Source organism: Nansenia antarctica (genome assembly GCF_963989245.1).
Source record: "Nansenia antarctica genome assembly, chromosome: 8".
Lineage (NCBI taxonomy): Eukaryota > Metazoa > Chordata > Actinopteri > Argentiniformes > Microstomatidae > Nansenia > Nansenia antarctica.
Window position 1 is genome coordinate 332,375 of NC_137678.1, and position 72,089 is coordinate 404,463.

General features: G+C 44.5%; 2 protein-coding genes across 3 annotated transcripts in view; both read right to left on the minus strand.

Annotated features, from left to right (window-relative positions):
• The window catches only part of kiaa1109 (KIAA1109), a gene marked incomplete at its 5' end in the record, with an annotated part of 198,847 nt that extends 174,222 nt beyond the window's left edge, over positions 1-24,625 (minus strand). Inside the window, 14 exons of the mRNA XM_080537762.1 lie at positions 2,380-2,535; positions 4,962-5,079; positions 7,856-7,947; positions 9,492-9,570; positions 9,872-10,028; positions 10,375-10,519; positions 11,490-11,569; positions 12,169-12,362; positions 14,786-14,867; positions 16,348-16,522; positions 17,185-17,249; positions 17,423-17,501; positions 24,240-24,356; positions 24,526-24,625. Coding sequence (XP_080393888.1) covers positions 2,380-2,535; positions 4,962-5,079; positions 7,856-7,947; positions 9,492-9,570; positions 9,872-10,028; positions 10,375-10,519; positions 11,490-11,569; positions 12,169-12,362; positions 14,786-14,867; positions 16,348-16,522; positions 17,185-17,249; positions 17,423-17,501; positions 24,240-24,356; positions 24,526-24,625 — 1,639 coding nt within the window. The remainder of the gene's footprint in view (positions 1-2,379; positions 2,536-4,961; positions 5,080-7,855; positions 7,948-9,491; positions 9,571-9,871; positions 10,029-10,374; positions 10,520-11,489; positions 11,570-12,168; positions 12,363-14,785; positions 14,868-16,347; positions 16,523-17,184; positions 17,250-17,422; positions 17,502-24,239; positions 24,357-24,525) is intronic.
• A 15,961-nt stretch (positions 24,626-40,586) lies between these two features.
• Positions 40,587-55,301, minus strand: c9orf72 (C9orf72-SMCR8 complex subunit). Of its 2 annotated transcripts, none has more exons than XM_080537746.1 (10): positions 55,240-55,301; positions 52,840-53,388; positions 51,552-51,647; positions 50,077-50,141; positions 49,155-49,227; positions 45,473-45,589; positions 43,457-43,692; positions 43,122-43,179; positions 42,449-42,558; positions 40,587-41,731 (listed from the first exon to the last, which is right to left on the minus strand). In XM_080537746.1, the coding sequence occupies exons 2-10, from the start codon at positions 53,287-53,289 to the stop codon at positions 41,545-41,547; spliced, it is 1,392 nt and encodes a 463-aa protein (XP_080393872.1). In that variant the 5' UTR covers positions 53,290-53,388; positions 55,240-55,301; the 3' UTR covers positions 40,587-41,544. The 2 variants fall into 2 exon arrangements, with proteins under 2 accessions (XP_080393872.1, XP_080393873.1); XM_080537747.1 differs by having other exon boundaries at positions 41,581-41,727.
• Between the last annotated feature and the right edge of the window lie 16,788 nt (positions 55,302-72,089).

The window sequence follows — 72,089 nt, forward strand, 5'->3', positions numbered from 1 at the left end:
AGGAACCTCCCTTGAACACTGTGAGCACCCAGTCTACCTAGGGGTAACCCTGGACAGATGCCTCTCTTTTAAGACCCACACTGAGAAGACCAAGTGTAAAGTGAGTGCGAGGAACAACATCATCCGCAAGCTCACTGGCACAACCTGGGGTGCTAACCCACAGACTCTGAAGTCAACCGCACTAGCTCTCTGCTACTCAGTTGCCGAGTATGCCTGCCCAGTATGGGAGCGAGCTGCCCATGCCAAGAAGCTGGATCCCGCCCTCAATGCTAGCTGTCGCCTTATCACAGGCTGTCTGAAATCAACACCAACAGACCGTCTGTACATCCTGGCAGGCATAGCCCCACCAGAGATACGACGAAATGCAGCAAGTAAAAAAGAGCGCCAACAACAGTCTACTGACCAAAGACATCCTCTCTTTGGCCATGTGCCAGCCAAAAGCCGCCTTAAATCAAGGAAAAGTTTCCTGAAGAGCGTCCCGCCCCTCGGAACACCGAGCACAAGCAGTGAAAGAGTCACTCGGTGGGAAGAAAGGCTGGACAAACTCCCACCAGCAACAACAATGGAGCTAAAGGCGAGCGAGGCACTGCCCCCTGGAGCAGACACCAACTACGCAGTGTGGAAATGCCTAAACAGGATAAGATCTGGTGTTGGACGTACAAAAGCCACTCTCGCCAAATGGGGATACCTAAATGACGGGGACGTTGTGTGTGACTGTGGCACTGAACCACAGACCATGCAGCACCTCCTGATATGCCCCCTGCTGGAACAGCCCTGCACATCAACGGACTTGGCAGAGTTCAATGAGAAGGGACAGCAATGTGTTCAGCTGTGGTTGAACCACATCTAGCCAAGCCTTGTAACTGACTCTCTTGTGGACACGAAAAGAAGAAGACTACTTAGGGGACCTACAGTGACTCGGAAAGTATTCAGTCCCCTTCACTTTGTCCACATGTTGTTGTGTTATAGACTAAATTTAAAATGGATTAAATTAAAATAATTTGCCATCAATCCACACACAATACCCCAGAATGACAAACCGAAAATGTCATCAACAAATGACTCAATACATTGAATTGAGTCCATCTTAATGCAAGAACAATAGTTCATGTCGTTTTGGAATTAAGTTTCGTTCCTCTCCATTTTCTTAATTTGTAATGACAACCTGATCCACACCGTGTGTAATTGATTCCTATGCAAATCAGAGACCCTATAAAAACAAAGATATTAATTCCAAAATGACATGAACTATTATCCTTGCATTAAGATGGAGTCAAGTCTGAGTGATTTGTTGATGACATTTTTGCATTTTAGCTCATTTTAAGAGTGGCATTGCAAAGGGTCTGAATACTTATGTACATGAGGCAGTGTTTCCTTTATATGCATTGAATTTTCTCCGCCACTAATTGATTCAGTCCACTAAAGCCCGGTACACACATGAGGATTTTCAAAATCTTAACAGATTTTTTATCTGAGACAGACCCCACACAGGAAGATAAAAAATCTTGGATTGAACAGCCTTGATCGTATTGTGTGTGGTGTGCGCCGATATTCCCATCCGAAAAGAAGAAGTCACCTCGCTTCTTGATTGGCTACATTCCATCCACGTCACAATCGGACTCGCGAACAGGGTTGCCAGATGGGATTGACATTTTCCACCCTAACCACAGTCTAAAACCGCTAATTCCACCCCAAAAAAATAGCCCATCTGGCAACCCTAGTCGGGAGTTGCCCACACACATAAGGATGTTTGGTCGTAAATATTGAACACATACAACATTTACGATTGTCGGCCCCGACCATTTTCAGGATATCTTGGTATTTGATCACCTGCTATATAAAACATCGCCGCTCGGCTTTAATGGTTTAACCGCTATTTATTTTTATTTTTTTTGCCACGCTCCCTCTAGTTTTTGGTGAAATTACGTCGTTGTTTTGAACGCGTGTGCTATGCGCGCGAGGATTGGCCTCACCGCCACTAATGTGAGAATTCCTGGAGGAAACACTGACATGAGGTATTTCTGTTTTTCAATTTTAATACATTTACTGAAATAAAAAAATGTAATCCAAGAGTATCAAATCTGTGCAAAAAACGATGTTTATTGCGAGCTTTCGGTCTCCAGGCTGTGGGACCATGTAAACAACAGCTGTATGACCAGTTTGACAAGACTGAAGAGACAGTGGGTGGATCACGTCAAGAAGAGATTCTGGATAATCTAGTATCCATACTAGATTTCTCACATACTCAAATTTCACATGCTATACAGTGTGAAAGCACCGCATACTCAACATCGCCGTCATACCTAGTATGAATAGCATGCTAGTGTGCCATTCCAAACACAGCCTGACTCCAGTGTGTGTCAGACTACGTGTTCTCACCATTCTCCTGCTGCTTGGTGGAACAGTCGATCCAGTTGTGCTGGTTGGCGGCCCAGATCATCTCAAACTGGTGGAAGAGGACCTTAAAGTTCCAGGCGTACGGGACAAAGGAGTAGATATCAGGGGCGCTGTCACTGGCCCAGTCCTGGATCAGGTCTGCAGAGGGAGACAAACAGATATACAGTCATGTGAAAAAACATGAAATATGTCCATATGTTTATGCGGTATTCACATGTTTATACAAGAGTTTTGTCAAATCAATTTCTGGAGTTCTGTGCGGAATTATATCAGATTTGGCATTTTCTTCTTCTTTTTTGGGTTGTTCCAATGCAAACAAAAGAAATGAACATGTGAATACCAAAGCATTTGTAATTGCAACAATTTCCTGGGAGCAGTGGTGCATTATCTGACAGAGGTGCAGGGATGCCAATATTTTGGTCCATGACTATATGATTTTAACCCAGGTCTGACATCTATCTCCTACATTTGACATTTAGTAAATGTTTACATTCAGGGTCCTGTCCTGTTAGCAAACGCCCTTATCCAAAGCAACTTACAATGAGTACATTATTCTATTAAGTATGTGAATCAACTATACATCACACTCATCACACTCATCACAAGGAACCATCTCTAAGGAGAAGCACAGCAGAGCAGTCCCAGTTAGAGAAAGGGAAGAAGAGAAGAAGGGAAGAAGAGCATTCAGAGCAGGTGTGTTACCTGTGAAGGGCATTCAGAGCAGGTGTGTTACCTGTGAAGCAGAGCATTCAGAGCAGGTGTGTTACCTGTGAAGCAGAGCATTCAGAGCAGGTGTGTTACCTGTGAAGCAGAGCATTCAGAGCAGGTGTGTTACCTGTGAAGCAGAGCATTCAGAGCAGGTGTGTTACCTGTGAAGCAGAGCATTCAGAGCAGGTGTGTTACCTGTGAAGCAGAGCATTCAGAGCAGGTGTGTTACCTGTGAAGCAGAGCATTCAGAGCAGGTGTGTTACCTGTGAAGCAGAGCATTCAGAGCAGGTGTGTTACCTGTGAAGCAGAGCATTCAGAGCAGGTGTGTTACCTGTGAAGCAGAGCATTCAGAGCAGGTGTGTTACCTGTGAAGAAGTTCTTCTGGGCAGGTGTGTTACCTGTGAAGCAGAGCATACAGAGCAGGTGTGTTACCTGTGAAGCAGAGCACTCAGAGCAGGTGTGTTACCTGTGAAGCAGAGCATTCAGAGCAGGTGTGTTACCTGTGAAGAAGTTCTTCTGGGCAGGTGTGTTACCTGTGAAGCAGAGCATACAGAGCAGGTGTGTTACCTGTGAAGCAGAGCACTCAGAGCAGGTGTGTTACCTGTGAAGCAGAGCATTCAGAGCAGGTGTGTTACCTGTGAAGCAGAGCATTCAGAGCAGGTGTGTTACCTGTGAAGAAGAGCATTCAGAGCAGGTGTGTTACCTGTGAAGCAGAGCATTCAGAGCAGGTGTGTTACCTGTGAAGCAGAGCATTCAGAGCAGGTGTGTTACCTGTGAAGAAGAGCATTCAGAGCAGGTGTGTTACCTGTGAAGCAGAGCATTCAGAGCAGGTGTGTTACCTGTGAAGCAGAGCATTCAGAGCAGGTGTGTTACCTGTGAAGCAGAGCATTCAGAGCAGGTGTGTTACCTGTGAAGAGCATTCAGAGCAGGTGTGTTACCTGTGAAGAAGAGCATTCAGAGCAGGTGTGTTACCTGTGAAGCAGAGCATTCAGAGCAGGTGTGTTACCTGTGAAGAAGAGCATTCAGAGCAGGTGTGTTACCTGTGAAGCAGAGCATTCAGAGCAGGTGTGTTACCTGTGAAGAAGAGCATTCAGAGCAGGTGTGTTACCTGTGAAGCAGAGCATTCAGAGCAGGTGTGTTACCTGTGAAGCAGAGCATTCAGAGCAGGTGTGTTACCTGTGAAGCAGAGCATTCAGAGCAGGTGTGTTACCTGTGAAGCAGAGCATTCAGAGCAGGTGTGTTACCTGTGAAGAAGAGCATTCAGAGCAGGTGTGTTACCTGTGAAGCAGAGCATTCAGAGCAGGTGTGTTACCTGTGAAGCAGAGCATTCAGAGCAGGTGTGTTACCTGTGAAGCAGAGCATTCAGAGCAGGTGTGTTACCTGTGAAGCAGAGCATTCAGAGCAGGTGTGTTACCTGTGAAGCAGAGCATTCAGAGCAGGTGTGTTACCTGTGAAGCAGAGCATTCAGAGCAGGTGTGTTACCTGTGAAGCAGAGCATTCAGAGCAGGTGTGTTACCTGTGAAGCAGAGCATTCAGAGCAGGTGTGTTACCTGTGAAGCAGAGCATTCAGAGCAGGTGTGTTACCTGTGAAGCAGAGCATTCAGAGCAGGTGTGTTACCTGTGAAGCAGAGCATTCAGAGCAGGTGTGTTACCTGTGAAGCAGAGCATTCAGAGCAGGTGTGTTACCTGTGAAGCAGAGCATTCAGAGCAGGTGTGTTACCTGTGAAGCAGAGCATTCAGAGCAGGTGTGTTACCTGTGAAGCAGAGCATTCAGAGCAGGTGTGTTACCTGTGAAGCAGAGCATTCAGAGCAGGTGTGTTACCTGTGAAGCAGAGCATTCAGAGCAGGTGTGTTACCTGTGAAGAAGTTCTTCTGGGCGTAGATGAAGTGGTAGGTGGCCTTGTACACCTCTATCTCACACTGCCATGACTGCGGCATGTTCCACACACGGGGGTAGCTGGCGATCACATGGAACTGAGGGAGGAACAGCAGAACATGCTAGCTAATGTCAACCAGCTAACCTGTGACAGTCTGAATGGTTTATTACATTAACTGTATGAACTCCTTTAAAAACATATTTGAGGGATTGCAATATGAGGAAATGAAGGTTAAATCAATAATCTACAGTAATTGAAAAAAATATGCAGATAAGAAATTTGGCACAGTTGACCACAATTAAAATATTCGTAATGCATGCAGATTATATATAATATTCATAAAGATGCAATGAAGGTGTAACCCAACCTTCTTCAATAAAAGCAATAAAAAAAAAAAAGCAGAAAATAAATCCCAGATTGTGCCTTTAACAGTAGTATAGTTAGTATAGTATAGTTAGTATAGTACAGTATAGTATAGTTAGTATAGTATAGTATAGTTAGTATAGTATACCGTAGTTAGTATAGTATAGTATAGTATAGTTAGTATAGTATAGTTAGTATAGTATAGTTAGTATAGTACAGTATAGTTAGTATAGTATAGTTAGTATAGTATAGTTAGTACAGTATAGTTAGTACAGTATAGTTAGTATAGCTTAGTATAGTATAGTTAGTATAGTATAGTATAGTTAGTATAGTATAGTTAGTATAGTACAGTATAGTTAGTATAGTATAGTTAGTATAGCTTAGTATAGTTAGTATAGTATAGTATAGTTAGTATAGTATAGTATAGTTAGTATAGTATAGTATAGTTAGTATAGCTTAGTATAGTATAGTTAGTATAGTATAGTTAGTATAGTACAGTATAGTATAGTATAGTTAGTATAGTATAGTTAGTACAGTATAGTTAGTATAGTACAGTATAGTATAGTTAGTATAGTATAGTATAGTTAGTATAGTACAGTATAGTATAGTTAGTATAGTATAGTTAGTACAGTATAGTTAGTATAGTACAGTATAGTATAGTTAGTACAGTATAGTTAGTATAGTATAGTATAGTATAGTTAGTATAGTATAGTTAGTACAGTATAGTTAGTATAGCATAGTATAGTTAGTATAGTATAGTTAGTATAGTATAGTTAGTATAGTATAGTTAGTATAGTATAGTTAGTATAGTATAGTATAGTTAGTATAGTATAGTTAGTATAGTATAGTATAGTTAGTATAGTATAGTTAGTATAGTATAGTTAGTATAGTACAGTATAGTATAGTATAGTTAGTATAGTATAGTTAGTATAGTATAGTTAGTATAGTATAGTATAGTTAGTATAGTATAGTTAGTATAGTACAGTATAGTTAGTGTAGTATAGTTAGTACAGTATAGTTAGTATAGCTTAGTATAGTATAGTTAGTATAGTATAGTTAGTATAGTATAGTTAGTATAGTACAGTATAGTATAGTTAGTATAGTATAGTTAGTATAGTAAGTATAGTATAGTTAGTATAGTTAGTATAGTACAGTATAGTATAGTTAGTATAGTATAGTATAGTATAGTTAGTATAGTATAGTTAGTATAGTACAGTATAGTATAGTATAGTTAGTATAGTATAGTTAGTACAGTATAGTTAGTATAGTACAGTATAGTATAGTTAGTATAGTATAGTTAGTACAGTATAGTTAGTATAGTATAGTATAGTATAGTTAGTATAGTATAGTTAGTACAGTATAGTTAGTATAGCATAGCATAGTTAGTATAGTATAGTTAGTATAGTATAGTTAGTATAGTATAGTTAGTATAGTATAGTTAGTATAGTATAGTATAGTTAGTATAGTATAGTTAGTATAGTATAGTTAGTATAGTATAGTTAGTATAGTATAGTTAGTATAGTACAGTATAGTATAGTATAGTTAGTATAGTTAGTATAGTATAGTATAGTATAGTTAGTATAGTATAGTTAGTACAGTATAGTTAGTATAGCATAGCATAGTTAGTTAGTATAGTTAGTATAGTTAGTATAGTATAGTATAGTTAGTCTAGTATAGTTAGTATAGTATAGTTAGTATAGTATAGTTAGTATAGTATAGTTAGTATAGTATAGTTAGTATAGTATAGTTAGTATAGTATAGTATAGTTAGTATAGTATAGTTAGTATAGTACAGTATAGTTAGTATAGTATAGTTAGTACAGTATAGTTAGTATAGCTTAGTATAGTATAGTTAGTATAGTATAGTTAGTATAGTATAGTTAGTATAGTACAGTATAGTATAGTTAGTATAGTATAGTTAGTATAGTAAGTATAGTATAGTTAGTATAGTTAGTATAGTATAGTTAGTATAGTAAGTATAGTATAGTTAGTATAGTTAGTATAGTACAGTATAGTATAGTTAGTATAGTAAGTATAGTATAGTTAGTATAGTACAGTATAGTATAGTTAGTATAGTATAGTATAGTTAGTATAGTATAGTATAGTTAGTATAGTATAGTATAGTTAGTATAGTATAGTTAGTATAGTTAGTATAGTAAGTATAGTATAGTTAGTATAGTACAGTATAGTATAGTTAGTATAGTATAGTATAGTTAGTACAGTATAGTATAGTTAGTATAGTATAGTATAGTTAGTATAGTATAGTATAGTTAGTATAGTATAGTATAGTTAGTATAGTATAGTATAGTTAGTATAGTATAGTATAGTTAGTATAGTATAGTTAGTATAGTATAGTTAGTATAGTATAGTTTAGTATAGTTAGTATAGTATAGTTAGTATAGTATAGTTAGTATAGTATAGTTAGTATAGTATAGTTAGTATAGTATAGTTAGTATAGTTAGTATAGTATAGTTAGTATAGTTTAGTATAGTACTAGTGTGGGATACTCACAGCCAGCATCTCAGCCTCCAGCAGTGTCCTGTACTGCATGCTGCTGGTGGTGTCCACGTGGAGCAGCTGCCCTTTGATGGTGGGAGAGTAGCCTGAGGACAGCAGAGGAGCAGCGCTCAGTGTCAGACACCACCTGGGCAGGTTAACACTGTTAATCCTGATTCTGTTCTCTGATCCAGGACCAGATGGAGCTGGCTGGTTTCCTCCATACAACTCACAACCAGCCAGACAGATCTGATCCTGGAGAGGGTTAGGGTTAGGTAGATCTGATCCTGGATAGGGTTAGGGTTAGGTAGATCTGATCCTGGAGAGGGTTAGGGTTAGGTAGATCTGATCCTGGATAGGGTTAGGGTTAGGTAGAAAATATTCTCCGGCCTTCTTGCATACACGGCATGTTTGAGATCTCTCCACAGATCTTCAATAATATTCAAATCTGGGGACTGATGGCCGTTCCAAAACCTTCATCCGTCTTTCCTGGAGGTACTTCATGGTTGATTTTGAGGTATGCTTCGGGTCACTGTCTTGCTGGAATACCCAACCTCTCTTCAACTTCAATTTCTGGACTGACCTTTGAACATTAGCCTCTAGAATCTCTTGATATTTGGTGGAATCCATTCTTCCTTCCACCCGCACAATATCGCCTGGATATATTCCCTAATATAGCCCTTAGCTGCTACACAACCCCAAAGCATAATGGATCCACCTCCATGCTTAACAGTTGGCATGGTGTTCTCTACAAATGCCCTCCATGCCCTCCCCCTATGTTTCTCCAAACATAGCCTACCTTCTTTGGTTGTGACCAAAAAGTTCAAATTTGGTTTTGTCAGTCCAAAGCACATTGTTCCAATAGGCTTCAGGTTTCTCAAGGTTTTCTTTTGCATCCTTCAGACGCTTAATTTTGTGTTGAGGTCGTAGGAAAGGCTTATTTCTGGCAACTCTGCCATGTAGGTCTTTGTTGTTTAAGGTACGCTGTATTGTCCTGTGAACAACTAGACCGGTGTCTGCTACTCTTTTTTGCAGCTCTTTTGCAGTGATGTGTGGGTTCTTCTGAGCATTTCTCACCAGACCTCGGGCCATTCTATCTGAAAATGTCCTTGGTCGTCCAGATCTGCCTTGACTTCAATTGTTCCATTTATTTTCCATTTTCTGATGATGTTTCTGACAGTGGAAATGGGTAGTTTGAAACGTTGCAAGAGTTTTTTGTTGACTTCTCCTTGATGGTGGAAGTGAACTATCTTGATTCTGACATCCTTGGACAACTGTTTAGAGGAACCCATGGTTTTTAACACCAGACACAACAGCCACAACAGTCAGATACTTTAGAAGGCATGGAGTTACTTCAGAATATATAGTTCAACCCTGGAATTATATTCACGCTGAACATTTTTAATAAAAAAGAAACCTTGGTTCTTTTTCTTCAAATTTGCAGAAAGGTGTCATATTTAACTTTTTAGTTTTAGTCTTCAGGTTTGCTTTCAATCACTTGGAGATTAATTGTAACAGATATTTAAACCAGGAGTGCCCAAATGTGTGCACCCCACTGTATAAGGTTAGTTCCCATTTAGTTGACTAACATGAAACAACAAACACCTGAAATGAACAGATGGTGACCCTGATTCAACCCTGTGCTACCTACCCTTCTCCCCCACTGTCATGGGGATGTTGACTTCCAGATAGGAGCCCGCGCCAACATTCACATGGATGGCATTGGTCTCCTACGAGAGAAGTCACAAAGAACAACATGATGAAACCCACAGCCATACAGTACACTTAGCATTACAGCCATACAGTACACTTAGCATTACAGCCATACAGTACACTTAGCATTACAGCCATACAGTACACTTAGCATTAAAGCCATACAGTACACTTAGCATTACAGAGGGGGGAGATAGGAGAGGGAGAGCGAGAGAGAGAGAGAGAGAGACAGAGAGAAAGGGAGAGAGAGAGAGAGAGAAAGAGAGAGAGAGAAAGAGAGAGAGAGAGAGAGAGAGAGAGAGAGAGAGAGAGAAGTACCCTGTTTTTGGTGAAGAGAAGGTCGATGGTGGCGTCAGCGATGATGTTCATGCGTAGCTCGAAGGCGAGGATCTCTCGGGGTTTGCCAGGCTCGGGCGACTCTGTGGCCTTCATGGCCTGGTAGTCAGCTGGAAGGAAGAACTTCCACAGACAGTCCCTGCACAGGAGAAGACAAGAGAGAGAGAAAGAAGCGAGGGGGGGGGGGGGGGGGGAAGGGGGGAGAGAGGGAGAAGGGAGGGGGTGGAGTGTTGTCCATTAGCTTTGCTCACAACGCTGTGTGAATAGGACAGTTCTACCGTGTGTGTGTGTGTGAGTATGAGTGTGTGTTTTTGTGTGTGTGCATCCAGTAATTGTGATTGTGATGTTTGTATGGATTAGATTTATTCAAATCTAAGTGATTGTATCCTTACTGTGTGTGTGTGTGTGTGTGTGTGTGTGTGTGTGTGTGTGTGTGTGTGTGTGTGTGTGTGTGTGTGTGCGTGCGTGTGTGCGTGCGTGCGTACCTCTGCCTGTCTGCCCAGGGTCCGTAGTTGAAGTCGGTCCCTTTCCCACAGACGATGTCGAGCCCCCAGCAGGGGGGCAGGTCCTGCAGCCTGGTGGCCTCCCCCCCACCCTCCACCTCCCCCTCCACCTCCTCCTGCACCAGGCCTGGAGACACACGGCATGCTGGGAATAACTAGCATAACATAGCATGATGCTAAGATAGCATGATGCTCCTAACACAGCATGATGATCCTAACACAGCATGATGCTCCTAACACAGCATGATGCTCCTAACACAGCATGATGCTCCTAACACAGCATGATGCTCCTAACACAGCATGATGCTAACATAGCATGCTCCTAACATAGCATGATGCTAACATAGCATGATGCTAACATAGCATGCTCCTAACATAGCATGATGCTAACATAGCATGCTACTAACATAGCATGCTCCTAACATAGCATGATGCTAACATAGCATGCTCCTAACATAGCATGATGCTAACATAGCATGATGCTAACATAGCATGCTCCTAACATAGCATGTTCTAACATAGCATGATGCTAACCTAGCATGCTCCTAACATAGCATGATGCTAACATAGCATGTTCTAACATAGCATGATGCTAACCTAGCATGCCAGATCAGTGATCTGGGATCTGCGGAGGAAGGTAACTGGGTGTGTTGCATGTAACTGGGTGTGTTGCATGTAACTGGGTGTGTTGCATGTAACTGGGTGTGTTGCATGTAACTGGGTGTGTTGCATGTAACTGGGTGTGTTGCATGTAACTGGGTGTGTTGCATGTAACTGGGTGTGTTGCATGTAACTGGGTGTGTTGCATGTAACTGGGTGTGTTGCATCGGGACATCCCTAGTGTGCTGCCTGGGGGAAAGACATCACCGCTACATCTGTTACAGCGCAGAGACAAAACCCAGATACAAGCATGTCCAAAACACAAAGATCAGCGCAAATAAGCCTTCACATAACATGTACATACCTCATACAGACCTCATATGTACAGACCTCCATATGTACAGACCTCATATGTACAGACCTCACATGTACAGACCTCATACGTACAGACCTCATACGTACAGACCTCATACGTACAGACCTCCATATGCTCGTACCTGGTTCATCCCGGTAGTAATAGATGTCCACGTCGTTGGACTGCATCACCACAAAGCCTTCTCCCATCAGCCTCGGCGGCCTGGGGGTCATCACACACACACACACAACAGCTGACCAGGATGTCAACAACCACATCGGGGAGACACTGATGCATTTGAATTCTCTTGCTCTAGGGAGTTTAAGTTTTAGGGTGGTTTATAATAATAATCATCATCATCATAATCATAATAATAACAATGTTTATTGCCATGTAAAATCAGTCAGCCATAGTCAGCGCTCCTGGAGCAATTAGGGGGTAAGTGCCTTGCTCAAGGGCACATGCATCTCCCTCCTGAGGCAGAGATCAAACCAGTGACCTCCCGATTGCTAGGCTACCGCCACCCATAGGGGGTAAGCTCAGTGGTTGTGTTGCTCTAGAGAGGTCAGGTTTAAGGGGGGTATAGAGAGTTCAGGTTTAAGGGGTGGTTAGGGGGTAAGCTCTAGAGAGTTAGGGGTAAGGGGTGGTTAGGGGGTAAGCTCTAGAGAGTTAGGGGTAAGGGGTGGTTAGGGGGTAAGCTCTAGAGAGTTAGGGGTAAGGGGTGGTTAGGGGGTAAGCTCTAGAGAGTTTAGGGGTAAGGGGTGGTTAGGGGGTAAGCTCTAGAGAGTTTAGGGGAAAGGGGTGGTTAGGGGTAAGCTCACTCATCGTTCTGCATGCCCAGGTAGCGCGGGCTGGGCACCAGCATGACGCGCACGTTCTCCAGGGAGCCCTTCAGGATGTGCATGTACTGGTCGAGGTGGCTGGAGGGCGGCTTGGTGGCGTAGGTCAGGAAGGCGTCCTCGAAGTTGAGACACAGCGTCTGGGGGAGGTGGTGGTTCCCGAACGCCAGGCGGCCCTGAGGAGACGACAGACAGCGGGGGGGGGGGGGAGAAAGAAGAATGACATGACTTTGATGTCGCCATGGTGATGCCACTGACTTCAACACTCAAGAGCAAACCAAACTAAATGTCTTGAGGTTTAAATAAGACAGGCTCAAATCCTCCCTACCAACCTTCTTATCATGACAGGCTCAAATCCTCCCTACCAACCTTCTAATCCTCCCTACCAACCTTCTTATCATGACAGGCTCTAATCCTCCCTACCAACCTTCTAATCCTCCCTACCAACCTTCTAATCATGCCTAGCTAATGTGGTGTTTGTTTCTGACTTTAGGCCTTTTAAGTCATAATAAATGTGGGGGCTGTCCTAATTGCATTTCTATTAATTACAAGTTATATTTGTTTAGTTTGTTTAGTTATATTACCGTACATTCAGAAAGTATTCAGACCCCCTAATTTTTGTCACATTTTCTTGTGTTGTAGAGTCAATTTAAAATGGATTAAATAAAAATAATTTGCCATCAATCCACACACAATACCAGAATGACAAAGTGAAAACATGTTTTTTGAGATTTATGGGGTATTGCGTGTGGATTGAGGCAAATTATTTTAATTTAATCCATTTTAAATTGACTACAACACAACAATGCTAGGCTTTAGCCTTCTTACTGTTACTGTTTATGTCTTGTTTATGTTGTCCCCTTTCTGTTTTTAATCACTGATGTTTTAAAATTTGCACTTTTTCGTATTTGTTTTTATTCTATATGTAAAGTATCCGTGCATCCGTGCTGGGAAGGGTGCTATATAAATAAAGTTTTACTTCCTTACTTACTTACTTACTTACTTAAGAACAAGCACCGGGTTTGCGGGCACACAGAAATAGTTTTTGCGCATGCGCATGTTTCACCACCGTTTCTACCACCTCAGCCTTATTTTGAGCCAGGTAAAACCCTGGGCACCGCACATTTATTTCAGAATTGCAGCCCAATGGGCAACACCACATCGCTAAATACAGTTTTGACAAAGCCTTGCAAGACTGATCAAAATAACCCTGATGAGCCCCCAGGTGCAGTCAGTTTAATACAACTTATTATCTAAATGTTGTTGTGACCCTAATCTACATTGTAGTCTATGTGCTGCTTCAGAAACCAGACAGTAACTGGTCTAGTAGAGGACAGACAGACTGGTCTAGTAGAGGACAGACAGACTGGTCTAGTAGAGGACAGACAGACTGGTCTAGTAGAGGACAGACAGACTGGTCTAGTAGAGGACAGACAGACTGGTCTAGTAGAGGACAGACAGACTGGTCTAGTAGAGGACAGACAGACTGGTCTAGTAGAGGACAGACAGACTGGTCTAGTAGAGGACAGACAGACTGGTCTAGTAGAGGACAGACAGACTGGTCTAGTAGAGGACAGACAGACTGGTCTAGTAGAGGACAGACAGACTGGTCTAGTAGAGGACAGACAGACTGGTCTAGTAGAGGACAGACAGACTGGTCTAGTAGAGGACAGACAGACTGGTCTAGTAGAGGACAGACAGACTGGTCTAGTAGAGGACAGACAGACTGGTCTAGTAGAGGACAGACAGACAGGTCTAGTAGAGGACAGACAGACTGGTCTAGTAGAGGACAGACAGACTGGTCTAGTAGAGGACAGACAGACTGGTCTAGTAGAGGACAGACAGACTGGTCTAGTAGAGGACAGACAGACTGGTCTAGTAGAGGACAGACAGACTGGTCTAGTAGAGGACAGACAGACTGGTCTAGTAGAGGACAGACAGACTGGTCTAGTAGAGGACAGACAGACTGGTCTAGTAGAGGACAGACAGACTGGTCTAGTAGAGGACAGACAGACTGGTCTAGTAGAGGACAGACAGACTGGTCTAGTAGAGGACAGACAGACTGGTCTAGTAGAGGACAGACAGACTGGTCTAGTAGAGGACAGACAGACTGGTCTAGTAGAGGACAGACAGACTGGTCTAGTAGAGGACAGACAGACTGGTCTAGTAGAGGACAGACAGACTGGTCTAGTAGAGGACAGACAGACTGGTCTAGTAGAGGACAGACAGACTGGTCTAGTAGAGGACAGACAGACTGGTCTAGTAGAGGACAGACAGACTGGTCTAGTAGAGGACAGACAGACTGGTCTAGTAGAGGACAGACAGACTGGTCTAGTAGAGGACAGACAGACTGGTCTAGTAGAGGACAGACAGACTGGTCTAGTAGAGGACAGACAGACTGGTCTAGTAGAGGACAGACAGACTGGTCTAGTAGAGGACAGACAGACTGGTCTAGTAGAGGACAGACAGACTGGTCTAGTAGAGGACAGACAGACTGGTCTAGTAGAGGACAGACAGACTGGTCTAGTAGAGGACAGACAGACTGGTCTAGTAGAGGACAGGTGTAACAGGTGTAACAGGTGTACCAGGTGTAACTCACAGTGCTGATGTTGACCTTGATGACAGGGATTAAGGATCTCCAGGAGGACGACGGGTCTGGAGTCTCTGCTTTGATGTTAACACTGAAAAGACCGAGTAGAAAAATAAAAATAAACAAAAATAAATAAATAAAAGAAAGAAAGTATAGGGGTCTAATACATTTTTTGATTACTAAATCTAAATCTAAGTGTCTTTGTAGGACAATCTACTCTGTATACTGCAAGTATATCTAGGGTGTGTTCTCACTAGGACATTTGCTTCACTTGAAACGGAGTTTAGGATAAAGTTCGCTTTGCTCTGCGTCGTTTGGAGCTGTGAGAACGCGCATTCGAAGTCGCTCCCGCAGCAAAGAACCCTCGGATGCTCCGCTTGAAAAGGGTGGTTTCGCTTCGGTTAGAAACGACGCATCCATCACTTTGCTTCGCTTCGCTTTTGGTGAGAACGCTGCTCGAGACAGTCCATAGGAAAACAACAGCGCACGCATGTTAATCTGTATAAGAGCGGGACAACAGGCAATTCTAAATTTTTCTGACCAATCAACTACCACATCTGTTGCTTTGATTGCGTATGTTACTTCGTTTACATGAAGGGCTGTGAGAACGCAAATCAGAGAAATAATTTATGCAACAATGTTGCAAACTCATCCACTTGCTCCGGGTCTCGATTCGGACTTTCATGTGAGAACATGACCTTAGATTTCGGGTGGAGAAGCGGCGAAAACAAGCAACCGCAGCTTGCTCTCTCGACCGGCTTTTTTTGAAAAGTGAAAAGTCTTACGAGTCTGATCAATGCAATGTTAGCTAGCTACCTCTAAACATGGGTTTGGCTGGGCATACATTCATTATTTATTTTATTTTATTTTTTTCAGATTTTATCCCTTTTTCACCCAATTTGGTAGCCAATTGAACCCAACCTAGCATCCAATTATCCCCTGCCTATTGCGAAGGATCCGCCGCACGACCCCGTGGCCGGCAGTCCCAGAGGAGGCCGCCAGGCAGACTAGCTGACTGGCTCCTCGAGCCCAGCACTGTTATTCCGGCACCCCGGGGGCGCTGTTGCGCGACGGATCCTTGTCCGGAAATACTCCTATACCGCCCTCGGGAGCGGCCGCCCAATATGCCGCTCCCCGTGTGTGCCCCAGCCATATCCGGATCTGGCGAGCTGGGATTCGATCCCAGTCCCCGGTGGGCAGCTTGCACTAGTGGCCAGTGCTTAGACCGCTACACCACCGCGGGGCGACATTCATTAATTTGAGGTGGTAAACACAGTCTGGCTATCTTATCTGTCTGGCTAACTTCTCTGTGTAGTTGTGAGTTTCTCTCCAGAGCCATAGACAGATGTCTGTTCTGAGTTTCTCTCCAGAGCCAGAGACAGATGTCTGTTCGTACCTTTATCTGTCTGGCTAACTTATCTGTGTAGTTGTGAGTTTCTCTCCAGAGCCAGAGACAGATGTCTGTTCGTACCTTTATAGCTTTTGCACTATTGCACTGGTCGGATGCCAAACTGTGTTTCGTTGTCTTGGTACTTGTACTCTGAATCTGAAACCCAAACCCCCTGTCCCACCTGTCCAGGGTCTTCTCTCTGTCCTCTCTGCCTTTCTCCATGTCTTTTTTGGGGGGCACGAGGGTGGGCTCCAGACCAAAGGTCTCCTGCAGCCGGGCGTAGAGGTCGGTGCGGTTGTACACGTGGAACTCAAACCCGTTCACCGTCACGTACAGCCTGGTCTCTGCCTTGGGGTCTGGTGAGGAGGAGAAGATGAGGATTTCTGATACTGGAAGTGAGAAATCAGCCTTAAAAGTAATGGTCAAGTATGGCTGAGCTCCACAGTCTTTAGGGACGCCCCTAAGCTAGCAATCGGAATCAGGCGATAATCAGTAAAAATATGAGATTGGGGAAATCCGTTAACGCTTTCTAGTCGCCACGACAACCGATCAATGACGCCAACAATTCTCACATGCTTGTTAAACAAAAATTACTACTACTTAATTTCCAATCACAGTTAGCTTACTTACTTAGCTTACTTACTTACTTAGCTAGATTACTTACTTTTAATTTTTACGCAGTGCACACCAGTGGCATTTCCAGTCACTCCCTCGCTTCAACTGTGCTACTCAGGCCGACAACACAACGTGCGCTGCGCTGTTCCATCTGTCTATCGTTACTAGTAATATGTCTAATTGAGTTAACTGGTATTATATTCACCACCCAATGGTGCTCAGATCTGCAGTGTCAGGGCAATGACCTCCCATACAACCTTGTGCCCAAAACTCAAAACCTGATTTCAGTTCAACCTGAACCCATAATAACCCAGAACCCAGAACCCAGAACCCAGAACCAGGCATGATCTCACCACCGTGCTGAACCCAGAACCCAGAACCCAGAACCCAGGCATGATCTCACCGTGCTGCTTCTGCTTTGGGTTGTACATCTTCCACCAGCGGAAGATCAGGAAGCCATCTTGTATTCTGTAACAACAACATACATTGAGTGGAATACTAGTAGTGGTGTGGCTTCAGGCGGGATTTGAACTCACAACCTTCCGATCCCAAGTCCAACTCACTATCCACTAGACCACCACTACCCCCCACATGACATACTGTAATATATAGAATAGAAAGCATGTGGAATGTTGTGTTACCTGATGGACATGTCTTCATTGATGAAGTACACGTCCCTGAACATGACCTTCCCAGACAGCACCGAGAAGGAGAAGGAACCTGAGGAGAGACAGACAGGATGAGACAGGATGACAGACAGGATGACAGACAGGATGACAGACAGGATGAGACAGGATGAGACAGGATGACAGACAGGATGACAGACAGGATGACAGACAGGATGACAGACAGGATGACAGACAGGATGACAGACAGGATGACAGACAGGATGACAGACAGGATGACAGACAGGATGACAGACAGGATGACAGACAGGATGACAGACAGGATGACAGACAGGATGAGACAGGATGACAGACAGGATGACAGACAGGATGACAGACAGGATGACAGACAGGATGAGACAGGATGACAGACAGGATGACAGACAGGATGACAGACAGGATGACAGACAGGATGACAGACAGGATGACAGACAGGATGACAGACAGGATGAGACAGGATGACAGACAGGATGACAGACAGGATGACAGACAGGATGACAGACAGGGTGACAGACAGGATGACAGACAGGATGACAGACAGGATGAGACAGGATGAGACAGGATGACAGACAGGATGACAGACAGGATGACAGACAGGATGACAGACAGGGTGACAGACAGGATGACAGACAGGGTGACAGACAGGATGACAGACAGGATGACAGACAGGATGACAGACAGGGTGACAGACAGGATGACAGACAGGATGACAGACAGGATGACAGACAGGGTGACAGACAGGATGAAAGACAGGATGAGACAGGATGAGACAGGATGACAGACAGGATGACAGACAGGGTGACAGACAGGATGACAGACAGGATGACAGACAGGATGAGACAGGATGACAGACAGGATGACAGACAGGATGACAGACAGGATGACAGACAGGGTGACAGACAGGATGACAGACAGGGTGACAGACAGGATGACAGACAGGATGACAGACAGGATGACAGACAGGATGACAGACAGGATGACAGACAGGATGACAGACAGGGTGACAGACAGGATGACAGACAGGATGACAGACAGGATGACAGACAGGATGACAGACAGGATGACAGACAGGATGACAGACAGGATGACAGACAGGATGACAGACAGGATGACAGACAGGATGACAGACAGGATGACAGACAGGATGACAGACAGGATGACAGACAGGATGAGACAGGATGACAGACAGGATGACAGACAGGATGACAGACAGGATGACAGACAGGGTGACAGACAGGATGACAGACAGGATGACAGACAGGATGACAGACAGGATGACAGACAGGATGACAGACAGGGTGACAGACAGGATGACAGACAGGATGACAGACAGGATGACAGACAGGATGAGACAGGATGACAGACAGGATGACAGACAGGATGACAGACAGGATGACAGACAGGATGACAGACAGGATGACAGACAGGATGACAGACAGGATGACAGACAGGATGACAGACAGGATGACAGACAGGATGACAGACAGGGTGACAGACAGGATGAGACAGGATGAGACAGGATGACAGACAGGATGACAGACAGGATGACAGACAGGATGACAGACAGGATGACAGACAGGATGACAGACAGGATGACAGACAGGGTGACAGACAGGATGACAGACAGGGTGACAGACAGGGTGACAGACAGGATGACAGACAGGATGACAGACAGGATGAGACAGGATGACAGACAGGATGACAGACAGGATGACAGACAGGATGACAGACAGGATGAGACAGGGTGACAGACAGGATGAGACAGGATGACAGACAGGATGACAGACAGGATGACAGACAGGATGACAGACAGGATGACAGACAGGATGACAGACAGGATGACAGACAGGATGACAGACAGGATGACAGACAGGATGACAGACAGGATGACAGACAGGATGACAGACAGGATGACAGACAGGATGACAGACAGGGTGACAGACAGAATGACAGACAGGGTGACAGACAGGATGACAGACAGGATGACAGACAGGGTGACAGACAGGATGACAGACAGGATGACAGACAGGATGACAGACAGGATGAGACAGGATGACAGACAGGATGACAGACAGGATGACAGACAGGATGACAGACAGGATGACAGACAGGATGACAGACAGGATGAGACAGGATGACAGACAGGATGACAGACAGGATGACAGACAGGATGACAGACAGGGTGACAGACAGGATGACAGACAGGATGACAGACAGGGTGACAGACAGGATGACAGACAGGGTGACAGACAGGGTGACAGACAGGATGACAGACAGGATGACAGACAGGATGACAGACAGGGTGACAGACAGGATGACAGACAGGATGACAGACAGGATGACAGACAGGATGACAGACAGGATGACAGACAGGATGACAGACAGGATGACAGACAGGATGACAGACAGGGTGACAGACAGGATGACAGACAGGATGAGACAGGATGACAGACAGGATGACAGACAGGGTGACAGACAGGATGACAGACAGGATGACAGACAGGATGACAGACAGGATGACAGACAGGATGACAGACAGGATGACAGACAGGATGAGACAGGATGACAGACAGGGTGACAGACAGGATGACAGACAGGATGACAGACAGGATGACAGACAGGATGACAGACAGGATGACAGACAGGATGACAGACAGGATGACAGACAGGGTGACAGACAGGATGACAGACAGGATGACAGACAGGATGACAGACAGGATGAGACAGGATGACAGACAGGATGAGACAGGGTGACAGACAGGATGACAGACAGGGTGACAGACAGGGTGACAGACAGGATGACAGACAGGATGACAGACAGGATGACAGACAGGATGACAGACAGGATGACAGACAGGATGACAGACAGGATGACAGACAGGATGACAGACAGGATGACAGACAGGATGACAGACAGGATGACAGACAGGATGACAGACAGGATGACAGACAGGATGACAGACAGGATGACAGACAGGATGACAGACAGGATGACAGACAGGGTGACAGACAGGGTGACAGACAGGGTGACAGACAGGATGAGACAGGATGACAGACAGGATGAGACAGGATGACAGACAGGGTGACAGACAGGATGACAGACAGGATGACAGACAGGATGAGACAGGATGACAGACAGGATGACAGACAGGATGACAGACAGGATGACAGACAGGATGACAGACAGGGTGACAGACAGGATGAAAGACAGGATGACAGACAGGATGACAGACAGGATGACAGACAGGATGACAGACAGGATGACAGACAGGATGACAGACAGGATGACAGACAGGATGACAGACAGGATGACAGACAGGGTGACAGACAGGATGACAGACAGGATGACAGACAGGATGACAGACAGGATGACAGACAGGATGACAGACAGGATGAGACAGGATGACAGACAGGATGACAGACAGGATGAGACAGGATGACAGACAGGATGACAGACAGGGTGACAGACAGGATGAGACAGGGTGACAGACAGGATGAGACAGGATGAGACAGGATGACAGACAGGATGACAGACAGGATGACAGACAGGATGACAGACAGGATGAGACAGGATGACAGACAGGATGACAGACAGGATGACAGACAGGATGACAGACAGGATGACAGACAGGATGACAGACAGGATGACAGACAGGATGACAGACAGGATGACAGACAGGATGACAGACAGGGTGACAGACAGGATGACAGACAGGATGACAGACAGGATGACAGACAGGATGACAGACAGGATGACAGACAGGATGACAGACAGGGTGACAGACAGGATGAGACAGGATGACAGACAGGATGACAGACAGGATGACAGACAGGATGACAGACAGGATGACAGACAGGATGACAGACAGGATGACAGACAGGATGACAGACAGGATGACAGACAGGATGACAGACAGGATGACAGACAGGATGACAGACAGGATGACAGACAGGATGACAGACAGGATGACAGACAGGATGACAGACAGGATGACAGACAGGGTGACAGACAGGATGACAGACAGGATGACAGACAGGATGACAGACAGGATGAGACAGGATGACAGACAGGATGAGACAGGATGACAGACAGGATGAGACAGGATGACAGACAGGATGAGACAGGATGACAGACAGGATGACAGACAGGATGACAGACAGGATGACAGACAGGATGACAGACAGGATGAGACAGGATGACAGACAGGATGACAGACAGGGTGACAGACAGGATGACAGACAGGGTGACAGACAGGATGACAGACAGGATGACAGACAGGATGACAGACAGGATGACAGACAGGATGACAGACAGGATGACAGACAGGATGAGAGACAGGATGACAGACAGGATGACAGACAGGATGACAGACAGGATGACAGACAGGATGACAGACAGGATGACAGACAGGATGACAGACAGGGTGACAGACAGGATGACAGACAGGATGACAGACAGGGTGACAGACAGGATGACAGACAGGATGAGACAGGATGAGACAGGATGACAGACAGGATGACAGACAGGATGACAGACAGGATGAGACAGGATGACAGACAGGATGACAGACAGGATGACAGACAGGATGACAGACAGGATGACAGACAGGATGACAGACAGGATGACAGACAGGATGACAGACAGGATGACAGACAGGGTGACAGACAGGATGACAGACAGGATGACAGACAGGATGACAGACAGGATGACAGACAGGGTGACAGACAGGATGACAGACAGGATGACAGACAGGATGACAGACAGGATGACAGACAGGATGACAGACAGGATGACAGACAGGATGACAGACAGGGTGACAGACAGGATGAGACAGGATGACAGACAGGATGACAGACAGGATGACAGACAGGATGACAGACAGGATGACAGACAGGGTGACAGACAGGGTGACAGACAGGATGAGACAGGATGACAGACAGGGTGACAGACAGGATGACAGACAGGATGAGACAGGATGACAGACAGGATGACAGACAGGATGACAGACAGGATGACAGACAGGATGACAGACAGGATGACAGACAGGATGACAGACAGGGTGACAGACAGGATGACAGACAGGATGACAGACAGGATGACAGACAGGATGACAGACAGGGTGACAGACAGGATGACAGACAGGATGACAGACAGGATGACAGACAGGATGACAGACAGGATGACAGACAGGATGACAGACAGGATGACAGACAGGGTGACAGACAGGATGACAGACAGGGTGACAGACAGGATGACAGACAGGATGACAGACAGGATGACAGACAGGATGACAGACAGGATGACAGACAGGATGAGACAGGATGACAGACAGGATGAGACAGGATGACAGACAGGATGACAGACAGGATGACAGACAGGATGACAGACAGGATGACAGACAGGATGACAGACAGGATGACAGACAGGGTGACAGACAGGATGACAGACAGGATGACAGACAGGATGACAGACAGGATGACAGACAGGATGACAGACAGGATGACAGACAGGATGACAGACAGGATGAGACAGGATGACAGACAGGATGAAACAGGATGACAGACAGGATGACAGACAGGATGACAGACAGGGTGACAGACAGGATGACAGACAGGGTGACAGACAGGGTGACAGACAGGATGACAGACAGGATGACAGACAGGATGACAGACAGGGTGACAGACAGGATGAGACAGGATGAGACAGGATGACAGACAGGATGACAGACAGGGTGACAGACAGGATGACAGACAGGATGACAGACAGGGTGACAGACAGGATGACAGACAGGGTGACAGACAGGATGACAGACAGGATGACAGACAGGATGACAGACAGGGTGACAGACAGGATGAGACAGGGTGACAGACAGGATGACAGACAGGGTGACAGACAGGATGACAGACAGGATGACAGACAGGATGACAGACAGGATGACAGACAGGATGACAGACAGGGTGACAGACAGGATGAGACAGGGTGACAGACAGGATGACAGACAGGGTGACAGACAGGATGACACCACCTTCAATAAATCAGAAGTGATTTGAAACCACATTCTCATAAATGCATTCTTCCAAATGCAAATGCCACACTTGGAATCAACTCAGACCTTTTACCTGCTTAATTGCTAAAGAAATAATGAAGGATGGACCACACTGGCCCATGAAACAGCTTTTGAGTCAATTGTCCAATTACTTTTGGTCCCTTGAAAAAGAGGGAGTTACATATTAAAGAGCTGTAATTCCTAAACCCTTCCTTCAATTTGGATGTGAATACCCTTACCCTAACGCTCAGAGTCTGCACTTTAAGCCCATATTCATTATATAACTGTAACCTGAAGATGTTTTGGTAAACAGTTAAAATAACACAAATTCTGTCTGTGTCCAAATATATATGGACCTAACTGTATATATGGACCTAACTGTATACTATAGGCTCTGGTTCAAAGGGTCACAATCACAAGCAGTTATCTAGACATGTCCTGAGTGATTCTGCAAAGCCACTTTGATAGTTATCTAAACGGCCAGGTCTGGAGTTAGCACAACGAGCTGAAGCCTTCCAGACACTCCACAGTGCTACACTTACCAATGTGAATGTATCCATTCTTTTACCACAGTGCTACACTTACCAATGTGAATGTATCCATTCTTTTACCACAGTGAATGAATGAATGAATGGTCTTTATTGTCATTGCTATAGTACAGGTACCAAACAACGACATTTAGGAGGGGTGGCTCCCCTGGTGCTAAGAAAGAAAAAAAAAAACACAAAAAAAACTGCTACACTTACCAATGTGAATGTATCCATTCTTGTGGAGTCTATTGATAATGAGGGTTAAAATCAGGCCGATATTGCGGGAGTTGTAATAAGTTAGATAAATGATCCATCCACAGGACAGAATGGTGGCTGGAAGATAAAAGACATAACATAGTTAGTGTAACACTAAGACGTGCACTGTGTTCACTCATGGACTTCATAAAGCTTAAGAGTGACTTCACGTGTCATAGGATGTCATACTGTAAGTTAGGGTTAGCTGATGACGATGCTCACCCTTTGGTACTCAATCAACACTTACCGACAAGAAGCCATACTAAATTGGAGTCATGCTTGGTGAGGTATTCGTCCAAGTCTCCAAAGCTGATGAAAGTACTGTCGTTGCCTTTGATGCCATCCATGGCTACAGTGTCTCAGTCTGACATCCAGCCCTGAAACAGAACAGATCATACATGGGTTAGGGGCTTTTCAGGGATGACCTCAATCATACTGTGCTGCTGGCTCGGATATTTTCCTTTTTCCCATTTCTGACACAGATCAGGGGGAAAAAAGTAATAATTAAAACCAAGCATACAGTGTACTGGCGGGGAGGGGGTTATGGGATGGGAGAGCCGGCTGTGGCGCAGGAGGTAGAGCCGGCGTCTAATGATTGCAAGATTGGCAGATCAGCGGTTCGGACCCCGGCTGGCCACATGTCAAGGTGTCCTTGGGCAAGACACTGAACCCCAAATTGCTCCCAATGAGCGGGCCGGTGCCTTGCATGGTAGCTTGCCGCCATTGGTGTGTGAATGTGTGTGTGAATGGGTGAATGAGAGGCCGTTGTAAAGCGCTTTGGAATAAGGCGCTATATAAGTCAGTCCATTTATTTATTTTTTCTTTGTCTTTTTGTTTACTTTATTTTGTGTGTATATGTATATACTGTATATCACCACCATTATCACCTTTTTTCTCTTTCTTTTTTGTTTATTGTATTATTTATTTTTTCTTCTTAATGTTACTGTAGCACAATTCCTCTTATTTGTACCTGCTGTTGTGCTTACAGTTACTATATATGTATCTGTTTACATTCATCCTCTTCCTGCTGTTTTAGTTTGTTTGTTTGTTGTTGTGAATACCCATCTGTAAACACATTGAACTGCCTTTTTGGATGTTTGTGAAGGAAATAATAAAAATCATAAATGGGAGGGGAAAACAAATCCTTTGCAATAACTGCCTGAAGTCTGCGACCTATTGACCCCACCAGACACTGAGTGTCTTCTCTGGTGACCCCTGACACCACCAGACGTTGGGTATCTTCTCTGGTGATGCTCTGCCAGGCCTGAACTGCAGCTATCTTTAGTTGTTGTTTGTTTTGAGGATGTTGCCTTAAGTCTCCACCTCCATCATTCCTCCACACTTAGCACAGGGCATTGACTGTTGAAAGCTGGCTTAAGTATGTCACCATTTTCAAAGTGAACTGACGCAATGACAAGAATGTGAGTGTGTTCACTATTCAAATGATGCTGCCTGGCAGCTAAGACCAAACCATGCTTTCACTTCCTGACTGTGATTTTGATTGTACAGAGCCCTGTATTTGACAGGTCATGTTGGAGTGGGCGGAGTGGTAAATTAAGCCTCTTACACTCTAACAGAGGTGTTGTTTGTGTGAGTGTGTATGTGTATGTGTATGTGTATGTGTGTGTGTGTGTGTGTGTATGTGTATGTGTATGTGTATGTGTGTGTGTGTGTGTGTGTAGTCCAGTTCTTAACTTGCTACGCTCAGAAATCAGTAGTGTTGAAAACATCCAAACACCACTACCATCCGTGCAAATCCCTGCCTAATCCACCCATCACGCTGGATGGAAAACCACAGGGACGGAAGCCTTCAACTCAAACAGCCTAGTAGTTTACCGTCTCGTCTCCAACTAGCACTAAACAACAATGAATTATATTAGCCTCATATTTTGGTTTCAATTTGTACTCACTTCTAGGCTTGAAGTTAGTAGGCCTACTACTAGGCAAGATCATGAGTGTGTGTGTGTGTGTGTGTGTGTGTGTGTGTGCGTGTGCGTGTGCGTGTGCGTGTGCGTGTGCGTGTGCGTGTGTGTGTGTGTGTGTGCGCGTGTGCGTGTGTGTGTGTGTGTGTTCCAGTTGTATAAAAACAGAACTGGCTTATCTAGAGTTGTGACAGTGTGTGTGTGTGTGTGTGTGTGTGTGTGTGTGTGTGTGTGTGTGTGTGAGTTGTGACAGTGTTTCCTGAAAGACAAGTTCAAGTTCAGAATGACTAATACCGCAGAGATGCACTCATTGCAATGTAAGTCGCTTTGGATAAATCAGCTATAAGTCATCTAAATGGCATACATTATTATATTATAAATAGGAATACCATGGCTTGTGAGCTGTGATGGATGTCGACATCATAATCTGATGCTGTTTTACAACAGCTCTAACAGATCGTTGGCAGATTAGGTTTCTTTGTGACTGAATCTTGGCTAAATCATTCACCTTTTCAAATGGCAACACAACAGCACACATCACATAAGTTAGAGAGCAGGATATATCCTAATATAACATCACATTAACAGCTATACAATGTGTAATACGTCAGACCTCCCTTCAACATCATTACTATAGGTTAGGGTTAGGAGACCTCCCTTCAACATCATTACTAGGGATGCACGATATGCATTTTTTCCAACCGATACCGATAACCGATGTTTACCCGCTTCTCGTGGCCGATAACCGATATGAGAACAGATATAATTTCACAGTTGATAACCTGTAGTTCATGCACACCTGAAGGTAAGAAAGGCTATGTAGTGAGCAAAGATTGATGATTTAATATTCCATAGTGATCTCACCAAATCTAACTTACATCACTATTTGTTAACACAACAAAGAGAACACTTCTGACTCTTCAAATGTTGAAATCATTTAAGCCTCTTTCACACATAGTTCCCTGTAACTTCAATGGAATCCCAAGCTGTGCCGGCGTCCAGCCATTTTCGCCGTTCACTCATGAGTCAAATGCCGGTAGATTCGCGTCTTGCTCCCTTTAACACATGTCGGCATTTCCCTGGTTGCGAGATCTTAACTACTAGAACTGAAAGCGGCAGGTAACAGGCACGTAACATCCATATGCTGTATATATACATAAATATATTTGACTACCAGCAAGACACCGGAGCACTCGTATCTATAACAAACGCGGAGATTGTATGAGCCCCGCGTCAGTCAGCCTTTCCGTAGAAATACATCGCTCCGTTATATATATAACATTACATGTTTAAGGCTGATCTGTGCATGATAGTGCTGCATTATGTTGATCTATTTATATCGATCTATTCTTGCCAAGTCCTTATTACCAGTGGAAAGGGGGAAGGCTAAAACACTTTGAATGGAATAGATAGGACTTTCCGTTCAATGGAGGAAGCATGATACTCGCGAGTTCATCTCGCTTTTCCCCCCGTTGATGTATTAAACAATCTAAGCAATCTAATCAGAGCAGTTGTTATTATGTCACATTATTGATGGATGTGCCCTTTTTGATGGAGAGCAGTGAGCAGATGACTGGATGTGAGCATGTATTTGACTAATGCCGATAGATTCGCGTCTTGCTCCGAAACCGGAGCTGTTCGGTGCAGACAGGATTTTACAGCGTTCCTTCAAACTATCGTAATTCATGAACTATATGCCCAATCTAAAAAAATTCTAACAGTTTCTGAAAGCAGAGAAGTTGCACTTTTCGAACAGTTGAACTTTTTTAGGCTTATTACGGTAGTTCACCGAACTTTTGCCGAACATGTATTGCAAATTGCAAACGCACTATCTGCCTCAGAAACTCTGAAGAATGTCCACACCGGGGAAGCCATGTTTCGCTCTCGTCTATACACTGCGTGGCTGTACGCAGGCGCAGCATCATGAGCGCGACAACCGGAACCGGAAATATTTCCGGCTTCATATTATCGGCTCTATATCGGCTAAAATGTTATAAAACCGATAAATATTTAATAACATTAATTTCCCAAACTCAGGCCGATAATATCGTGCATCCCTAATCATTACTATAGGTTAGGGCGGGGGTCGGCAACCTGCGGCTCTAGAGCCGCATGCGGCTCTTTAGCGCCGCCCTAGTGGCTCCCTGGAGCTTTTTCAAAAATGTATGATTATATTTTTTATTTTTTAATATATGGTTTCTGTAGGAGGACAAACATGACACAAACATTCTTAACGTTTTCCAATGCTGTAAAAATGTGCAGAATAAATATTACATTTCAACATTTCTGTCAACGAAGATTTGCGTCATAGCTGTGGTGCTATTGTTATTGTGTAAAGGCCACCGTAGTCACGGTGCCAGGCAGGTGGCTGTTGCGAACAAACCGGCGGGTGTGTGATGGGCCATGTACAGCGAGGCACGCTCTCTCACTTCCCCTCCCTGAGAGAGTTCAAAGAAGCCCATCACGATCACACACTCAACGGTGATTTTTTACAAGGTGCTATCGTTGATATGCAAACTGCATTTGGGAGCAGATTTAGCGAGTTCCGAAAGGAAAAAATGTCACTATCTTTCCCTGTCACACCCCTGGAGATTGACCCGTCCTTATTGAACACATTCCCAGGAGTAAATCAAGCTGACCTTGAAATGGAAATGGCCGATATAGCTGACAAAGATTTATCGGTATCCAAGTTCAAAAGTCTGACAGCCGAGCTTGAAGACGTCACTCGCCAGAAAGCCCAGCTTGCCCAAAGCCACAAATGGAGCGAAATTGAAAGCCTCCCAACACCCGAGAAACTTGTGTTTGAAACATGGAATGCTCTTCCTGACAGTTATAGGAACATGAAGAAATATGCATTTGGAGTATTATCCATATTTGGATCAACATACCTGTGCGAGCAGATATTCTCAAACATGAACTACATCAAATCCAAATACCGCACCCGCCTCACAGATGAGAGCTTGCAGTCCTGCGTGAAGATTAAAGTTACATCTTACATGCCCGATGTTGAGAAGCTGTCCAGTGAGGTCCGAAAACAGAAGTCACATTAAACGGGTAAGAACACAATCCTGTCATAGGCACATATTTAGTAACAAAGTGGCTGTTTTTATAAAGTGATTTCAGATTGTTGTCAGTATATATTTGGAATGACACATAGGGATATTATTGTGTTTTGTTGCTCAGGTCCGAGGATGGCTGCGTTGTGTTGTGCGTGTCAAAAGAGAAGAGGATGCTGCTGTGTTTTACCCTTGACTAGCAGTTCTGTTCAGTTCACTTCACTTCAGTTCTAGCACTGACTTACTTGGCATTGGCAGAAAACTAATGAGAAGAGGATAATGCACAGAAATCGAACTTAAACTGTATTATTTAAATGTAATATACTTTACCTTTTCAAAAGGCTGCTGTTTTATTGTTTATAATTGCAGGCTGCGTTTTAACTGCAGGCTGCGTTTTATTGCACTGTTTGCCCAGATAAGGGGGAAAAGAGAAGAGGATTGTATTGTATTCGACTTATATGTTGTATTCGTATTGTATTATTGAGGGTTGAAGAGGACTGCATTTTATTCCATGGGGAGGTCTGAAATTACAGGAGGCCTATTATGCACGTTCCATTTTGTTGTTGTTTTTTCGAATCCTCAAAAAAAAATCACATCAAAAATGTGATTTCTTTATTGTAATTCTATAATTTCATCAATGCAACGAAACATAATACATTAATATTGTAATGGAAGTTAAACTTAAAGCACCGTCGTACAGCATAGTAGTCAAGTGGTGCGTCATTCTCTCCAGGGTGCGCTGCAGCGAAAATAAACATTTAATCATGAATGCTCATTATGTATTTGTAGCCTACCTAGTCATTTTTGGGATTGATTGATTGATTGAAAACTTTATTAGAAGATTTGCAGAAGTAGGTACATGAAAGTACATATTACATACAAGGTCAACTAACAGGATAAAAACCCAAGAAAGCCACTGGCTTATTTCAATTGGGGTCCTTGATTCTCAATTCATCGTATAGTAGGCTAATATAGCTAATATAGACACTTACAGCATGTGTTGCCATTATTATAAGGCTTATATAAGGCTTTAAATGTTTTGCGGCTCCAGACAGATTCGTTTTTTGTTTTTTTTGGTCCAATATGGCTCTTTCAACATTTTGGGTTGCCGACCCCTGGGTTAGGGTTAGGAGACATCACTTCAACATCACTACTATAGGTTAGGGTTAGGAGACATCACTTCAACATCACTACTATAGGTTAGGGTTAGGAGACATCACTTCAACATCATTACTCAGTGTTTCCTCCAGGAATTTTTACAATGGTGGCGGGTAGTGCTGACCGCGCGCGCGTGCACGCGCATGAAACGCGCACGCGCGCTCAAAACAACGACGTAATTTCAGCCAAAACTCGACGATGGCCCAAAAAAATAAAATGTTTTCCTGTACTTCTCCCGTGTGTCTCTTATTGTCTGTGTCTGCATGTTTTTCCAGCATGTAATTCCGTTGTCAATAAAAACAAAAACACTGATCTGACGTTTTTTTTCACAACGTTATTACTTGTCACTTTAAGCCCAGGAGGGAGTTAGCGATTAGCGATGTTTAGCTTAGCTTAGTTTAACAGAAGTATCTTCACTTTTAACATGACTTCCCGTGGTCGTAGAGGGCTGGTCGACGGCTTAAAATGACCGTGTAGACCTGTAGACCTTATCCAGCTATAGTCTTGTGTTTCTACCCCGGGCATAGCCGGTGTTATTCACGGACAAACACTCCTGTTAGAGTGGTTCTAGTACACTGGACATAGGTAACACATAGAGAGGCTTCTCCTCTCTCTCTCCATCCTACACTACACTACACTACGCATCCTATACTACACTACGCTAGCTCGCGGTGTTCGGGTGACAGCCAGGGCGCGTTCGTAAATACGCTCTGGAAATCTGATCAGCACTCACGGAATGCCTCTTGTCCAATCAAATGACTTGGTCCCTTTATGACGTTGAACCCAGTGTGCGCTCCGGGGCTCTCAGAGCGAATTTACGAACGCAGCCTCAAGTTCAATACTCGCGACACACACGGACTGGTCCAGTTTCAGCGCTTGTGGGTGTGTCTAGCGCTGTGAAGGTCTGAAAAGCGGCCTAAATCTTTTTTTTTTTTTTGGGTTGAGAAATCTGAATGGTGGCGGAGGAAATTCCATCGTGGCGGTCCGCCACGATGAAATGCATGTAGAGGAAACACTGATTACTATAGGTTAGGGTTAGGAGACATCACTTCAACATCACTACTATAGGTTAGGGTTAGGAGACATCACTTCCAGCAGCATTGTCAGTTCCAAGCAGACACAGCTTCTCTACAATGACGTCACTACTGGAGACGCAGGTAGCAAAAGACGATTCATTCTTTGAATCTTTCGAGGCATGCTAGAACACGCTTCTGGGGTTGAGATGTTTGACCACACCTCCATCTGTGAGGTTAAGATGAAGATTGCAAGCTACCCATCCCAATTGATTAACGCTCGCAAATATAAACTAGTGACAAAGCAGAGAGATTGGAAACCCTATTGTCAAAGGATTGACTCGTACCACGTGACGCCGCTAATAGCAATACTATAACTAGCTAGTTCTGGTCAAGGATGACGAGGAACTAGTCAATGTAAACATTGCTGTGTACATCAGAGGTTGGTTATGGTGTTTTGCTTACAGCAGCAGGTGAACCACCTTGCACTCAGGGAATGGCCATGTTCATCATCATTGTAAGCATGATAATATTTAACAAAGCAAATTTTACAGCAAGCTATTGGTAAACTATCTAGGTAACATGGTGATTTTAAACAGTTTAGACTAGTATGAACAGTTTAGACTATTTGCCATTTAGCAGACTAGACTAGACTAGTATGAACGCTTTATTTAAATGATAATGTCTGCCTCCTCTCAGCCTCCGAACCTAACCTAACCTAACCCTAACCCTACCCTACATTACCCTAACCTAACCTCCTCTCAGCCTCCTACCCTACCCTACCCTACATTACCCTACCCTACATTACCCTACCCTACCCTACCCTACATTACCCTACCCTACATTACCCTAACCTACCCTACATTACCCTAACCTACCCTACCCTACATTACCCTACATTACCCTACCCTACATAGATAGATAGATAGATAGATAGATAGACTTTATTTGTCATTGTTACAGTACAGGTACCAAACAACGAAATTTAGGAGGGGAGGCTCCCCTGGTGTTTAAGAAAGGAAAAGGAAACACATTTTGGAAAAAGCATAGATGCATAAAATCACAAGAAGATAAAGAGCTGGTTTACATCAATAGAGGCTATGTACACAATCCACTGTACTATACTGCACAGATAGTCAACTAGGGTTGTCATATTGCACAAGAAAGTATTTTTTCACATTTTTTTAAAGTGTCACAGTTTGCAGGCTTGAAAATGTACATGTTTGTGCCTCAACATTACCCTAACCTAACCTACCCTACATTACCCTACCCTAACCTACATTACGCTAACCTACCCTAACCTAACCTACATTACGCTAACCTACATTACCCTACCCTACATTACCCTAACCTACATTACCCTACCCTACATTACCCTACCCTACCCTACATTACCCTAACCTAACCTACCCTACATTACCCTACATTACCCTACCCTACATTACCCTACCCTAACCTAACCTACATTACCCTACCCTAACCTAACCTACATTACGCTAACCTAACCTAACCTACATTACGCTAACCTAACCTAACCTACATTACCCTACCCTAACCTAACCTACATTACCCTACCCTAACCTAACCTACATTACCCTACCCTACCCTACCCTACATTACCCTACCCTACCTACCCTACATTACCCTAACCTACCCTACATTACCCTACCCTACATTACCCTAACCTAACCTACCCTAACCTAACCTACATTACGCTACCCTAACCTACCCTACATTACCCTAACCTACATTACCCTAACCTAACCTACCCTACATTACCCTACCCTAACCTACATTACGCTAACCTACCCTAACCTAACCTACATTACCCTACCCTAACCTAACCTACATTACCCTAACCTACCCTACATTACCCTAACCTACATTACCCTAACCTAACCTACCCTACATTACCCTAACCTACATTACCCTAACCTAACCTACCCTACATTACCCTACCCTAACCTACATTACGCTAACCTACCCTAACCTAACCTACATTACGCTAACCTACATTACCCTACCCTACATTACCCTACCCTACATTACCCTACCCTACATTACCCTACCCTACCCTACATTACCCTACCCTAACCTACATTACGCTAACCTACCCTAACCTAACCTACATTACGCTAACCTACCCTAACCTAACCTACATTACGCTAACCTACATTACCCTACCCTACATTACCCTACCCTACATTACCCTACCCTACATTACCCTACCCTACCCTACATTACCCTAACCTACATTACCCTAACCTAACCTACCCTACATTACCCTACCCTAACCTACATTACGCTAACCTACCCTAACCTAACCTACATTACGCTAACCTACATTACCCTACCCTACATTACCCTACCCTACATTACCCTACCCTACACTACATTACCCTACCCTAACCTACATTACGCTAACCTACCCTAACCTAACCTACATTACGCTAACCTACATTACCCTACCCTACATTACCCTACCCTACATTACCCTACCCTACATTACCCTACCCTACCCTACATTACCCTACCCTAACCTACATTACGCTAACCTACATTACCCTAACCTACATTACCCTACCCTACCCTACATTACCCTACCCTAACCTAACCTACATTACCCTACCCTACCCTACATTACCCTACCCTAACCTAACCTACCCTACCCTACCCTAACCTAAATTACCCTAACCTACATTACCCTAACCTACCCTACATTACCCTACCCTAACCTAACCTACATTACCCTACCCTACCCTACATTACGCTAACCTAACCTAACCTACCCTACCCTACCCTAACCTAACCTACCCTAACCTACCCTACATTACGCTAACCTACATTACCCTACCCTACATTACCCTACCCTACATTACCCTACCCTACATTACCCTAACCTACCCTACATTACACTACATTACCCTACCCTACCCTACATTACCCTACCCTACCCTACCCTACATTACCCTACCCTAACCTACATTACCCTACCCTAACCTAATCTAACCTACATTACCCTACCCTACATTACCCTACCCTACCCTACCCTACATTACCCTACCCTACATTACCCTACCCTACCCTACCCTACATTACCCTACCCTACATTACCCTACCCTACCCTACCCTACATTACCCTACCCTAACCTACATTACCCTACCCTAACCTAATCTAACCTACATTACCCTACCCAAACCTAACCTAAATTACCCTACCCTAACCTAACCTACATTACCCTACCCTACATTACGCTAACCTACATTACCCTACCCTACATTACCCTACCCTACATTACCCTACCCTAACCTACCCTACATTACACTACATTACCCTACCCTACCCTACATTACCCTACATTACCCTACCCTACATTACCCTACCCTACCCTACCCTACATTACCCTACCCTACCCTACATTACCCTACCCTAACCTACATTACCCTACCCTAACCTAATCTAACCTAAATTACCCTACCCTAACCTAACCTACATTACCCTACCCTACATTACCCTACCCTAACCTACATTACCCTACCCTAACCTAATCTAACCTACATTACCCTACCCTACCCTACATTACCCTACCCTACCCTAACCTACATTACCCTACCCTACCCTACATTACCCTACCCTACCCTAACCTACATTACCCTACCCTAACCTAATCTAACCTACATTACCCTACCCTACCCAAACCTAACCTAAATTACCCTACCCTAACCTACCCTACATTACCCTACCCTAACCTAACCTACCCTACATTACCCTACCCTACATTACCCTACCCTACCCTACATTACCCTACATTACCTTACATTACCCTACATTACCCTACCCTAACCTAACCTACCCTACATTACCCTACCCTACCCTAACCTAACCTACATTACCCTACCCTACCCTACATTACCCTACATTACCCTACCCTAAATTACCCTACCCTACCCTACCCTACATTACCCTACCCTACATTACCCTACCCTAAATTACCCTACCCTACCCTACCCTACATTACCCTACCCTACATTACCCTAACCTACCCTACCCTACCCTAACCTACCCTACATTACCCTACCCTACCCTAACCTACATTACCCTACCCTACCCTACATTACCCTACCCTACATTACCCTACCCTACCCTAACCTAACCTACATTACCCTACCCTAACCTACATTACCCTACCCTAACCTAACCTACCCTACATTACCCTACCCTACATTACCCTAACCTAACCTAACCTAACCCTACATTACCCTACCCTACCCTAACCTACATTACCCTACCATACATTACCCTACATTACCCTAACCTAACCTAACCTAACCGCCGCATCAACCTAACCCCGTCCACCCCAGCAACTCCATCGCAAAGTTTGCAGACGACACCACCGTGGTGGGCTGCATCTCGGGGGGGGACGAGGCGGCGTACAGGGATGAGGTAGAGCAGCTGAGCAAGCTGTGCAAGGTTAACAACCTGCTACTGAACAAGTCAAAGACCCAGGAAATCATCGTGGACTTCAGGAGGAAAAAGTCTGAGGTCCAGCCCCTGCTCATCGACGGAGAGCGTGGAGAGTCTCAGCCCTCCGATTCCTGGGGGTGCACATACAGGATGACCTGTCCTGGAAGAACAACACAGCAGCCACCATCAAGAAGGCACAACAGCGGCTCTACTTCCTGAGAGTCCTCAGGAAGGAACACAACAAGCAGGAGATACTGGTGGCCTTCTACCGCGGCGTAGTGGAGAGCATCCTCACCTACGGCATCTGCAACTGGTTCTCCAGCTGCACAACCGCAGAGAGGAATGCGCTACAGAGAGTCGTGAGATCGGCCCAGAAGATCACCGGCACCCCCCTCCCCTCTCTGGAAGAGCTGTACAACACGCGCTGTCTCAGGAAGGCCTCCAAGATCTCCAGAGACCCATCCCACCCTGGGTACGAACACTTTGCTCGGCTGCCCTCGAACAGGCGGTACAGGACCATGTTCGCAAGGACAAACAGACTGAAGCTCAGCTTCTACCCCAGGGCCATCCAGGCCCTGAACACAGCAAAGACCTAGGTTCTGGGCCCTGGACAGTCTGGACGGATTGATGGCAGCTGCTGGACTGAAAAAAATTGTCATGCTGAGGCACAAATATGTACATTTCAAGCCTGCAAACTGCGACACTTTAAATGAATGTGCAATAATACTATGTGCAATATGACAACCCTCGGGTACATAAGGTTCAGAGATAGGAAATGTTAGGATATGTATAGCATAGCATAGAGTACAGCACAGCGTTTTATCTGTACAGTATAGTATAGTGGATAGTGTACATAGCCTTTATTTATGTAAACCAGCTCCTTTCCCTTCTTGTTTTTTTAGTTTTTAGTTTTTTTCCTAGCACCAGGGGAGCCACCCCTCCCAAATGTCGTTGTTTGGTACCTGTACTATAGCAATGACAATAAAGACCATTCATTCATTCATTCATAACCTAACCGCCGCATCAGGTGAGATACAATGTAGCCAGTTAGCATGTCACAACCAGGCCGCACCCACCGGCTCTTCTGTGTCTAAGTGTAAATTCCAAGAGCAAAATTAAAGAATAACAAACCTTGTGATACTGTTTTTATCATCGAGTTTCATTTTTCTCCAACTTCTCTGGAGACGTTCTGCTTTTGTCCGTTCAGACGTCCGAGTCCGTCCTCGTCTGGCATGTTGACATGTTCGCTGCTTGACAATCCTGCTTCCTGTTGACAGCGTCGCTCTCAAAAATGGACCAATCGGAACATCGTAGGTGATTAATCAACCAATTAGGACATAGTGTTTGTAAAGTATAGCCCAACCGAAGACAGACATTTATTTTAGCCCATCAAATTAAATGTTTTTATTATCACGTGTGTGAATAATATTATGAATTCTACACTCACCGAACACTTACTAATACTGGGTAGGGCCTCCCTTTCCTCTCAAAACAGCATAAATTCTTCGTGGCATTGATTCCATAAGACGCTGGAAACATCCCTTTCAGATTCTGGTCCATAATGACATGACTGCATCACACCATTCCTGCAGGTGACCTTTCCTGCTCTCTAATCTCCCCGTCCTACCACTGGGAAGGCCACTGAAGAACCCTGAACTCATTGTCATGTTCATGAAACCGGTTTGAGACGACTTTAGCTTTGTGGCATGGTGTATGCCAGAAGTAGCCATTAGAAGACGGGTACATTGTGGGCATGAAGGGTGCAATGAGTGTATGTTTTTACAATGTGAATCACAGAAGCATATGAAACATTTGAACATGATATTTATGGGTACTGGTGGCCTGGCCTAGTGATCAGAAGGACATCAGTTCAGATCCCACCTGGGAACACCAGCAGGTGTACCCTTGGCTAAGGAATTACTCTCTGCGATCTCTAATTGCAAGTCGCTTTGGATAAACGCATCTGCTAAATTGTGAATTGACTAATTTTGTATAGTGATGAGTGTTTGTGTATGTTGGAAAGTAAGGTGCCTATAGATAAAGTCTACACACCCTTTGCTGTCCCAGAGTCTACATTATATTTCTCTCTGACCTGTACAGCATACCGGACACATTTCAATTAGACAATAACATATATATCTACAAAATAAAATTAAAATTAAAAACAGAGAAGACCTGTTTGCAGAACTCGGGACACCGGAGTGTCCCCCCAAGAAGAATTAGGGTTAGGTCCACCCTTTTGCCCCTAGAGTTTGATTCCGGCCACGGACATATCCTGCATGTCATCCCTTCTCTCTCTCTCACCCATCCTTCATGTCAAATCTCTACTGTCTCTGTCACAATAAAAAAGAAAATATGAGTGGGACTGCCCCACTCAGAAAAAATAACTTTAAAAAAATAATTATTGCTGTACTATATTGTTTGTATTGATGATTCTTGTCAAAAAATAAATAAATAGTGTACAGTCGATGCTAAATGGGATTCGTCGGAAAACTCACCTGGCCTTAAAATGAATAATATGATTCAGACTGCATGTGGTCTTGCTTCAGCTGGCTAAACGTCCAGGAGGCTATTTCTGTCTTAGTAGTAGTAATGGTGAATGTAATAATGTGTGGTGTCTTTAGTAGACAGTGTGGTTACTGGAGTAGTAACCACATACAGGTACGTATGTATAGTCTATGATTATTATGACAATCAGGTGACGATACATAACGTTCTTTTCCAAAATGCCAAATTTGATTGATACTAGAGGTGTTATAGGGACAATCTCAACATTCAAATGTAGTGTACTGGCGATTCTGACACAAATTTTCATAACACCAAACAGAAAAAACATCTATGCTGTAGTATTCATATGTCATATTACACTGTCAGCTGTGGTGATTTTTTCACTAAGAGATCATTTTTAACACATAATATTTGATACATTTCCATCATTCATCTTTTGTCATAAACCTCTGATATGGCTTTTAATAAAATTACACAATTCTTTGCGAGGGGGATGATTTGGGCAACATATTGACAAATGTATTTATTAAGTGTGCTTGCAGTATGCAAGCAACACTTATTGTTATTGTACATATATATTTATTTAAGTGTGCTTGCAGTAGCAAGCAACACTTATTGTTCTTGTACATGTATTTTATTTATTATAGCAAAATTTGCACCGGCTACTCCTCCCACAGTTTTGGCACTAGGTAGACATGAGGTGTCAAAACGTGCGGCTCGTTCCAACTCGCATTGCTATTACGCGGTGGTAGGTTACGGTTACCTACAGACACGCAGATTTTCACCAGATTACTCTCACACACACACACACACACACACACACACACACACACACACACACACACACACACACACAATTGGACCCCATAGAAAATGAATGATGGAATGTTGACAACAGAGTGGGGAGACACTGAGAAAAAACGTTTTTTTGAAATGTTTACACATTTTGTAATTTGCTCCCATGGCTACAATTGTATGTCTATATTCACAAATTTTACATCTATACGTTCAGCAACTCTCACTGTCACTCCAAATATCAACATATAAGCCTCAAAATGTATAGTTTTCGCTAAGAGCCGTTGTTTCAGAGCTAGCAAAACAGAAATACAGGACAGCCTAGAGTGAGTTGCTATGACAACCCAACTGCCAGTGTCAAAAGGTGTGTTGGTCAGACTAATAACAGATGCGGTTTTCTCCGGGGGGTGCAGGGGGGTGACGCACACACACACACACACACGAACCCCACAACTCAGCCTCTGGGTGAGCTAAAGAAACGCGGGGTGCAGGGGACGTAGCTAGTCAGCTAGAGCTAGTTAGCTAGCGCTAGTTACACACACACCCGGACCCCACAACTCGGCCACTGGGTGAGCTAGAGAAACGCGGTCTCCGCCAGGGGGTGCAGGGGAGTTAGCTAGTTAGCTTAGCACTAGTTAGCACTAGTCACACACACCCGAATCACACAAAGCGGCCCCTGGGTGAGCTAGAGAAACGCGGTCTTTGCCGGGGGGGTGCAGGGGGGTGGCCTGGTGCAGGGGGGTGGCCTGGTGCAGGGGGGTGGCCTGGTGCAGGGGAGTGGCCTGGTGCAGGGGAGTGGCCTGGTGCAGGGGAGTGGCCTGGTGCAGGGGAGTGGCCTGGTGCAGGGGAGTGGCCTGGTGTAGGGGAGTGGCCTGGTGCAGGGGAGTGGCCTGGTGCAGGGGAGTGGCCTGGTGCAGGGGAGTGGCCTGGTGCAGGGGAGTGGCCTGGTGCAGGGGAGTGGCCTGGTGCAGGGGAGTGGCCTGGTGTAGGGGAGTGGCCTGGTGCAGGGGAGTGGCCTGGTGCAGGGGAGTGGCCTGGTGTAGGAGGGTGGCCTGGTGCAGGGGAGTGGCCTGGTGCAGGGGGGTGGCCTGGTGTAGGGGAGTGGCCTGGTGTAGGGGAGTGGCCTGGTGCAGGGGGGTGGCCTGGTGCAGGGGGGTGGCGCAGAGGCCACTGACCTGCCCCCTACTGGCTGTGAGGAGCAAGCACACTTCACACTTTCCACAGGAATTGTCCCTGTCTAGTTTTCAGTATACCTTTGTGAAGGTAGGGGGTCGGGGGTCAACCACATCATTAGCTGTTGAAATCCCATGTGAGAAACAAAGTGGATTCTTAAGGCCACTGAGATGAGTTAAAAGTGAACTGAGATGAGTTAAAAGTGAACACACGACATGAAGAAATGACAATGTATTAACATTTAGGATGTTATCAAACCTCTCTTTGATAATAATAAAAACAATTCCAACATATATCATGATAATACTGTTTCATATGGCCTGGTACATCACAGTATACATCACATTAATAGATCATACTATACACATCACTATGCATGTCAAAAGCAACCCCTGTCGGCATGCAATACATACAGGACACTCAATTGCAATGAGCTCGAGTTAAAGAATACAGCAAGTTGCCCCATGTGCTCTGCTGTTTAATACAAGGAAACAGCTTTACAGTCAGTCAACGAATAGATCCAGTGGAGGCACTCTCAGATATCATCTGAACCCCAAACTGAGGCCAAACAAGTCTGTTGTTCTACTGCTGTACAAACTGTCAAACATTAAAACACAGGCAACAAAGACACTAAAGAACCATGCTTTAAATAAGACACTGGACATGTTGGACAACTTGACCAATGAGAACAGTGACATCAAGAAGTGCAAATGATGTGTAAGACTTTGAATTCAACCAGCCCCAGACTGATGACCTCACCCCACTGTCGTCACTCTGCTTCAGCCACATAACAGCAGTAGAACAGCACTTCTCTGTAATAGAACAGCACTTATCTTCTCTACTGCAACACACTTGCAGCCACACACTCTGGTGGATTGGGATTTAAATTTGATTGATTGATCAATCAATATTTATGGCACTTATGGATGGTGTGTGTATTGTGAGTATTGTACCATGTCCTTTTGTGTTGTTGTGTAAGTGAGTGAGTTTTTTTTTTCTATCTATGTAACACCCAGTCAAATTCCTAGCAACCATTGGTTGCGCAGCAAAAACATTTTCAGATTCTATAAAACAAACGGATATGCAGTGTTTGAACGTGACCAGCAACATGACAAATATCAAATCAATGTGCCTGGTTAGGGTTCGGGTTGTTAGGGTGGCGAGGAGGAGAAGAGGTCAGAAGCTCATGAGCACATCCCTCTCCTGCACGCTGGTGTAGAAGGGCTTCCCAAACACGAAGGAGTGCAGCCCCGCCCGCAGCTTCTCCGCCAGGGCCATGACCACGCCCAGGTCCCCCTCCACGCCCAGGTCCAGGTCCGCCTTCAGGCTGCGCAGGGAGCGGAACGGCTTCTTCCCCTTCTGCCTGTGGGGCACATTAGACTATTAGATTAGATTAGATTAGATTAGATTAGATGTTATACAACAAATCTAATCTGATCTGTTGCACCGGTGCCTCGCAGACAGTGTTTACAGTAGCAGAGTGTCCTCCAACGCAGCTGCAACAAGACATCAGATATGTAAATGCTTTATCAGGTATGTAAATGCTTTATCAGGTAATGTTTTAAGAAAGTTTTCCTGTTCTGATGAGATATTTTTTCTTTTTCGTTTCTCAGGGATATTTCCCCCATTTTATTCATTTTTTTCTTGTTTTTGAGAGCTGAGTTTTTGCAATAATAATATGAAGTTTCTGAACCACTCTGTTGTCTGTGTAGTCCTTGTGGTGTGGGTCGAGGTATGCCAATGTCTGAATATAAACAGATATACAAAACCAGTGTTTACCCTAGAATCAGTCCCCCCCCACCCCCCATTGCAGACTTATACAGTATATTAGGTGGTGGTGGTGTGTGTGTGGGGGGGTTAAGGGGGCAACAATGTATGGGAAAACACTGTACAGATCCGTATTGTGAGCTGTACCCCCCCCCCCAGGCAGTACCCCCCCCCTCCCCAGGCAGTACCCCCCCCCCCCAGGCTGTACCCCCCCCAGGCAGTACCCCCCCCCCCAGGCAGTACCCCCCCCCCCAGGCAGTACCCCCCCCCAGGCTGTACCCCCCCCCCAGGCTGTACCCTCCCCCCCACTCACGTCTCGTCCTCTATGTACTTCAGCAGCGTCAGCGCCTTCCTGTGCAGCAGCAGCAGGAACTGGGCCAGGTAGGCGCTGCGCAGGGAGAGGCCCGGCTTCAGCATGAACACCTGGGGAGCAGCAGGGCGTCAGGAGGGGGCGTGGCCTAGGAGGGGGAGTGGCCTAGGGAGGGGGCGTGGCCTAGGGGATAGTCACTTTGACTGGTGATGTCATGGGTTCAAATCCCACCTGGGGAACACCACCACTAGTGTGCCCTTGAGTAAGGCACTTAGCTCTAAGTTACTCCAGGGAGACTGTCCCTGTAATCTCTAATTGGAAGTCACTTTGGATAAAAGCGTCTGCTAAATGCTAAAAATGTAAAAACGTTCACTGTAAGGCCGTGTCAGCCAAAGGGTTGGTCAGGGCCTAACGGTTTTTATTTCTTAATAGATGTTATAGTTTATTTCAGTAGGGATAGAGGACAGATCAAATTGAAACAAGGGTCACATCCATTCGCATTATAAGATTTTAAGCTTGCGACAATTTCCAGTTGCTTGACCAAAAAGAACCTTCTACCAGATCGAGCAGCTCGAAACAGTATCTTTTCCTGCTTGAAGTACAAAGCGTTATGAAGCTTGCCCAGCACACTGTAACAATGCAATAGTACCAAATGTGCAACATCAGCGTGTCTTACCTCGTCTATAAATGACTTCACCAGGGTGTCTTTGTGCATGACATCCTGAAAGATGTTCCTGGGAGGAGAGAGTGAATTTGCAATAGTTCAGAAGTGTTGTAACATTGAGTAACTTCATATCTTGTGATCCATCTATCCATCCATGCTGTCATCAATTACCCGAGGTCACATCCCTCACCATGAACAGAGAACCAGATTACAGGAGAGAGACAATTCATGGATCCAGCGAAATGGAAAAAAACCTGACTACTTCAGACAGAAACAGAACAAAACACACCAACAACAACAACAACAACAACAACAACAACAACAACAACAACAACAACAACACGTACAGGTCTGGGGTGAAGCTCTCGTCCGTGTGGATGACCGTGTCGGGGGCGATGTCCTCCTCACTGGCGGCCCGCCAGAGTGCGCTGAGCTCCGAGCGCATGTAGCGCCGCTGGTTGTAGGTGTGTTCGTGGCAGGGCGGCATCTGCTTGACCGTGTTGATGTCCACGTCGATGTGGGTGGTGGGGTAGGGGGAGTACAGCACCTGGCGGAACGGCAGCACGAAGCTACCCGTGGAGTCCTAGAAGAAGAAGAGGAAGAGGAAGAGGAAGAGGAAGAAGGAGGAGAAAAAGAAGAAGAAGAAGAAGAAGAAGAAGAAGAAGAAGAAGAGGAAGAAGGAGGAGAAAAAGAAGAAGAAGAAGAAGAAGAAGAAGAAGAAGAAGGAGGAGAAGAAGGAGGAGGAGAAGAAGAAGAGTATAAGTACCTCTTATAAGTATTTAGGTATTCAATTAGACAACCATCTCTGCTGGAATACACACTTAGACAGCTTATGTAACAAACTACAGCAGAGGCTTTATCACCTGAGGCGACTCAGACTTTATGGGGTGAGGAAGCAGATCATGAGAATTTTCTATCAGTCCATTGTTGAAAGTGTAATCAGATATGGAATAATTGTGTGGTTTGGCAACTTAACTGTACAACAACAAAAACAGACTAGTCAGCATTCACAAAACAGCCATGAAAATTGTAGGTGAAAGAGACTATGTGATCCTAAATAAACTATATGAAAAAACTGTCCTGGACAAGGCTAATAAGATAATCGCAGACCCCCAACATCCGCTCTCCACAGAACACGAAGTTCTCCCCCTAGGTAGAAGGCTTCGCATGCCAAGATGTAACTATAAGCTCTTAAAACTATCATTTGTCCCATTCTCCATTAAACTAATCAATTCGCTCAAGCAGAAACGATGATTAGGACATGATCACCAGCACCTGCACTTTATCTTAAACACCACTTGAAGGGCCATGTGCAATATTCGAAAACACCACTTGAAGGGTTATGTGCAATATATATTTATACAAATGATGCCATGTCCAGGTGGAAACTGCTGCCAATGTCACTCAATGTTTGTTGCTGTCCTGTTGTTTACTTTGCCTACTGTATGTTGTATGTATCGTCTCTGTTGCACTTGAAGCATGAAAGTACCATGCCCAAGACAAGTTTCCCCTCGGGGACATTAAAGTATAATCAATCAATCAATCAATCAATCAATCAATCAATCAATCAATCAATCAATCAATCAGGAGGAGGAGGAGGAAGAAGAGGAAGAGGAAGAAGAAGAAGAGAAGGATGATGAAGAAGAAGAAGAAGAAGAAGAAGGATGATGAAGAAGATGAAGAAGAAGAAGAAGAAGAAGATGAAGAAGAAGAAGAAGAAGAAGAAGATGAAGATGAAGAAGAAGATGAAGAAGAAGAAAGAACGTTTAATTGCCATGCCATCAACCTGTCAGTTCATTGGTGGAATTTGGTATTTTCGCTCGACGGCACAGGGTCAGTTATAGTCGGCGCCCTTGTGCCTTGCTCAAGGGCACATGGAGCTCCCTCCTGAGGCGGGGATCAAACCAACCACCTTCCTGATTGCTAGCCGGGCTTTCTAACCGCTAGGCCTGGAGCTGGGTGATGAGGAGGTGGAGCTGGGGGATGAGGAGGAGGAGGAGGGGGAGGAGCTGGGGGAGAAGGAGGAGGAGCAGGAGGAGGAGGAGGAGGGGGAGGAGGAGGAGGAGGGGGAGGAGGAGCTGGGGGAGGAGGAGGAGGAGGAGGAGCTGGGTGAGGAGGAGGAGGAGGAGCTGGGGGATGAGGAGGAGGAGGAGGAGGGGGAGGAGGAGGAGCAGGAGAGGAGGAGGAGGAGCTGGGGGAGGAGGAGGAGGAGGAGCTGGGTGAGGAGGAGGAGGAGGAGGGGGAGGAGGAGGAGGAGGAGGAGCAGGAGAGAAGGAGGAGGAGCTGGGGGAGGAGGAGGTGGAGCTGGGGGATGAGGAGGAGGAGGAGGTGAGGAGGAGGAGGAGGAGGTGAGAAGGAGGTACCTTGAGGAGGCCCTGGACCAGCAGGCCGGTGTCGTACTTGAAGGAGGAGTCGACCCGGCAGAGACGGGAACACTTCCTCTCAGCAGGCGTGAGGAACAGACACAGAGTGCGCACTATCTAGACAGAGAGAGATGTCCATTAACACTATCTAGAGACAGAGAGAGATGTCCATTAACACTATCTAGAGACAGAGAGAGATGTCCATTAACACTATCTAGAGAGAGAGAGATGTCCATTAACACTATCTAGAGAGAGAGAGAGAGATTCATCAGAGCAACGCATCCGGGTACTTTCCCCTCCCGTAATGTCCACGCCCCTTTTTGGGTGATAGAAGAGTAGAAGTTTGACTGGCGGTCAATGGGAATTTCTGGTCTTCGCTACTTTAATCCGATAAAATAAGAAAACCGTAGTGCTTTTTAGATATTAGGAGCCCAAATCCGATGGCCAGTTAGGCAAACTATTATATAGTGTCGTTGCCGATCAATGATCGACGTCGTTATATAGAGAAAATTAATGAAATAGGGGTTGATTCATCAGAGCAGTCATACGTCATCTCCCTGTCATCAGGGATTTGTAGTTCTTCATTTGATTTGACATGATTGATACACCATACAGGATAAATACTGATTAACAGTAGGCTACTTTGGCAAATGCCCATTGAACAGATTTATTTATTATCCTATCTTAAGAAAACTAATGTAACACTCTCATCTGGGGATTTACACGGCAAATCAAATGAAGAACTACAAATCCCTGATGACAGGGAGATGACGTGTGACTGCTCTGATGAATCAACCCCTATTTCATCAATTTTCTGTATATAACGACGCCGATCATTGATCGGCAACAACACTATATATTGTTTGCCTAACTGGCCATTGGATTTGGGCTCCTAATATCTAAAAAGCACTACGGTTTTCTTATTTTATCGGATTAAAGTAGCGAAGACCAGAAATTCCCATTGACCGCCAGTCAAACTTCTACTCTTCTATCACCCAAAAAGGGAAGTGGACATTCTGATGACAGGGAGATGACGCGCAATTGCTCTGATGAATGTCCATTAACACTATCTAGAGACAGAGAGAGATGTCCATTAGCACTATCTAGAGACAGAGAGAGATGTCCATTAACACTATCTAGAGACAGAGAGAGATGTCCATTAACACTATCTAGAGAGAGAGAGAGATGTCCATTAACACTATCTAGAGAGAGAGAGAGATGTCCATTAACACTATCTAGAGACAGAGAGATGTCCATTAACACTATCTAGAGAGAGAGAGATGTCCATTAACACTATCTAGAGAGAGAGATGTCCATTAACACTATATAGAGAGAGACAGAGATGTCCATTAACACTATCTAGAGAGAGAGAGAGATGTCCATTAACACTATCTAGAGAGAGAGAGAGAGATGTCCATTAACACTATCTAGAGAGAGAGATGTCCATTAACACTTTCTAGAGAGAGAGAGAGAGATGTCCATTAACACTATCTAGAGAGAGAGAGATGTCCATTAACACTATCTAGAGAGAGCGAGATGTCCAGTAACACTATCTAGAGAGAGAGACAGAGATGTCCATTAACACTATCTAGAGAGAGAGAGATGTCCATTAACACTATCTAGAGAGAGAGAGAGAGATGTCCATTAACACTATCTAGAGAGACACAGAGATGTCCATTAACACTATCTAGAGAGAGAGACACACATTAACAGTAACAGTCTTCAGTGACAGGGAAAAGCATTCCTTGTAGCAGGTTATTGAATTAAGAGATAGCAACGCAGATTCAGAGTGTGTGTGTGTGAGAGAGAGACAGAAAGACAAAGAGAGCGTGTCCATGTGTTCATGACAGGGTGTGTGTATGACAGGGTGTGTGTATGACAGGGTGTGTGTATGACAGGGTGTGTGTATGACAGGGTGTGTGTATGACAGGGTGTGTTCATGACAGGGTGTGTGTATGACAGGGTGTGTGTATGACAGGGTGTGTGTATGACAGGGTGTGTGTATGACAGAGTGTGTGTATGACAGGGTGTGTGTATGACAGGGTGTGTGTATGACAGGGTGTGTGTATGACAGGGTGTGTGTATGACAGGGTGTGTGTATGACAGGGTGTGTGTATGACAGGGTGTGTGTATGACAGGGTGTGTGTATGACAGGGTGTGTGTATGACAGGGTGTGTGGATGACAGGGTGTGTGTATGACAGGGTGTGTGTATGACAGGGTGTGTGTATGACAGGGTGTGTGTATGACAGGGTGTGTGTATGACAGGGTGTGTGTATGACAGGGTGTGTGTATGACAGGGTGTGTGTATGACAGGGTGTGTGTATGACAGGGTGTGTGTATGACAGGGTGTGTGTATGACAGGGTGTGTGTATGACAGGGTGTGTGTATGACAGGGTGTGTGTATGACAGGGTGTGTGTATGACAGGGTGTGTGTATGACAGCGTGTGTGTATGACAGCGTGTGTGTATGACAGGGTGTGTGTATGACAGGGTGTGTGTATGACAGGGTGTGTGTATGACAGGGTGTGTGTATGACAGGGTGTGTGTATGACAGGGTGTGTGTATGACAGGGTGTGTGTATGACAGGGTGTGTGTATGACAGGGTGTGTGTATGACAGGGTGTGTGTATGACAGGGTGTGTGTATGACAGGGTGTGTGTATGACAGGGTGTGTGTATGACAGGGTGTGTGTATGACAGGGTGTGTGTATGACAGGGTGTGTGTATGACAGGGTGTGTGTATGACAGGGTGTGTGTATGACAGGGTGTGTGTATGACAGGGTGTGTGTATGACAGCGTGTGCAGTGTTTCCTCCAGGAATTTTTACCATGGTGGCGGGTAGTGCCGACCGCGCGCGCGCGCGATTTTTTCGCGTGCGCGCGCATGAAACGCGCACGCGCGCTCAAAACAGCGTTTTTTTTTTTTTTTTTTTTCTAATCACAGCCAAAACTAGAGGATGGCCAAAATAAATAAATAATGAATATACAGAATATAAACTTGTGACTGACAGTCACATACACACACAAAGATCATCAGCTATAATATAATACGAAGTAGGCCTACATGAGCACAAAAGCGGCTAACGTTACTGATTAACTGTTTACTGTAGTGCAGAGAGATGGTAGTCGTAGGCGGCGTATCAAATGACAAAGCTAAACGTTTAATGAAGGACATGAACGATTGTCAACAACACACTCAAGCATGCCTGGATATTTGTAAGAACTCTCGCGAGATTTATCAGACTAAACCTGGATTTTCCCTTTAGCGATGTTGATGGAATACCCCCCGGATGTCACTACGGTGGCCTGTACACAATAACAATAATACCACAGTTCACATTTAGACCAATCAGGAGCCCTTGTGTCACGTCGTCAACTGAATGTCATTAATCTGATTTTGGATCAGCGGTTAGAGAGAGATGGGCGTGGATTTAGGTGCACTTTTAGTCAACATCCATTATAGCGCTGATCTAGGATCAGATATATTTTAATCAGCTAAAATGTTTTTTTTTTTTTTGGAGATTTTTTTTTTTTTTTTTTTGAGAAATCTGCATGGTGGCGGAGGAAATTCCATCGTGGCGGCCCGCCACGATGAAATGCATGTAGAGGAAACACTGGTGTGTGTATGACAGCGTGTGTGTATGACAGGGTGTGTGTATGACAGGGTGTGTGACAGTCTGTCTACCTTGTTGACTTTGTCAGGGTTGCTGCCGACCACCATGGAGCAGCCACAGGTCTGGAGGTGGGAGCTGATGGCCCTGACACACACACACACACATACACACACACACACACACACACACACACACACACACACACACACAAGCAGGTTAGAGGTAACGCAATATGTATGTATTAATTATTAATTACAATAACAAGGAGTTGTTGTTCAGGCATTATGTCTCAAAACTACACAATGGAATGAATAGGCGTGTGTGTGTGTGTGTGTGTGTGTGAGTATGTGTGTGTGTGTGTGTGTGTGTGTGTGTGTGTGAGTATGTGTGTGTGTGTGTGTGTGTGAGTGTGAGTATGTGAGTATGTGTGTGTGTGTGTGTGTGAGTATGTGTGTGTGTGTGTGTGTGAGTGTGTGTGTGTGTGTGAGTGTGTGAGTGTGTGTGTGTGTGTGTGTGTGTGTGTGTGTGTGTGAGTGTGTGTGTGTGTGTGAGTGTGTGTGTGTGAGTATGTGTGTGTGTGAGTGTGTGTGTGTGTGTGAGTGTGTGAGTGAGTATGTGTGTGTGTGTGTGTGTGTGTGTGTGTGTGTGTGTGTGTGTGTGTGAGTGTGTGTGTGTGTGTGTGTGTGTGTGTGTGTCATATCCATCTCATGCGTATCTGGCATCAGTTCAGTCTCAGTATTCTAATATCATTCTTAATAAATGACTCTCTTGGCGTAAAAGACGACAGTATGAACTGTGAGGCAGCTTAATAATGAATTACCACCCTAACCCTGTAACCCTAACATGTTCCTCATCTTCTCAGGATTGCTCAGCTAATGATGTTTCTGACGGAGTCGTCAGGGTTCATAACCGCATCCACACAAAGGCAGAAACATGTCACACACATCACACTGTTACTCATCACTCTCAGTCTCCTGGTATCACACTGCTTACTTGTGCAGGAAGTCTTCATGGCAGCTGTCCCCAATGTCATCGTCATTTAGGACCGTGTCTTTGATCTGACGGCACATGAACAAACAGAGGGTCATTGGTGGAGAAACTGTCCTTTAAAAAACATTACGTCCAGGATCAGATCTACCTAACCCTATCCAGGATCAGATCTACCTAACCCTAACCCTATCCAGGATCAGATCTACCTAACCCTAACCCTATCCAGGATCAGATCTGTCTGGCTGACTGTGAGTCAGAAACCAGCCAGCTCCATCTGATCCTAAACCGGGAGGACAGGCTCATTACAATGCAGGAATAGATGAAGGAATGGTGCAGTTAGACCACCTGGTCACCATCTGAACCCTGTCAAAGGAAAACACTGCAAGTCTACTTGTACAATCACACACAGATGATGACTTCATTAGAACTGCTTGGTATCTGTCTTGTCCCACAGTGAAGAAAGAAGAAAGAGTTTTACAGCTTTTAGTTTCATCTTTGACGCCACCGTGGTGTGAGTCAGGGTTATGACACTGTGGTGTGAGTCAGGGTTGACACTGTGGTGTGAGTCAGGTGTGTTATGACAGCGTGGTGTGAGTCAGGTGTGTTATGACACTGTGGTGTGAGTCAGGGTTATGACACTGTGGTGTGAGTCAGGTGTGTTATGACACTGTGGTGTGAGTCAGGTGTGTTATGACAGCGTGGTGTGAGTCAGGGTTATGACACTGTGGTGTGAGTCAGGTGTGTTATGACACTGTGGTGTGAGTCAGGTGTGTTATGACACTGTGGTGTGAGTCAGGGTTATGACACTGTGGTGTGAATCAGGTGTGTTATGACACTGTGGTGTGAGTCAGGTGTGTTATGACACTGTGGTGTGAGTCAGGGTTATGACACTGTGGTGTGAGTCAGGGTTATGACACTGTGGTGTGAGTCAGGTGTGTTATGACAGCGTGGTGTGAGTCAGGGTTATGACACTGTGGTGTGAGTCAGGGTTATGACACTGTGGTGTGAGTCAGGGTTATGACACTGTGGTGTGAGTCAGGTGTGTTATGACACTGTGGTGTGAGTCAGGTGTGTTATGACACTGTGGTGTGAGTCAGGGTTATGACACTGTGGTGTGAGTCAGGGTTATGACACTGTGGTGTGAGTCAGGGTTATGACACTGTGGTGTGAGTCAGGGTTATGACACTGTGGTGTGAGTCAGGGTTATGACACTGTGGTGTGAGTCAGGGTTATGACACTGTGGTGTGAGTCAGGTGTGTTATGACACTGTGGTGTGAGTCAGGGTTATGACACTGTGGTGTGAGTCAGGGTTATGACACTGTGGTGTGAGTCAGGGTTATGACACTGTGGTGTGAGTCAGGTGTGTTATGACACTGTGGTGTGAGTCAGGTGTGTTATGACAGCGTGGTGTGAGTCAGGTGTGTTATGACAGTTGAGCTTGAGCGACTGTACGGTGCGTGACTGGACCAGACACTCACGTCCACATCCTCGGGGACGCTGTGCGTCTTCATGGAGGACAGGAGCTCCATGATGGAGACAATCTCTGCGGTCAGCACAGAAATGATGTTGTAGCCCTGCAACAAAACACATTACAGGCTCAGAAATTAGTATATTACAGATGTTTGGAGTGAGGTATGATTGCAATATCAGAATGTTCTTATTCACAATATTACTTTGGAAATGATTCCAATATAGATAAGATAATATTGTTCATTGCTGCTGAAGTTTGGGTTAGGGTCAGACCTTTTTGTGGTGCCGAGCTCACCAGTGCGTTCTTTTTTTCTCAGAATGTACCAAACAGTTAATTTGGCCACTCCTAATGTTCCCACTATCTCTCTGATGGATGTTTTGGTTGTTTTTGCAGCCTACGGATGGCCTGTTTCCCTTGCATTGAGAGGTCTGTAGACTGCATGTTGTGCGTATACAGCAACAGCTTCCAAATGCAAATGAATGAAATGAATCAACTCAGACCTTTTACCTGCTTAATTGCTAAAGAAATAATGAAGGAATAGCCCACACTGGCCCATGAAACAGCTTTTGAGTCAATTGTCCAATTACTTTTGGTCCCTTGAAAAAGAGGGAGCTACATATTAAAGCTGTAATTCCTAAACCCTTCCTTCAATTTGGATGTGAATACCCTTACCCTAAAGCTGAGAGTCTGCATTTTAAGCCCATATTCATTATATAACTGTAACTTAAAGATGTTTTGGTAAACAGTTAAAATAACACAAATTCTGTCTGTGTCCAGATACGTATATATGGACCTAACTGTATGGACCTAACTGTATATATATAAACCCCTCAAAAAAAGTTCGGAAACGTTATTTTGGTTGATTGATCCTCCCCTTAAATAATACCAATTGGTATTGTATTTTATATCGTTGGAAAGCCTGACTAGTCACCTTTACAACGAGGTTCAACTTGTAAGGATCATGCATTAGTGGAATGAGTAACACAGCTAAACGTGTGGGTAGAGACCCAACATTTTTTGCCCAAATCCCCAATATTCTTCCTTATTACTGTGGGAGAGTGCAATCATCCAATCCACCAAGCAACTCAAAACGAGAGTGAATACCAACAGAAGAATATAGGGGATTTTGGCAAATAATTTTGGGCTGCTACCCACACGTTTAGCTGTTTCCGAACTTTTTTTGAGGGGTATATATATCTATATATAACTGTATATGACCTTCTGCATCCAGATGCGTCCCTTGCGTATGATGTGTTTGAGGGGTTTATATATATATATATATAACTGTATATGACCTTCTGCATCCAGATGCGTCCCTTGCGTATGATGTGTTTGAGTCGCTCCACGCAGACGGTGTGCAGCGGCAGGTAGAAGCCCAGCTCCGTCTGGGGCAGGATGATGGACAGGGCGCAGGTGTTCTTGTCGCCCTTCAGCTCGCCGTCGAAGATGAGCGACACGATGATGACGCCCTTCTCTGCCAGGACGAAGAACTTCACGTCCACGGCGCCGCATTCGGCGCTGCGCAGGATCTCCCCGTTCAGCGTGTGATTGGCCAGGAAGGTGACCTCGCCGTCGCTCAGGTGCAGCGGCTGGTCACACGTCTTGGGAGACCAGATGTGGCGGACCCGCGGGCCCAGGATGTTGTCCCAGTAGGCGAAGGTGGCGGCGAGGAGAGGGCACGGGCCCTCCATGGTCACCTCTGTCTTAGCCACCGCTGGGGACTGGGGGGGGCAGCCGGCTGACATCTGAACTGAAGCAGCAGAGGGCCGTGGTGGAGGTGGAGGGTCACCAAGCCTAAGCCTGGCTGCTCTGATGTGATTGGTCTGTTCTGTTTTCTGTTCAACCTGCAGTATGAGGAGAGGAGAAGGTTAGACTGAATATCAGCAGATGAAAAGCTATGTAGAAAAAGGCTCGTGAAATAAGGTTCTGTTTTCATTCAAGTGTCTTTGGATGCTGTATCACCTGTATCATCTGTATCATCTGTATCATCTGTATCATCTGTATCATCTGTATCATCTGTATCATCTGTATCATCTGTATCATCTCTATCACCTGTATCATCTGTATCATCTGTATCATCTCATCTCTATCATCTGTATCATCTGTATCATCTGTATCACCTGTATCATCTGTATCATCTGTATCATCTGTATCACCTGTATCACCTGTATCACCTGTATCATCTGTATCATCTGTATCATCTGTATCATCTGTATCATCTGTATCACCTGTATCATCTGTATCATCTGTATCATCTGTATCACCTGTATCATCTGTATCATCTGTATCATCTGTATCATCTGTATCATCTCATCTGTATCATCTGTATCATCTGTATCACCTCTGTATCATCTGTATCATCTGTATCATCTCATCTGTATCATCTGTATCACCTGTATCATCTGTATCACCTGTATCACCTGTATCATCTGTATCACCTGTATCATCTGTATCATCTGTATCATCTGTATCATCATCTGTATCATCTGTATCATCTGTATCATCTGTATCATCTCATCTGTATCATCTGTATCACCTGTATCATCTGTATCATCTGTATCATCTGTATCATCTGTATCACCTGTATCATCTGTATCATCTGTATCATCTGTATCATCTGTATCATCTGTATCATCATCTGTATCATCTGTATCATCTGTATCATCTGTATCATCTCATCTGTATCATCTGTATCATCTGTATCATCTGTATCACCTGTATCATCTGTATCATCTGTATCACCTGTATCACCTGTATCATCTGTATCATCTGTATCATCTCTATCACCTGTCTCTTCTGTATCATCTGTATCATCTGTATCACCTTGGCTTTAGGTTTGATGCTAAAACACTTCCACAGTGACTATGCTGATTATACATTTAACATTATGTATATGTGAAAGTGCTGTGGCCATACTTACTTGATTATTGTAAAAAGGTCTGAATGTTAATAATAATAATTAGTCTGGGCCTAACTGACAATTGCACTCTGCACTCTGCACTTTCTGCAGCCAGCAGCATTAGGCTAGTAGTACTGTTGAGTCTCAGTACCAATACAATGCTCATGAGTGCTGCTATTCATCTTCAACTTCTGGTAATGATCATATCAATCATTGAAAGCAGTAGTAATGTGATTTGATTACTGAGCTGGTCTCACTGTTTTGCAACATAATGTTGGCAGTGAGTCTGTCTACAGACAGGAACAAATACATACTTTCACAACAGAAGCCCAAACAACCTCCCGAAGAGGAACAGAAGTCCTGATCAAACAGAGCTGCTGAACTACAGAACACTGATGAGACGTGCTGTCCTCGGCAACATCCAGCCTGTATCAGAGTCAACATCCTGCCCGGTGTCAGAGGTGTGCTGTTGGGGTTAGCTATAGCAGCTAGGTAACATTAGTCCTGTATCAGAGTCGTGTTGTTGGGTCTTGTAGCAGGGTTAGCTATAGCAGCTAGGTAACATTAGTCCTGTATCAGAGTTGTGTTGTTGGGTCTTGTAGCAGGGTTAGCTATAGCAGCTAGGTAACATTAGTCATTAGCTACATAGCAAGTCGGCTAGCTTGTGGATGTTGTCAGCGGCCAGACGTTACCGTTAACGTTCACAGTGTATACACTGACATTGGCAGGACTAAATATGCAATGACTATATTACAACTATATGCATTTGAAATACAAGTAAGTGAACGTTACTCACTAAACTGTCCTCCTATCTTGGTTGTCGTAGCTCCCATGGCACGTCACACATTGGCATTAGCTGGCTAGCATTCCTGCTTAGCATTCTACTCCATCACTTCCTTATGCGTCATCTCCTACGTCACACGCAGTGGTGCACACCGCCCTCTAGCGGATCATCGCCTACGTCACACGCATTGGTGCACACCGCCCTCTAGCGGATCATCTACTACGTCACACGCATTGGTGCACACCGCCCTCTAGCGGATCATCTCCTACGTCACACGCAGTGGTGCACACTGCCCTCTAGCGGATCATCTAAAAGCAACAGATGAATCCAGTCTGCGTGTTGCGTGTATATGATTGACAAACAGCATAGAGAAAGTGACTTATTTATAATGATTATAAAGGTTGTTCCACATACTTTCAGGCAAATCTATTTCTTGTAAAGCCGGGTACACACATAAGGATTTTCTAAATCTTAACAGATGTTTTATCTGAGACAGACCCCACACATGAAGATAAAAAATCTTGGATTGAACAGCCTTGATCGTATTGTGTGTGGTGTGCGCCGATATTCCCATTTCAGCACCCCACAGACATAAAGATTATCGTTACGACAGTAGAGTCTCGTTCCCCAAGCCAGAAATCTCGCGTGATCAAACGTGATCTAACGTAGTACCCTGACTGACCTGTACGAGGCAGCCATGTGTGTCATGTGTTTCCTCCTTTGTGATGCTTTGCCAGGCCTTTACTGCTGCAGTCTTCAGTTGCTGTTTGTTCGTGGGTCTTTCTGCCTTTGGTTTTGTCTTCAGCAAGTGAAATGCATGCTTGATCGGGTTGAGATCAGGTGATTGACTCTGGCCATTGCAGAATATTCCACTTCTTTGCCTTAAAAAAGTCCTGGGTTGCTTACGCAGTATGTTTTGGGTCATTGTCCATCTGTATTGTGATGCACCATCCAATCAACTTTGCTGAATTAGTCTGAATCTGAGCAGACAGAATATCCCTAAACACTTCAGAATTCATCTGTCTGCTTCTGTCTTCTGTCACATCATCAATAAACACTAGTGACCCAGTGCCATCGGAAGCCATGCATGCCCATGTCATCACACTGCCTCCACGTTTTTATACAGATGATGTGGTAAGTAAGTAAGTAAGTAAGTAAAGCTTTATTTATATAGCACCTTTCATACAAGAAATGCAGCTCAAAGTGCTTTACAACAGGAATAAGAACATAAAGTGAATATCAAAACATATACAAGCATAGAATGAATATAAAAGCAGGGGAAAACAGTCAAAAGAAAAGGTAAAGATTTACATTTCTTACACACTATGTGCTTTGCGTGAGTTTAGAATTATAAGGTTCTATCTCCGTTTAGGGTAGTTCAGAGATATTGAGCGTCAACGTTTTTACATTCCATTATGTTTTGTGAGATGGAACCTTTGTATTTTATGAATTACTAACTCAAAATGTCAACATTTTAAAAATAACACCACATATTAATAAACACCTAATGGATCAGATTATGTAAAAAAAACAATTTTGACTAAAATGGAGATAGAACCTTGCAATTCCAACGTCACGATTGTTTTAGCGCCCCTTGTGAGAGGAGGCACGCCAATATAGGACCTCCACCGGACTGCAGTCCTGGCGTGGACGCTACCCTACTCGCAATGACCTACACTTCTCACTCGGTTCGCATGGAATTTCAACCTCCAGGACACCGTCCCTTCCTGGGATCTGGTTACCCCTTAATATCCAGGACTAGAGTGTCCCTTCCTGAGGTCTGGTTACCCCTTAATATCCAGGACTTAGCTACTGTCCCTTCCTTAGACCTCGGCGGGTCTATTACACGTTAATACAAGATGTGAAAGAAAATACAAATGAGCAGTGGGCAGGTGCAGATAAGCTAGTTTAAGGCTATATTGAAGAAGTGCGTTTTTAGCTTTCTTTTAAAAATGTTTAGTGAGCTGGCTTCCCTGATCTCTAAAGGTAATGTGTTCCAAAGCTTTGGGGCATAGTTGGCAAAGGCTGCGCTCCCGATCTTCTTCTGACTGTTGCTGGGAACCTCTAATAAACCTGCGATAGATGATCTTAGTGTTCTTGAGGGTGCATAATTGGCAAGGGAATTAGCAATGTACTTTGGGCCTCGCCCATTAAGGGCTTTGTATATAAGGAGGAGGACCTTAAAATGTTACTGGCAGCCAGTGCAGAGTAGCTAGGACCGGAGTTATGTGTTCTCTCCTCTTGGTTCTAGTTAGAAGTCGAGCTGCAGAGTTTTGAATGAGCTGATGTCTTGCAGTCGTTTTTTTAGGAAGGCCAGTAAAAAGTGCGTTACAGTAATCGAGCCGGCTTGAGACAAAGGCATGAATCAGTTTTTCAGCATCTTTTTGGTTTATAAGTGGTCTTACTTTAGCAATGTTTCTAAGGTGAAAGAATTATGTTTTCGTCACCTTGTTAATATGGGAGGATCATGAGCCGTTCCAAGCCTTCTCCATACTTTTTTCTTCCCTTCCTTCTGGTAGCTACAGGTTGATCTTAGTTTCATCTGTCCAAAGAATGCTGTTCCAGAACAGGGCTGGCTTTTTTGGAAGTCTAATCTGGCCTTTCTATTCTTGAGGCTTATGAATGGCTTGCACCTTGTGGTGAACCCTCTGTATTTGCTTGTGTGAAGTCTTTCTTCTATGGTACACATGGATAATGATATGCCTACCTCCTGGAGACTGTTCTTCACTTGGCTGGATGTTGTGATGGGGTTTTTCTTTACCATGTAAAGGATCCTGTGATCATCCACTACTCTTGTCTTCCATGGACGTCCAGACCTTTTTGTGGTGCAGAGCTCACCAGTGCGTTATTTTTTTCTCAGAATGTACCAAACAGTTATTTTGGCCACTCCTATGTTCCCACTATCTCTCTGATGGATGTTTTGGTTGTTTTCGCAGCCTAAGGATGGCCTGTTTCACTTGCATTGAGAGCTCTGTTGACTGCATGTTGTGAGTATACAGCAACAGCTTCCAAATGCAAATGCCACACTTGGAATCAACTCAGACCTTTTACCTGCTTAATTGCTAAAGAAATAATGAAGGAATAGACCACACTGGCCCATGAAACAGCTTTTGAGTCAATTGTCCAATTACTTTTGGTCCCTGGAAAAAGAGGGAGCTACATATTAAAGAGCTGTAATTCCTAAACCCTTCCTTCAATTTGGATGTGAATACCCTTACCCTAAACTGACCATGTTGACCATGCTGACCATGCTGACCACACTGACCATGCTGACCACACTGACCATGCTGACCATGCTGACCACACTGACCATGCTGACCACACTGACCATGCTGACCACACTGACCACACTGACCACACTGACCATACTGACCACACTGACCATGCTGACCATGCTGACCATACTGACCATGCTGACCACACTGACCATGCTGACCACACTGACCATGCTGACCACACTGACCATGCTGACCACACTGACCATGCTGACCACACTGACCATGCTGACCATGCTGACCACACTGACCATGCTGACCACACTGACCATGCTGACCATGCTGACCACACTGACCATGCTGACCACACGGCTCTGAGGCCATGTTAAACAGTCTGCTCCAGAGGCTCACCTGCCACTCTCAAGGGGAAACTTACGGGTCCTGGTTACAATAATAATAATCACCCAAAGCCATAAGCCAATCCAAGCTCGGTATGATTTCAAATGAGACGCTTTAAAGAAGTATCGCTGTGGTGGTTAGAAACAGAACACTTCAGAGAATCCCTTCTAAGCTAGACTATCAAGCTCCTTACTGTCAGAACAAACAACCTAACAAATAGTGGATTTTGGATTTAGTAGACTGAGACAGACATGACCAGAAACACACAGCAGCATCTCTCAGCCAGGTGGGAATGTAGTGTTGGAGTGTCCAGAAGACCAGCAGCGATAATACTGATGATCAGTGGTGGACTCAGGCTGTTTGAAGGGCCGGGGCGAAAAGAAAAAAAGGGCACCTACTGCACAACATGGGACCCCATCAGTGCACATGGTCAAGTTTAGACCATTGGAGGGGCACCAATAGGGCACGTCCTCTCATTTTCGCCACTCAAAAGGGCACTTAAGAGAGACGTCTTTCAACCGTGGGGGCACCAGGAGGGGCGGTCGCCCCCCCTGCCCCCCCTGAGTTCGCCAGTGCTGATGATTAGGGCCAGGAGTTTCTCATGATCACCGGACCTGACCTGACCAGGGAAAGCTCCAGGCCCTCTAGTTAAAGCCTGTAGCAAGGGCCCTGACATGTTGCAGAAAGCATACCCATCTGGTTATTGATATGGACATTTATGTGCCAGATTGGTCTCACCACATGTCGGCGAGCAGCACACAGTGGAGTGCATGAACTTGATTAATTTATTGCAGGGGTATAATTGGGGAGCTATAATAGTGCTGTGTATCCAGGATAGGGTTCCCATGGTTCCCATGTTACCACCTCTACAAGAAGTACCATGGGATCTTTAGTGACCACAAAGAGTCAGACCGTGGTTCCATATCTCATCCTCTCATTCTGTCTCTATAGCTGATGCAGTTCTCCAGATGTCATACTCCAGACAGTTTTCTCTCCATGTCTTGACCAGGCCTGACCCTGCTTAGCTTCAGATGATGGACACAGCAGAGAAGCTACTCGACATTGCTGACTTTTGCCGTGGACTTCAGGTAATATGGGGTGAATGTTAAAAATGTTCTTTTTGCTATTAATTTGCTGATAACTGCTGGCCTTATCTCCTTTGTATATTTTTTAATCCGGTTGGGTAATTGTGGTTTCACCTTCTGGGTCGTAGTCGTTCATTCTCTCTAATTAGCCCTCATGACCCCCGAGGCACGACACTGAACTCTCCACTCTGCAGGCCTTGACTTCTGCCTCATTGCTTTGACTGTTGTCTGACACGCAATCATAATTAGAACAGAGGAACGCTGGAGCTGTGTTGTGGGGTACTGGAGCTGTGTTGTGGGGTACTGGAGCTGTGTTGTGGGGTACTGGAGCTGTGTTGTGGGGTAGAGAGAGAGGCACTCTGCTATGTCATCCTATTCCGAGTCCTTCCTCCCATTCAGTGGTGGTGGTGGTGGGCTCTGGTGGTGGTGGGCTCTGGTGGTGCATTGAGATTGAGATAACGTTTATTGCCACTATGCATTACACATATAGGAATTTGCTTCGTCACCACAGCAAGTGCGTTTATACTTTTTTCACATATCAAAAAACAGGACAACACAACAACAACACAGGACAGACAACAGTGCATTGGATAGTGCGGTATAAAGTAAAGTGCAGTGCAGAGTATTTTTTACAGTGAGTCCAGTTCAGTCCTGGGCAGACTTGGGGGCGGGGGGGGGGGGGAAGCCAGAGTCATTTAACAGCCTGGCGGCTGAGGGGTAGAAGCTGAGCCTGTGGCGGGCCTTAAGTGCCTTAGGCAGCCGCAACCTTCTTCCAGAGGGAAGCAGGGTGAGGAGGCCGTGGCCGGGGTGGAAGGGGTTAAATGTTTGTTGGCTGTAGGCCCCTTCCACTGCACACATACCCCAGGCCAGCTGCTTTATGCTGATTCTCTCCTGCTGTTTAATGTTTCCGTTTTGTTCAGTTTTCAACAGCCTCTAATCTTGTGTTGTCCTCTTTCTGCTTCTCCATCAGAGGGTTGGGGTTGGAGCGCCTCAGAACTAGACTCCAGTTCCTAAGTTCTTCCAGGCTGAGTCTATGCCACGTATGCCCAGTTGCTGGAGTAGCTGGTTTCCCCCATAAGATTCCAAATCCAGACAGATTTGATCCTGGATAGCAAAAAAGATTTGTGATCATTCTGATCCAGATGAAACGTTTTGGACAGCTGGTTCCTGTTCCTTCCCACTGCCACCCTCTGTCCCACCAGGACGCTGCTCTTCACTATGAGCTCTTCACCACACTGAACTACGTTAGTTTACTGTTCAGCACCTGGTCAACCAGAGGACATTGGTCCCCCCTGGAGTCTGGTTCCTCACAAGGTTTCTCCCTTCCAGAGAGTCCTGGCCACTGTGGCATATATTTTTCCAAACTTTCTTTTGCTACGTTTGTTTTTTAGGGGGTCCATGGTTTGGTGTTAGATCATATTGTTTGTATTTATTGTTTATGTGTGTTTAGTATTGTTTTGTTGGGAAGCTAAAATTGTTTTAGTTGCGACACTAAAAAAGTGCCATACAAATACATTTGATTGATTTCCTCTATAACACTCTTATATTATTATATATATATATATATATATTTCCTCTATAACACTCTTAGGGTAATAAAAGGTTCTTCGGTTTTCCATATAGAGTTCCCATGGTTACTAACCTGCTGCTGAACAAGTCAAAGACCCAGGAATTCATCGTAGACTTCAGGAGGAAAAAGTCTGAGATCCAGCCCCTGCTCATCGACGGAGAGAGCGTGGAGAGAGTCTCAGCCCTCCGATTCCTGGGACATCACATGCGGGATGACCTGACCTGGAAGGACAACACAAAAGGCACCATCAAGAGGGCACAACAGCGGCTATACACCCTGAGATGCCTCAGGAAGGAACACAACAAGCAGGAGATACTGGTGGCCTTCTACCGCGGCGCAGTGGAGAGCATCCTCACCTACGGCATCTGCAACTGGTTCTACAGCTGCACAACAGCGGAGAGAAATGCGCTACAGAGAGTAGTGAGAACAGCACAGAAGATCACCGGCGCCCCCCTCCCCTCTCTGGAAGAGCTGTACAACACACGCTGTCTCAGGAAGGCCTCAAAGATCTCCAGGGACCCGACCCACCCTGGGCACGAACACTTTACCAGGCTGCCCTCGAAAAGGCGGTTCAGGACCCTGGCCGCTAAGACAAACAGACTGAAGAACTGCTTCTACCACAGGGCCGTCCAGGCCCTGAACACAGCAAAGACCTAAGTTCTGGGCCCTGGACAGTCTGGACGGATGCACAAACATGTACATTTCAAGCCTGCAAACTGTGACACTTTAAATAACGTGAAAAAATACTATTGTGCAATATGACAACCCTAGTTGACTATCTGTGCAGTATAGTACAGTGGATTGTGTACATAGCCTTTATTTATGTAAACCAGCTCCTTACCTTCTTTGTGATTTTTTCTTTTTCTAAAAGTGTTTTTTTTCCCCTTTCCTAACACCAGGGGAGCCACCCCTCCTAAATTTCGTTGTTTGGTACCTGTACTGTAGCAATGACAATAAAGTCCATTCATTCATTCATTCATTCATTCATTCATTCATATATAGCTAGATTCTATGTGGGCACTTTCTGTTAGTTACTTTAAAGAATTCACCACATTTGGTAACAAACAGTCCCTCAGTTAGGTGGTTATATGTTATTATTGAGTAATGTTACCTCTTGTATCATATCATTTCTTTGTAAATAACCTGCTAGTTTAGGCTATATATACTGTGCTATAGTTTCAACTGGCCTGTGAAACTAGGTAGGTCCAATTGAACTTTGCATCAAAACACAGTATCCTTGATGTCTCCTGTCTCACCACATGAACACAGTTGAGATGTATGAACAGGAGTCTTCTGTGAAAAGGCAAAGAAGAAAACAACTTCAATATGCCTATTTAAAGCTCACTTTCAGGATAGATCTGAGGAGAGTTAATGTGAATAAATCAGAACCAGCTTTGCTTTTCTTCCACCGTGATTAAGTGTCTGAAGAAGAGGAGGGGGCAGAGAGCCATGCTCACTAATTAATCATTCACGTGTTAAAACTCTGAGACTAACTGCATTTTTTTTTTAAATAATTATAATTATGCATCTTCATCTACAGTGCCCTGCGTAAGTAATCGGACAGTGAAGCAATTATTTAACTTTAAACTCTTTAATTACAATGAGGTTAAAGAAGAGATGATCATATTAATCTCAATAATTAATTAACAATATTTATTTGTACGTATCGGTTTCACCATTTAAAAAAGTGTCATACACAGTCCCCTATTCATGTCCAAATTAATGACTCATGCAATATCTTCTCTGGTGATGCTCTGCCAGGCCTTTACTGCAGACATCTTCAGTAGTTGTTTGTTTTGAGGCATTTTTGCCTAAAATCATCAGGAAATGAAATGTTCAATAGGATTTAAATCTGAAGGTTGACTTGACCAGTCAAGACCTTTCCACTTTTTGGAGCTGAAACATTCTGTAGTTGCTCTGGCAGTATGTTTCATAGGCTGACAAGGACAAAGACACAGGCTTAACTGGGGTGGCAAAACTTCAAGTTAGTGTGATTGCAATAGGGCACAGCTGTACAGATGCAAAAATCTTTGCCCATAATGTACACCCATGACTGCGTGGCCACACACGGCTCCAACTTAGTGATTAAGTTTGCTGAAGACACAACAGAGATCAGCCTGGTCACCGACGACGATGAGACGGCCCACAGGACAGAGGTGGACCGCCTGGCTCAGTACAGCAGGAGAACAACCTCTCTCTCAACACTGACAAGACCAAGGAGCTGTGATGGACTTCAGGAAGAAAGGACGGTAACAGGACCTCATCACCATCAACGGGTCCGCCATGGAGAGGGTCAGCAGCTGACCTCACCTGGGACGAGCTCACCTGGGACGAGCATACCAAACAGGTGGCATGGGGTCCAAGATCCTACAGGCACAACTGAGAGTATCCTGACTACATCTTAGCTACATCACTGTCTCTGCACAAAGACACCTGGCTGCACCTGCCTCAGGGCCGTGGGAGACGGCTGCTCTCTGGCAGGCCGACTGTGCAGAAGAAGAGGTCAGAGGTCAGCTCGGTCTGCCTGAGCAGCGGGTCAAAGACAAGTAGACGTTATGAGCTGGTTGACTGAAGTCACGTCACACAAGTTCACACTGTTTCAAGTCATCTCATTAAGACTGTTCACTTTGTCTCTTCAAAGACATGGCATTCAGTTTCTTAAATAGGCCTACTCACTGTAGCATTCATTTGGGTCAGATGTTACGTTGCAAAGAATTTACAGGCAAGCTGTTTACATTCTCAGTTTAGCAGACGTTACTTTAGCAGACAGAGATGTTCTTTATGTGCTTGTTTGCTAATTAAGTCTGCAATTCATTATGGACGTTGTGGGCAAAGCCAAGCACTCCCTAAGATTTTTTTACTCAAGCAAATTAAGAGATTGTAATCTCATTCAGAAATCATCAAAACTAAACTGAGATGATAATAAAGTTAAAAATAAAACTCCTCTATTCCTCTATTCCTCTATTCCTCTATTCCTCCATTCCTCTATTCCTCTATTCCTCTATTCCTCTATTCCTCTATTCCTCTATTCCTCTATTCCTCTATTCCTCTATTCCTCTATTCCTCTATTCCTCTATTCCTCTATTCCTCTATGCATCTATTCCTCTACTCCTCTATTCCTCTACTCCTCTATTCCTCTATTCCTCTATTCCTCTATTCCTCTATTCCTCTATTCCTCTATTCCTCTACTCCTCTATTCCTCTATTCCTCTACTCCTCTATTCCTCTATTCCTCTATTCCTCTATCCCTCTATTCCTCTATTCCTCTATTTCTCTATTCCTCTACTCCTCTACTCCTCTATTCCTCTATTCCTCTATTCCTCTATTCCTCTATTCCTCTATTCCTCTACTCCTCTATTCCTCTATTCCTCTATTCCTCTACTCCTCTATTCCTCTATTCCTCTATTCCTCTATTCCTCTATTCCTCTATTCCTCTCTTCCTCTCTTCCTCTCTTCCTCTATTCCTCTCTTCCTCTATTCCTCTCTTCCTTCCTCTAGCCAGTTTGTCATGCATGTCTTTATTCCAACACCACACATGTTTTTGTTTTATCTCCCCCCAAAATAGTAAATACTAGTATTTTAAACTTGTGATTAATGATGATTACATGATTACATAGCCTATTATTGTGATTAACTTGATTAAAAATGTGAATTGATTGACAGCACTAATATATACTGTACAGTGCTGCTTGAAAGTATGTGAACCCCTTGTGCAATTTTATGGCGCTTTTCCATTATCGGCCCGGCTCGCTTCGGCTCGGTTCGGGTCGACACGCTTCGGCACGCTTTTGAACAGTTCTGGTTTTCCACTATACACAACAGACCAGGAACGAGTAGGAGGAGTAGGAGATAGTAGGCGGAGTTACACGTCATAACAGCGCGCCATGGTGGTGACGTATATTTTCACGAGACACAACACAGCCACAACAACAGCAACATGGAGGAACTTGAAGCTATCGTATACTTTTTCCTCGGCATGTGGTATATTATTAACCGTGGTTTTTTGGAGAGAAAGAGAAAGAGAGAGAGGGATAGAGAGAGGAAACTATGTACACATAATAAAGTCATGTTTTTTGAACCCTTAAAATCACTGCCTTCACTTGTCTGCTTTATGAACTGTAGTATCATTGTGTGCCGTGTTATTCACGGGCAAACACGGTGCCCTTTGCGGGTTAACTGTGATTTACCGTGGGTTAGGATAACAATTCAAACGTGTCCGGATAGGGGAGAGGACAGGGAATCTGAAACCATTTGAATGGTGTCGATACGACACTGTTATCACTGTTGACACAGCGCGGAGCGAATTCCCTGGTAGAAATTGTCTGTCCCCCCGCTGATATCCTCCATGACGTGCTGCTGCTTAGAGCATATCTTCTCGGGGTGTCAGCGCGGTGGTTAAGGGCTCAAAATGACCGTATACCGATGGTGAAGTTAGCAAAAATAGTATTGTGTTTGTACCACCTCCATAGCCGGTGTTATTCACGGGCAAAGACGGTAAACGGAGGCACCCTTTGCGGGTTAATAACTTCGGTTTACCGTGGGTTAGGATAACAATTCAAACGTGTCCGGATAGGGGAGAGGACAGGGAATCCAAAACCATTTGAATGGTGTCGATACGACACTCCTATCACGGTCGACACAGCGCAGAGCGAATTCCCTGGTAAAACGTTTCTCTCCCCCCGCTGTCAGCGGGAGTTTCAACCAGCAGGCGCGGTGCTGCGAGCAGCAGCGGATGAACTCCCGGTTCATTGAGTTTACGGTTAAAAGCATAACTTCTCGGGGTGTCAGCGCGGTGGTTAAGGGCTCAAAATGACCGTATACCGATGGTGAAGTTAGCAAAGGAGTATTGTGTTTGTACCACCTCCATAGCCGGTGTTATTCACGGGCAAAGACGGTGCATAATAGCGATTTTTGTGTTATGCTTGTTGTAAATAAAAGTTCTATGATGCATTGAAATGACATTAAACTAAGATAATACGATGGTCAGCATAATTTTTCGAATCTTAATTAATAAGCTATTACAGAAACTGTAGTGACATTTTCCAAGAGTGAATGTGGTATTTAAAGATGGCGGTTAGCGAAGAAATCTATGAACATGGGATGACGATTTCCATTGACCAATCAACGGTGTGCAGCGTCACACGTCACACGCAGCCTGGCAAAAAGGTTCCGGGTCTCAATTTGGTTCCTGGTATCGAAGGGTAGCTAAAGAAGCGACCCGAACCGACCCGACCCGACCCAGGCCGACAAATGGAAAAGCGCCAAAGAAGCTGACCAGCCCGGGCTGACCCGGGTCAGCCCTCTAGTGGAAAAGCCCCAATAGATATTTTTTGTTTTGACCATGATATCTTTATTTAATCAGAACCAGTATTTCTTATCTGACATAACAGGTTTATATTGACCAATTCCATATGTTGGTTTAGAGGGAATCATGTGTGTAGTAGGAAAACTACATTATAAAGAAATGAGTGAACTGCCCGCTTCAGGTCCTGCCACAGCATCTCAACTGGTTACATTTGTTACATTTGTTACTTTGACATTGTTACTTTGACATTTGATCCAAAGTACTTTCTATGAATGAGGCCCCTGGAATGGCCGAGTCAATGCGCTGTAAATGGAGGACACCCCTCAAACACAGCTGAAAGAATTCTGCGTGGAGGAGTGGGAAAAACGTTCTCCCAGTTGATGTCAGAGACTGGTAGACAGTTATAGGAAAAGTTAACATGATAACAAAGTTACATTTTCATTGTTTTTAGTTCATTTCCATCACCCTCTTCTACAGATACTGTGTGATCAAATATTGATGTCCATATTTCTTAAAATGTTCCTTTTTCACATGAGTGATATACAGTTAGGTCAATATTTAGGAAATATTTGGACAGTGACACAATGTCTATAATTTTGGCTCTGTACGCCACCACAATGGATTTGAAATGAAACCATCGAGATTCAATTAAAGTGCATACTTTCAGCTTTAATTCAAGGAAATGAAACGTTTAGGAATTGCAATACTTTGTATACACAGTCCCCTATTTTCAGGGGCTCAAATGTAATTGGACAAATTAACATAATTATAAGTAAAATGTTCATTTTTAATACTGTGTTGAGTATCTTTTGCCGGCAATGACTGCCTGAAGTCTGGAACCCATGGACATCACCAAATGCTGGGTTTCCTCCTTTGTGATGCTTTTCCAGGCCTTTACTGCAGCAGTCTTCAGTTGCTGTTTGTTCGTGGGTCTTTCTGCCTTTAGTTTTGTCTTCAGCAAGTGAAATGCATGCTTGTTCAGGTTGAGATCAGGTGATTGACTCGGCCATTGCAGAATATTCCACTCCTGGGTTGCTTACGCAGTATGTTTTGGGTTATTGTCCATCTCTACTGTGAAGCGCCGTCCAATCAACTTTGCTGAATTTGTCTGAATCTGAGCAGACATAATATCCCTAAACACTTCAGAATTCATCCGTCTGCTTCTGTCTTCTGTCACATCATCAATAAACACTAGTGACCCAGTGCCATTGGAAGCCATGCATGCCCATGTCATCACACTGCCTCCACTGTGTTTTACAGATGATGTGGTATGCGTTGGATCATGAGCCGTTCCAAGCCTTCTCCATACATTGTATTCCCATCATTCTGGTACAGGTTGATCTGAGTTTCATGTGTCCAAAGAATGCTGTTCCAGAACTGGATTGGTTTTTTAAAAATGTTTTTTAGTCTAGTCTGTCCTTTCTATTCTTCTTATGAATGGCTTGCACCTTGTGGTGAACCGTCAGTATTTGTTCATGTGAAGTCTTCCCTTTATGGTACACATGGATAATGATCTGCCTAACTCCTGGAGACTGTTCTTCACTTGGCTGGATGTTGTGAAGGGGTTTGTCTTTACCATGTAAAGGATCCTGTGATCATCCACCACTCTTGTCTTCCATGGACGCCCAGATTCTTTTGTGGTGCCAAGCTCACCAGTGCGTTCTTTTTTTCTCAGAATGTACCAAATAGTTAATTTGGCCACTCCTAATGTTCCCGCTATCTCTCTGATGGATGTTTTGGTTGTTTTTGCAGCCTAAGGATGGCCTGTTTCACTTGCATTGAGAGCTCCGTTGACCGCATGTTGTACGTATACAGCAACAGCTTCCAAATGCAAATGCCACACTTGGAATCAACTCAGACCTTTTACCTACTTAACTGATAAAGAAATATCAAAGGAATAGCCCAGACAGGTTCGGCTAAAATAACAAATATATATGGACCTAACTGTATATAGACCTAACTGTACTGTATAGTCATCATATATATATATATATGCTGTATATAGTGTTAAAGAAATTAAAGAAAGGCAGCCTGCTTCGTTTCAAAATGCATAGGAAAAAGATATTTAATGTTTACCTCTATAGAAGGAGAAAGTTTACAGGTTCGTCAGACAAGTCTGAACGGTCAAAGTTTCTCTCAAAGTCCAGATCATTCATTACATCTCAGTATTTATGCCCTCAGGTACCCTCAGGTAAGGGGTCCGCCCTCGGGTGAGGTCTAGGCCAATCATTTACAAGGGGTGTGGATTTGTACATTGAGGAAGATGATGGGGGATGAAGGTTAAGGGGGAATCGACCCCCACTTTCTCCTAGAGACACAAAGGTGAAAAAGGAACACAAAGGCCACAAACTGGTTTAGTCTGGTCCTAGAGTACTGGGTCTGGGGAAACACAAAGGTCCAAAACTGCTCTAGATGGCTTAAGGCCGATTTAAAGTTCTGCGTCGAATTTACGTGCGTAGCTTACGTAGCCTACGTAAGGGGTCTCGCACTTTACACTTCTACGTAGGCCGCGCTGCAATTACACCATCACATCGCTAGGTGGCAGTGTGTTTTCTATGCCCCTGTGCTGTGCCTCTTCCGGTTAGGAACTCAACGGAGCTCAAAGCTCAAAGCGGCATAATAGCGATCTTTTTGTTGTTATGCTTGTTGTAAATAAAAGTTCTATGATGCATTGAAATGACATTAAACTAAGATAATACGATGGTTATCATAATTTTTCAAATCTTTATTAATAAGTAATTACAGAAAAAGTAAATGACATTTCTGTCATGGCTTCCGCATTTTGGCCGACGAGAGAGTCGGGATCTTGTCGGAATCATGTGCTACCAAGCGGACCAATCACAGAGCTTACGGTTGCGTAGAAACTGACGCATTCTTACATTTTTGGAGATGTGCACGTCAACCCTCTCCGTAGGCAAGGCGGGCCCACGCGGGCCGACGCAAGGCTACGGCGTCGATTTTACGCAGAAGTTTAAATCGGCCTTTAGTCCATCTAGGTGCAGGTCAGGAGAAAAGAGAGCAATCAGGTCTTTGTAATCATTTAAATGTGTCTGTTGTCTAGCCAATGTCAAGCTTCAAGTAGAGAAACTGGTTTCATTGTCTACTAGGCTGAGGTCGTCAATGTTGGTTCTGCCCTTGTGAATTCAGTCAGGTGAAAGAATATTCTTATGTATAAAATGTCTTAGGCAATATTATTCCATCCCAATAGCCATCATATATATATATATATATATACTGTATATATATATGATGTGAAGCTAAAGCTAAATTTGGCCCCATTATTCAGATACCCACAGGCCCTTGTGCTCTCACACACTCTCACACACTCTCACACACTCTCACACACTCTCACACACTCTCACACACTCTCACACACTCTCACACGCTCCCTGGCAGGGTGTGTTCCTGCCCAAGCCAAGACGTCCATAATGTGATTGTAGATCTGCAGCAGAGCAGCCCGGGGCCCTGCGGTCTCTCCCTGTCTGAGCCCAGGGTGATTAGTGAGAGTCTTTTAGTGATTTAATTGGCTTACGGAATGAGAAAAGAGTCTTGATGATGTCATGGCAGCCGACTCTGCCTCTTCACTCTGGGACAAACCAGGACGTCAGCGCTGGGATGTGACAAACAGGACGTCAGCGCTGGGATGTGACGTGATAGTTCCTTTTATTACTCTCATCTGTCACAGGCTGCACCTCCATGACACTCGCCACAAGCTTTGTTTTAATTGTTGCATCAGGGAAGCAGGGTGGTAGTCAGACCAGGACATGCGGGTTAATAAGAAGATAATGGTGAGCTTGGGGGGTAATTTTAAACAAACTATGGACGTCATTCTGCCATGCCGCATTAAAACAGGAATGGACATCATTAGTGATATTATTTTGTATAGCCTTGAGTAGAAACACCCCAGAATCTCTTTTAAGAATCCATTTTGTAACGTTTCCACAATATATTTTCCATTTCATTTCACTGTTGTCTCAGTGCTACACACTCTGCTCCACATCAGGTTTCATTACAGACATAAAAGCAGCTAATAACATAATGTTTCCCCACCAGATCGCGATCATGGTCTCAAATGAATCACAGACACTTAGGCGCCTGCATTAGCACCAATCATTAAAGCACTGATTAGCAAATCCTCTTCATCTAAGAGAAAAACGGCCTACGGAAATAAAGACAGTAAGATATCCATGTGATATTTGTCCCTATTGTTTACTGCAGCTTCTCCGAGGCAGGGAGAAACTGAACCAGTGGAATAAAAGCCCATCGGTGAGACTTTGATCTCATCTGCCTGAATATTCCCTGTGTGCAGCGCAGAGACTCAAACAGAGAAATATGTTTAACCCTTCATGTGATGGACCAAGATGCTGCCTTAACACACATCTCTGCAGGAGAAAAGCAGAAACATTTCTCAGATGATCAGTCAGGTAGACTGAGAGGTTGACTGGTGGGATGATGTTAAATGAAACATCTGGTTAACATACGTCTGTGTTGTCTGGTTCTGAGCTCTGTACGCTGGTTTCCACTTGGTTTGCTTCCTATGTTACAGACCATCTGTCTGGGTCTCTTATCTATTCATGAGATACATTTACTCCGTTGCTAAGGTATATTATGCTGTAGTATGCTGTTGCTAAGGTATATTATGCTGTAGTATGCTGTTGCTAAGGTATATTATGCTGTAGTATGCTGTTGCTAGGGTATATTATGCTGTAGTATGCTGTTGCTAAGGTATATTATGCTGTAGTATGCTGTTGCTAAGGTATATTATGCTGTAGTATGCTGTTGCTAAGGTATAGTATGCTGTTGCTAAAGATTATGATTGTAAGGTAAACGTTACAAAACTGAAACCACACAATGTTGACCACCTCATGAAGCTGTATGATTAAGATTTATTTCCTTTTGAAAATATACCCATAGATTTATCATATGAAAACATTTATACAACCTTTAACATTTGTATCACAACTGGTTCACATACTGTATGTTGACACCAACATCCCTGCATTACAAAGAATTGCCCTTAATTGTAGCCTTTTTTTTTTTTTTTTTTTTTTTTTTTACAGTTAAAACATTTCAACGAAAACACAAGAATCCACCACAACTTTCAAATGCCGTCAATTAAGCAACCATAAAACCCACGGTGCCCTGGGGACGCTGAGGACTCGCCAGCTTGAAGCAATGGGTTCAAAGAAAAATCAGAGGGAGGAACTTCTACCCATAATTCAGTGAGGCTCAGATTTCTCCTGTTCCGACGGGGATATTGGCCAGTAAATCTTTCTATTGTGTCTAGTC

Bases quoted from the DNA above. Each gene is read 5' to 3' on its own strand.
- c9orf72 (XM_080537746.1), bottom strand. From the start codon at position 53,289: ATGTCAGCCGGCTGCCCCCCCCAGTCCCCAGCGGTGGCTAAGACAGAG. The intron at 50,142-51,551 runs GTGAGTGTCTGG...ATGTGCCGTCAG, and splicing joins GCGTCCCCGAGGATGTGGAC to ATCAAAGACACGGTCCTAAA. The intron at 49,228-50,076 runs GTAAGCAGTGTG...TGTGTGTGTCAG, and splicing joins CATGAAGACTTCCTGCACAA to GGCCATCAGCTCCCACCTCC.